At 41.4% G+C, this 70580-nt stretch overlaps 5 protein-coding genes and 1 long non-coding RNA gene across 15 annotated transcripts in view; 3 read left to right on the top strand and 3 right to left on the bottom strand.

The window, feature by feature from the left end:
* gal (galanin/GMAP prepropeptide) overlaps positions 1 to 3443 on the bottom strand; it is a 5925-nt gene extending 2482 nt beyond the window's left edge. Inside the window, exons 1-5 of one of the 2 annotated variants that reach the window (XM_042228372.1) lie at positions 3356 to 3443; positions 3190 to 3270; positions 2463 to 2517; positions 1928 to 1999; positions 1 to 94 (exon numbers count right to left, since the gene is read on the bottom strand). The exon at positions 1 to 94 is cut by the window's left edge and continues 2 nt beyond it. In XM_042228372.1, the coding sequence (XP_042084306.1) occupies positions 1 to 94; positions 1928 to 1999; positions 2463 to 2517; positions 3190 to 3270 (302 nt within the window). In that variant the 5' untranslated portion in view covers positions 3356 to 3443. The remainder of the gene's footprint in view (positions 95 to 1927; positions 2000 to 2462; positions 2518 to 3189; positions 3271 to 3355) is intronic. The other variant, XM_042228373.1, reaches the window with a different exon arrangement.
* A 16221-nt stretch (positions 3444 to 19664) lies between these two features.
* Positions 19665 to 29145, bottom strand: prpf4 (PRP4 pre-mRNA processing factor 4 homolog (yeast)). Of its 2 annotated transcripts, none has more exons than XM_005942564.3 (15): positions 29035 to 29145; positions 26511 to 26697; positions 26123 to 26309; positions 25879 to 25966; positions 25719 to 25798; positions 22392 to 22485; positions 22173 to 22267; positions 21998 to 22056; positions 21409 to 21532; positions 21233 to 21322; positions 20897 to 21019; positions 20402 to 20509; positions 20126 to 20244; positions 19937 to 20043; positions 19665 to 19859 (listed from the first exon to the last, which is right to left on the bottom strand). In XM_005942564.3, exons 2-15 carry the CDS (start codon positions 26680 to 26682, stop codon positions 19773 to 19775), a joined length of 1533 nt encoding a protein of 510 aa, XP_005942626.1. In that variant the 5' UTR covers positions 26683 to 26697; positions 29035 to 29145; the 3' UTR covers positions 19665 to 19772. The 2 variants fall into 2 exon arrangements, with proteins under 2 accessions (XP_005942626.1, XP_014195652.1); XM_014340166.2 differs by having other exon boundaries at positions 28814 to 29070.
* Positions 29088 to 30904, top strand: cdc26 (cell division cycle 26 homolog). Of its 2 annotated transcripts, none has more exons than XM_005942566.3 (3): positions 29088 to 29196; positions 30430 to 30530; positions 30664 to 30904. In XM_005942566.3, exons 2-3 carry the CDS (start codon positions 30450 to 30452, stop codon positions 30874 to 30876), a joined length of 294 nt encoding a protein of 97 aa, XP_005942628.1. In that variant the 5' UTR covers positions 29088 to 29196; positions 30430 to 30449; the 3' UTR covers positions 30877 to 30904. The 2 variants fall into 2 exon arrangements, with proteins under 2 accessions (XP_005942628.1, XP_005942629.1); XM_005942567.3 differs by lacking the exon at positions 29088 to 29196 and adding an exon at positions 29237 to 29516.
* Positions 30905 to 32168: 1264 nt separating this feature from the next.
* Positions 32169 to 44016, bottom strand: fer (fer (fps/fes related) tyrosine kinase). Of its 7 annotated transcripts, none has more exons than XM_005942561.3 (20): positions 43693 to 44015; positions 42810 to 42938; positions 41960 to 42091; positions 41707 to 41880; positions 41343 to 41442; positions 41055 to 41238; positions 40811 to 40975; positions 40617 to 40736; positions 40238 to 40360; positions 39955 to 40156; positions 39676 to 39774; positions 38268 to 38474; positions 38014 to 38136; positions 37868 to 37924; positions 37669 to 37787; positions 34103 to 34197; positions 33905 to 34028; positions 33586 to 33740; positions 33332 to 33454; positions 32169 to 33250 (listed from the first exon to the last, which is right to left on the bottom strand). In XM_005942561.3, exons 2-20 carry the CDS (start codon positions 42876 to 42878, stop codon positions 33114 to 33116), a joined length of 2508 nt encoding a protein of 835 aa, XP_005942623.1. In that variant the 5' UTR covers positions 42879 to 42938; positions 43693 to 44015; the 3' UTR covers positions 32169 to 33113. The 7 variants fall into 7 exon arrangements, with proteins under 7 accessions (XP_005942623.1, XP_005942622.1, XP_005942624.1 ...); XM_005942560.3 differs by having other exon boundaries at positions 43722 to 44015; XM_005942562.3 differs by having other exon boundaries at positions 38268 to 38471; positions 43722 to 44015.
* A 2530-nt stretch (positions 44017 to 46546) lies between these two features.
* Positions 46547 to 50718, top strand: LOC102300467. Its single transcript, XR_317058.3, has 2 exons — positions 46547 to 48094; positions 49008 to 50718. It is a non-coding gene; the product is annotated as an uncharacterized LOC102300467 (long non-coding RNA).
* Positions 50719 to 65307: 14589 nt separating this feature from the next.
* Positions 65308 to 67020, top strand: rnf224 (ring finger protein 224). The gene is made up of 2 exons (XM_005942559.2): positions 65308 to 65547; positions 65790 to 67020. The coding sequence occupies exons 1-2, from the start codon at positions 65311 to 65313 to the stop codon at positions 66114 to 66116; spliced, it is 564 nt and encodes a 187-aa protein (XP_005942621.2). The 5' UTR covers positions 65308 to 65310; the 3' UTR covers positions 66117 to 67020.
* The last annotated feature ends 3560 nt before the right edge of the window (positions 67021 to 70580 follow it).

Raw genomic sequence — 70580 nt, 5'->3', positions numbered from 1 at the left:
GTTCTGAAGTCCTCCTCCTGGCCTATGTCCCTCTTCCCAGCCAGACCCGGCTTGTCTCCTAGTCTCGTGTGTCCATGTAGTCCATCTAGTCCATCTGGATAATGAGGAGTGATCGCAGTTGATGCGCTCATACAAACATCAGATGGCCCAACTAAGCATTTAATTAATTCATTCCCATTATCAGCTCAGTTCACTAGAAATTCAGCAATTTTAACATTTTGGTAAATGTGATTTATGTGTAATTTTCATGTACTTACAATAATAATAATCCTTTTCAGCTGCTTAATTTTTTAATATACTGGCTGTGACATTTAATTTTCTGTTTGATTAAGGTGACAATGACAGTTGACAAAGTAAAAATAATATGGAGTAAATGGTTAAAGTTTTGTGTATGTAACAGAAAATACGTACAAATATCCCACTGGTTTAGAGGCATCATACAACAGACACACACACATACACAGTGCACACCGCTACCTGATTCCTGTAAGAAGTTCTAAAGGACATTGTTCACACGTCACACAGTTTCAGCATGATATTTGGTTTGTAATTGTTTGGTTCACTTTCCAAACTCGTACAGACCACCTGCAGGGCTTGGCTCATGGAATTGCAGTAAGTAGAGGTTTGATGGAAGGAATAGAAAAAGCACACTTGTTGAACGGCAGTTTTAACAGACAAGTAAATGCACTGAAACAATAGTGATGATGAAAATCAACATAAAATAACAGGCAAGCAGAGGGTTTTACTTAGCCATGGTAGTGTGCTGTAGACTGTCGGTGTGTCTCCACATTTACATTTTAATTTGTTTTTTATGTGCCTAAAGAGCAGGTTGAGGTAGCATGCGCAGAGTTCAGTGGCCTCCGGTTAAAATTGTAAATTAAATATTTGCATTTCCTTTTTTTCATTTGCTTTAATTACTAATCATACTCTTCCCAATTCCAATAATAACGGTAACTGTACTATTGTACTACATAGTATTCTTAAGCTAGACCAATAATTAAAAATGTTATTGTGATATTTTGAAATTAAAGAACAGACAGCAACCTGACTGAGATTTGTAGTTTAACATGTGAAGCTCACATGAGTTGAATACATTATATTGGCTCATATTTGCATTTGAAGAATGGAAAACATGTACAGTGTCAGGCCAGTTAGTCTCACTTTGCAACATTACTCACCAGCTACGTGTTGTTATAGTGAGCTCACATACTTCAGTGCTGTCATTTACTCTGAGTGGTTTTTACATGTGACAATTGTTTGACTCTAATTGGGGGCTTCGTCATTAGCTAAAGTAGTCCTTGAACTAATACTCCCTGTTCTCTTTGTGTGCTTTTAAAAGTCTAGCTAAAGTTTTACATGTGAGACCCCGGCATTAAAAAATAAGGTATTTTAATGATGTCTGCCATCCAGGGTAAAAAGGTCCTATTGGATCTACCTTGTGTTTTGATCTTTACATACAATCTTTTATCAGCAAATTGTTAATAAAATAAATTGGTAGCATGACTTGAAAATATTTTTGATAATATTAAAAAATGTAAAACTTCTAAATTAAGTTACTGGGCTATCAGCTCTTTGTCAGCTGTACTGCTATTTCAAATATCACAGTGAAAACTCTGTGTTAGTCAGTGCTACATCTTCTCTGCAGTGAACGTGACGATAGTCTTCTAAACGATCGTATTTTCTTCCCATTCTGTCAACACGATGCATCTGGAGTGTAATCCTCCAAAGTCTCAAAAATGCTGTATGCTAAACCTTCCTTAACTCATTCTTGAGGTCATCAATGCGTTACTTGGCTCAAAGCACAGACAGAATTGCAACATTTGTATACATAAGCAAAGAAACAAAAGCAGCTAAAAGGTGTGATGTTTAAACAGAGCAATTCCTGGTGACCCCAAGGCCCTGCAGCAGCTGTATGTTTCTATCTTACATTGAGTGACCAGCTCGTCTCTGCCTCTGGCACTGGGAGAATCCTTTATCTGAATTAGGTGATCAATACGACCTGAAACACAGGATGAGGCAGGAGCAACCTTTACCTGGGCTTCACACACACACACACACACACAAACACACACAAACACACAAAAAAAAAAAAAAAAAAAAAAAAAAAAAAAACACACACACACGGATGCACACAAAGGGACAACATTCTTCAGGGTTCCTGCCCTGGAATGACTCAAACTCCAGCTGGTAAGAATATATACCTTGACACACAAAACTGGATACCCAACAGTCACTCATGATAATCTTTAAATAACACTAAATTAGCATTGGGCCATTTCACCACATACTATTAATGAGGCTTTTGTAAACAACGTTACTGGAACAACCACAAAACAATATGCGCTGGTGTGTGCATGTAAGCTTCTGTGTGTGTCTGTGCGTGCATGTGTGTTGTGTGTGTGTGTGTGTGTGTGTGTGTGTTGTGTGTGTGTGTGTGTGTGTGTGTGTGTGTTGACACTTACGGGGCCCTAACAAGTAGCCAGCGCTGTTCATAGTCCAGCCTCGCTTTTCTTTTGCCTGCAAGATATAAAGATGGATACAATAAGCAGCTAAAGGACAAGGAGACAGTTTTAATGAGTTTTTGATGTGTAAATCTAAGAGCATTTTTCTTGAATGTAAAACATCCTTATTGTCATGGTCTGTAGGCTTGTCATATGCCTGCAGGGAGTTTGTGTATTTTACTTTCCTAGTAAATTTCTGAATATGTTTTTTTTCCCCTTAGTTTTCTTACATGTGGATTCTTAATGTGGGTTTATTTAGGGTCTCTTGGAAATCATGGAATCATGGGTTGGTTCCTTGAATTGAATTTAATTGAATTTAACCTCACCTGCATCTCTGTGTTACATGTTGTAGCGTCTGCTATTGGGAAGTTTGAGCTCTTGGATTTGGTCATGGTCTGTATGGTTTCATTGTGAATCTGTGATTTTAGCTTGTTTTGTCTTCATTCACTTGAAGATTTGAACTTTTTACTACTAATATACTCACATATACACATTTTATTTTTGTGATTTGCTGCTTAAAAATTTTGTTGTAAACTAAAATAGATTACTTTATAATGATATTTGATATCATTTTGACATTTCTATTAGTCTCTGTTGTCTTTATGTCTTTATTGGTACATTGATTCTTGGCACCTAAATTTAAGTGGGAGGTTAACATTAACGTTGTACTGAATTTTGAACTGCTTACCGCAACAACTAGCCCGATGGTCTCGGAAAGAGTTGCACAAAAGATGAGCGACATGCAAAATATCCCAAAGCCCCTCTGCATCTGAGAAAGAAAAAAACACAATATTAACATGACAACAAAACTATTTGAAAGCATGCCTTTAAAGGCTACAAAAACTGTAACTTACCTTTGATGTGACTTCCTTCAGTCTGGTTCACGTTGCAGTCAGCAGCAGAAGTTGCCTGGCGTGTGGAGCACTGGATGAAAAGCGGACTCCAGCCACCTTTTATTGTGATTTCAGCCCCGACCCTCCTGCTCTCTTTTCACGTCAGCAGCCCCTCCTGCACACAGCATGGGCAGGTCACGAACAGAACGCATTATGAAATTCAATAATATCACATAATGCTATCATCAGATTTTCTTTGTTGCCCTCAGAGACTAGGCATTGAATTGCTGTATTTTTCTGTCCTAATCTGATATGCGACTGTGACTGCTTATTGCACGAGCTTCATGTACAGGCGGTCAATAAAAAAATCTACTTGCCAGTTTTTCAGGATTTGTTGTCATTTTTTTTTAATTTCATGAAAAAATTCATCTTTGTTGCTCTCACTCTTTTTTGGTCTGATTTTATGAAGCACTTAATTTTGACAAATTATATTTTAACAGAGCAGTAGTGCCGATTTATTAAAAGTATAAAAAAATTAACAACCTGCAACGGCGTTTACAGTCATACCATTTACAGTCCAAAGTAAAGTCACAACCCAAAGGATTTACAAAGAGTGTAGTGAGCAGAAGTGTACGAGTAGATCACTTTTAAGGATGTTTCAGCCTTAGTGTGTCACAGTTATAATTTACATTTACCTCGGAGTCATTGAAAGTCATGTCCCTTGCAAATAAGAATCTGTGTTTGCACTGTTGTTAAGTTATCCTGTAACAACAGTGTTCTGCAAAGCTCACCATATGTTGTCCATGCTCTGAAACCCGTGTAGATGTCATTTTTCTTTTATTATAATTTTATTTTGTAAAACTGTTATAAATAGTCTCCATCAAATCAATAAAGGAATATAACGTAAGGAAGAAGAAAGAAGATCAATAACACTGAAAATCTTTTTACACGATAATTCTTCATTTGGCTGCATCAGGGTTTGATTTAAGCACAGGTTCAGTTTTTCTTTATAGATCAGGGTAGCAGTTTATACGCCCTGCAGCAGATACAGGAGCCATCCTTGCCTCTCTCTTTCTTTTTAAATGACCTTGCAAATGACGAAATGTCCATATTAAAGAACAGAAACAGACAAAAAGTTTACATGAAAAAGTATTTCATGTAAACTGATAATAACTTGATATGAAATTGACTCACTAAATTCGCCATGTCAGGTTAGTTCAAAACATTATTATGCTTTTAAAACTTATTTTGCAGATTTTTTTTTAATAGTAATTTTTAATTAAATAGTTGATTAATAACCTTTTGTTTGTTTTTTGCTGTTCACTAATGCAAAGGTGAAAGTGTACTTAGAGTATAGGAGTTTTTGTAAAGGTTTGTGACTTGAAGGTTTTCTCAGCTTTTTCCTGTCTAACATCTAACTGGAAATCCTTTCCAGATGTGGATAAGAATACACTCGATTTTTAAAAAACAAACTTAAACCATTCATCTCCTATATCCCATTGAAACTCTTTGCATCCCACTGTTCTGAATTCATATATAAATGTGTCCTGTTAGTATTGTGCAGCAACACGTTGACAAGAAACTTCTTTTGTTAAATAGGGTAATATTTCTTTTTTAAGAAAATGCCCCGTTCATTCTCCTTATTCTCCTGGCCTTGGTCAGCAGTTAGAATAATTAAATATCAAATAATTAAATAGCTCAGCTGCTGGTAAAATCTCTGTGTATTAAATAAAATTCATAATGATGTCTGCATCAATCGATATTACTCATGTCATGGACATTTTTCATATTCTTAGTGTCAATTAATACAAAATATCCTACATGATCCAGTGTGATATAGTTCTGCTCAGTTACAGCCAAAATATTCTTCAGTAAGCTGCTGTGCTATTTTGCTCATTGGACCTCTGTAAGGATCCACTGAAGCGCTGCAATTAGACTAATTTTTAAAGCATTCAATTTGTTTGCTTTGCAGAGATGTGCCTTGGGAAGAAAATAAACGGATGGGATTAAAATATATTTTGTTTTTTTTTAAATTAGTATCAGAGTAAGAATTCCTTCCAGCGTGGAGTCTAAGCATCATCTCCACTGGGCCCCACTTGAAAAGAAACATTGTTTCAATTTCACAGTTTTAGTCTTTAATGTGTGCTAATCATTCTGGCTTTCATTGCTGTTTAAGGAAGACTAACCTGATCTTCTATCTCATTATACTACAAATAAGAAGGTACATATTAAATAACATCAAATTCTCTTACAGTTATGTGGAAGACAATCTAGGTAACTAGGCAATTGAGACAGTAGATATGCAGGGCTGTACACTGCCAAAACATGAAAAAAATCCAGTATTACTATTTTGTAAGCACTGATCAAGACATAGACACACAGCATCTGGAGTGTGCTTTGGTGCATTGGTAGCTGAGATGTAGATCCTTTGTGTTGCAGTGTGAGGCCTTGGTCTTGTGCCACATCCTGTGGGTGCTTGTTCTGATTAATATCTGGGAAGTTTGGGGCAGGATTAATGCCTTGAACTTGGAAAAAAATTCTTGAAGTGAAACTTTTATTTGTTTGAGATGTTTCGGTGATTAATACCATCTGTATATGAATGTTTACTATACCTCTTGGCTAGCTTGGGAACACTCTGGTATTCCCCTACAAAAGCTGGGAAGAGTGCCTGAGGAGAGAGAGAAAGCAGTAGGGATCTCACACACTATTACACATCAAACTTTGGATGGGACCTTCCTGGAATTGAGACAGGTTGCACCTTTTAAGGTCAATAGTATCAGGCAAAATCATCAGTATTACCAGAATCGGGGCACCTGGTGATTATGATGGAGCAGAAACACAGTGGGACATGATCAAAGGAGAAATGGAAGGGAATCTAACATGTCAAATCAAAAGGGAAGCAACACTGAAAGAACAGAATATAGTGAGTATGTTAAAGTGAGAGGGTGAGAAAAAGGAAAAAAAAACATGAAAAAGATGTTTTAGGATTTACATACTGGACTGCACCATTGTTTCAGTCAGGAACTAATGTGCTCTTTAACTCAAGTTCATAGATAGTCAGGTCCCTATGGAAATAAAAGCATGAAGGTCTTATTGCATCTGTTTCATTTATTATTTTAGTAAGTGAATTGTCTTTTGAGGACCTTAACGTGCTCAAAAACTAATGAAATTTTGCACATACGTCAGGTCTGGTGACCTGTACAGGTTTGGCACATGGACGATTCAAAATGGCGCCCGAGCCATAATGAAGCTATAATGAAGTGTTACAGATTACACATGTGTAACATGCAAATGACAGACAAAAACATGTGTATGGCCTTATTTACCCAAACGCAACAGGAAGTCAGACATTTTGAATTGAAAATGGCTATTTTATCATTTCCATGTTTTTGCAAACTGCTCTTAGGGATTTTCTCAACACAGTCTAACTAACACAATCCCCACAGATACAGTGGCCAGAGAAGCAGAAGAACATCATATGAAGAAGGCCCTGAGTTAATGTGGTTATCCCAGCTGGATATTTGGATTGGCTGGGAAGGCACCTAAAGAAAGCTCCAGCTGAGCCAGGAGAGAAGGACAACTGCTGCCTCGGCGAAAACCCTTAGTGATCCCGTATGTGTCAGGAGTATCAGAACAGCTGATGTATTCTTTCCAGTTCCATAGCTCTCTTCAATAAATGTTGCAAACTGACTCCACAGCGCCACGTAAAATCTTTTAGAAAGCAGCCCCTGTATTATGTTTGATCCGAGTCTGAAATTTGTCAGCCTTCTGTAATATCTTAAGATGCACAAAAAAGTCTCTTGGACTCATATCCTAAATCCAACAGGTAATCAGGCATTTTGAATTTAATGTGTACATTTCGCGGCATTGTTAAAGCCTTAGGCTTTAAAAACAGGCACAATTCTGTCATAGAAATCAATGGACGAACACATAGTGGAAAACTTTTCTAAGGTCAGATTAACTGAAATTTGAAATTCTTTGGAGAAAAACTGCATGCCAAATCTTCTGGAATGAAGAGGAGTGGGACCATCTGCATGACTAGGTGGTTGATTATATATAGCTGTGGCCATGGAAGTGATTGGAAAACCTGAATTAAATAATTTGAATGGGTGAGTGAATACTTTTTGTAATAGCGTGTCTTGGCTTTATTATACACTACCAGTCAAAGGTTTCTCGTTCAATGTTTTGTCTTTATTTTACTACTTTCTACATTGTAGATACAAACAGAAGACATCAAATATGTGAAGCGAGATATATGGAATTATGTAGCAAAGAAAACATTGATAAATAACTAAATATGTTTTATATTTTAGATTCCTGAAAGTAGCCACCCCCTGCTTTGTTGACAGCACTACAAACCCTTCCCTTTTCTCAGTGAGCTTCATGATGTAGTCACCTGAAATGGTTTTCACGACACAAGTGTCTTGTCAGCGTTCATTTGTGGAATGTCTTGCCTTCTTAATGGGGTTAGGACTATCAGTTGTGTTGTGCAGAAGTCAGCTGACAGGCTTATTTGACAACTGTTAGAATTCATATTATGACAAGAACCAATCAGCAAAGTAAAGAGAAATGACAGTCCATCATTACTTGAAGAACTGAAGGTCAGTCAGTCTGGAAAATTGCTAAAACTTTGAATGTGTCCCCAAGTGCAGTCGCAAAAACCATTAAGCTGTACAACAAAACTGGCTCACATGTGGACCACTCCAGGAAAAGGAAGACCAAGAGTCACCCCTGCTGCTGAGGATAAATTCATCTGAGTCGCCAGCCTCAGAAATCACAAGTTAACAGCACCTCAGGTTAGAGCCCAGATAAATGCCACACCGAGTTCCAGTAGCAGACTCATCTCTACATCCACTCTTCAGAGGAGACTGCACGAATCAGGCCTTTATGGTCAAATAGCTGCTAAGAAACCACTACTAAGGAAAAGCAACAAGCAGCATAGATCAGAAACACAAGGAATGGACATTAGACCAGTGGAAATCTGTGCTTTGGTCTGATGAGTCCAAATTTGAGATCTTTGGTTCCACCCGCCGTGTCTTTGTGCAACACAGAAAAGGTGAACAGATATTCTCTGCATGCATGGTTCCCACAGTGAAGCATGGAGGAGGAGGTGTGATGGTGCTTTGCTGGTGACAATGTTGGTGGATTTATTCAAAATTGAACGCACACTGAACCAGCATGGCTACCGCAGAATCCTGCAGCGACATGCCATCCCAACTAGTTTGCATTTAGTTGTATCATCATTTATTTTTGAACAGAACAATGACCCCAAACACTGTTTAAGGGCTATTTGACCAAGAAGGAGAGTGATGGAGTGCTGTGCCAGATGGCCTCCACAGTCACCTGACCTAAAACCAATCAAGATGGTTTGGGATGAGATGTTCCGCAGAGTGAAGGCAAAAGGGCCGACAAGTGCTCAGCGTCTCTGGGAACTTCTTCAAGACTGTTGGAAAACCATTTCAAGTGATGACCTCATGAAGCTCATCGAGAGAATGCCAAGAGTGTGCAAAGCAGTAATCAAAGCTATGTGTTCATTCATAGTCAGAGGAGGGAAATAACGAAGTACAAATAATTCTCAGTTATCTGTATTTTACTTGAGTAGTTTTTTTTTCTGACTACTTTTTACTTTTACTCCCTACATTTTTGAACAAATATCTGCACTTTCTATCCTCACATTTACAAAACAGGCTTGTAATTTTTGGTTTAATGCCTTTAGGTCAAGTTATTATTTCACGTCACGTCACTACTGGCTGACCTTTCAATTTCAGATTAAAATAAATTAGTTACTCATTGAGAAAAATTGTGTAACTTTTTAAAGAGTTGTTTACCATAACATTGTAATAGTTAGTAGTTGCACTTGCAAGAATTTGGAGGAAATGAGGTATCTTGACATGTCATTTAAATAAACATGGAACATTTCAAGGTCTTGACTCTGAGTCTGACTCTAAGTCTTATATTTCAAGTTTATATTAAAGCTGGTACGATGATGGTCAACAGAGAGGAGGCCTGGATGCCACATTATTGTAGAGATGGATAGACTGAGATACAGTTGGTCTTCAAGCTAGTCCTCTGAACCAACTCTTCCTGTTCTGCTTTGTCTCAATATTGTCTTACTGTTGTCAATACAGACTACTGCTGTGATGGTCTGAATTAAGTTAGTCAGTCAGTTATGAGTAGATCTCTATACTGTAAACTATTTACCTGGCTGCATTCATATTGACCTGTCGTCAAACAGGGCCTGGTGTTATATTGTGAGATTTTTTTCTTTTAAATATAGCTACAACGTTGTCATCCCTATTTCTTTCAATTTTGTGTCCAAGGAATTAGAAGACATGAGTCACCCATCATTTCTGGTAATTTTAAAAAAGTGGTCTTGAGCAACAGTTCTCCAGGTTTTCTGGAAGAATAACCTCCATCCACCCCCATTCGTTTTCAACTCTGTCCTTATACCTGATCATTTTCAGGGATGTATTTATTTATTTATTTTGCTTGTTGAACAACTTGTGAATGAGCACATTTCTTCAGCTTCTGGTATAACTAGTGGTACCAAGATAACCAGGTCATTGTTAACTGGAGAACATTTGTAGTATAATGCAAGTCTTTGTTGTGGTACTGTTGGTTCATGTCTGTTATTGTCAGTAGTTATGGCAATAGTAGTAATACCTAATGTTTCTGTTTGTGCCACCCTTTATCTTATTTCCATGTTTATTGCTTTGTCCTGCAACAGTGTCACCCGACTTCACATTTCAAATGTTTTGCAAGAAACATTAATTCACAGATATTCTCATGGAAAATGTAGAAAAATACAAACATGACAAATGACAAGAATACAAACAAGGAAATTGCTAAGCAAGGAGAAAAAATACATAAGGACAGCAGTGTGATTTGAAGGGTACTTTATAGGCATGTAGCAGACCCCATTATAACCAACCCAGGAAAAGGAAAGTGAGGAAAAGACATTTTATTTCTTCCCTAATTCCCAATTATAAAGTGATAAGAGCTCAGGGGTGGGGGGCAACAGTGATCCAGTTTCATCTGCTTTGATATCTGTCTATGCTGTCCTCAGCATCAAAGGAGACCCAGCAGCAGTAGCAGAAGAAAAAAGAACAGACCTCTGTTTTTTGAGAATGAACAAAGATCTTGCTGTGACAAATAAGACAAGAATGTGACTAGCTATTACGGCACCATTGACAGGTCCAGGAAAAGGTAGTTGGAGAGAGGGCCACAATAGGACAGCCTCAGCATGATACAAAGACATGAACTGCAGAGCAAGTCACTCTACACTGGTTTTCATCCTGTAATTTGGAGTCTTAAAGGGAACGAGCCTTACCACAGTAAAGTGTTTCAAAGTAGTTTTCAAGGCTTATTAGTGTCATGAAATAACTTCCCTTAAACCACATCTAATATTTAGTAAAGCATTAAAATATTGTTTCACTTGGCCATCTCTCTTTCTCTCTCTCTCTACATATATGTAGAGAGAGAGAGAGAAAGAAAAGCTTCAGAAACTATAGATCAGTAATGCTTTTGTCTCTGCTGGTCTAAAAATAAGGCTCTGCTGGAAGCTTTGTTACTCACCTACACATGTTATCAGCATTTAGAGAGGCTGGGACCATCCTGGGATAAACAACAATACCACACTTGAAATCCAGCAGATAGCTTAAGATTTAGTTACACACAGAAACAGCAGAAACCTCCGATTGAAATTCTATTTCTGTTGGATGACGAACATCTGTCACTAAGCAGTTTTATGCTCAGCCAGATCAAGGCCAAATCAGGACAGGTGCTGAATAATTTCTTCTTTCATTCATATTGCCTCTGTTACACATGATAAGAATGCACCATATACACTCACACTCATCTCACCAGTCATTCAAATGGTACTGACCCAATACATTTAGTCATGTAGACATGGTCATGGACTGCCTGTATCATGATTTGTAGTAATAATAATTGTAATTTTCTAATAATAATTATTATTATTATTCCAATAATTCCAGACCCAGGAAGCAGACACGTATAGCGAAAGTGAGTGAAAAGTGTTCACTTATTTAATTGGCTGTGTGTGTGTGTGTGTGTGTGTGTGTGTGTGTGTGTGTGTGTGTGCGTGACAGAGAGAGAGAGACTCTGGTCAGGCAGGAGTGGGGAAAACAATGGCGGTAGAGTGAGTCTGTGGAGAAGGAGCGAGAGCGTTAGTCTAAGGATCATTAAGCAGTTGGGCTGAAATGGATTACCATGAATTTGTACACCCTTAATATCTGCATTTCTACAGAGAAAATAATGCAGTTTTACAGTTTGATAAGAGGGGCACCTGAAATTCAACCATATATATTTAATTTGTTTTATATACTGGGATATTTATAACTGAGCCATTTGTATATATTTTTGTTACATTTTGTAACTTTTTAATATACTGTATTATTTCATTTAGTTTATTTAGTTATTGTTCTTACTGTCTTGGAGCAACTGTGACCACATAACTTCCTCGGAGATAAATAAAGTTTTCTGATTCTGATTTCATTTTCATAAACTGTATTCATTATCTTACTTCAGGTTTAGAGGGGAACAGAAACGGAAGATACTTGCAGGGGGAAGCAGACGTTGACCGGGAGGAGCTGAGGTGTGGGCAGGCAGGTGAGGGTTTGGTGAAGAGCGTCTTCCAGAGCTGTATCAGGAGTGTGAGTGGTGAACAGGAAATCCAACAGGCTGAACAGGTAGATCTTTGAAAGCTTTGCCACTAGTGATGGGATTTCCGGTTCTTTTTAGAGAACCGGCTCCTCAGGTTGTTTTGTTGCTTTAATTCATTTATTATTAACAATAATATAAAATTATGCACAAAAGGAATTACTAATGTAAAAAAAAGTGGTTTTATTTATATATGTTTATATATAAATATATGCGGTGGCCCCTAGAGACAAAACACGTACAAACTCCAAAACACATTTCTAGTTTTAACTGAACTTCCAAAACAGAGCTACCTAGATCACTTAAATTACACAATTGAAAGCATGTGTGTATTGTTTGTGTATTTATACACAGGCACTAATATATATTCAAATAATAAAAAAAAAATGTTCATTTACCTGTTACTACCACACACCAAATCCAGTCGTTGCTAATTGCTAGTGTAGCCACTAGGCAGTGTTGGTCAAGTTACTTGAAAAAAGTAATCAGTAACTAATTACTGATTACTTCCCCAAAAAGTAATCCCATTACTTTACTGATTACTTATTTTCAAAAGTAATTAATTACTTAGTTACTTTTTAAAAACACGATTTACAATCTGAAGAGGTAATAAAGCGATAGATCTTTCAGCCCAATTCTACTTTTTCTGCATAATCCATCATACAAAATGTAATCAAATGGAAAAGTCTCTTTTTAAAACTTGTTTTATTAGTTTTAATCTTTTAACTTTATGCATCAAGCAACAATTAAATTATATGCACCATTCTCTGACTTGAATAAATTTGTTTAACATTTAAACATATTTTCTGCACATTCCAGCACATAAAATATATTTTTTTTTTTTTTTTCCCTCCGTTTTTTCAATTGGTTGCAGTTAAACCCCGGCGGAAATTAATAAAGTCAAAGACTCAGCGGTCCTGTTGCTCTATTTTCACCTGTAAAGCAGGAGTGGGGTAGGCGGAGGTTTACCCTGGTGCAGGTGTGCCGCAGCGGTCAGTGGAAGAATCCGCAAGTTTCTCTGTGAGTTTCCCATTACGTCGTTGCGCACTAGGAGCTTGTTTAGGGGGTTTTTTTGCTGTAAAAAGAAGTTTTCTTCCCACGCACAACGTACACTAATGTTTTTGTCACTTTTTATGGAATCAAACTCAAAGTAAGGTCATACTTCCACGCTTTAAACGCTGCAGGGTCATACTCTCTCCCGCACTCGATATATTATCCATTGTTAATCTGCACACAGCTGTTGTCACGAATGGCGCACTCGCTTACGTCACTGTCATGAGACACTCTCGCAAAAAAATCATGGTTTTAGTAACGCAGTAACGCAGCGTTCCTACGGGAAAGTAACGGTAATCTAATTACCGTTTTTGCAATAGTAATCCCTTACTTTACTCGTTACTTGAGAAAAGTAATCAGATTACAGTAACGCATTACTGCCCAGCTCTGCCTCTAGGTAACAAAAGCTCAACACTGCCCCTAGCATCCTGGAGCACTTCTGTTGTCTTTTGTACATGTTTTGAGTTTTTATGTGTTTTTACGTGTTTTGGAGTTTTTACGTGTTTTTACGTGTTTTGGAGTTTGTACGTGCTTCAGGGTTCGTACGTGATTTGAAGTTTGTATGTGCTTTGTCTGTAGGGGCCACCGTAAATATACTTTTATTTATTCACTCCACATAAAATGTAATAAATAAATCATATAATACAAAAATCAACTATTCACATTTCAACTTTTAACTATTTAAATTTTCAGCTTTTTCCTTTTACAAATCCAGTGCAGTACACATCTCTGTTGCCAGGTCCCGACATCCTTGGCATACAGGGGAGGCATGTTTAGATAATGAGAACAGCTGTGTGGGTCAGCCTCCTCTGACATCATACTCTGAACCCACCACTTGCCTGCAGCTGAGCCACCAACCACAACCTGTCACAATCACCTTACAGCCAACATATGTGAAAGAGTATCTCTAAACTCACAACACACTGAGCTTTAAAGCAGATGGGCTACAGCAGAGAAGACCACACTGGGTGCAGGTAATGGTGTGGGAGTTATTTTCCTGGCACACTTTGGACTCTTTTGTACCAAATGAATGTCATTTAAACTACTAATACTCCTTAGTGGAGGTGCAGAAACATAACTTTAATAATTATAGTGGCACTCTACAAGCTCATTTAGGACACTGATGTCTCATACCCACACAAGATTTTTATAACATTACAGATAGGCTACACTGGATGGTGGAGACAGCTCCATGTATTTAAAAAAATATTGATGCAATGCTCTTTTGATAGATGTCACTGTAGAGAGAGTTTAGAGGTGCATGGATGGGAAAATGGGTGTGGGAGAGTAGGGACCTCAACCTATCGCTTGATTTCTTATCCACTACTTTAAATCTGTTCAATGATATCTACACACAATTTTGGGTGCCAGACTTTGTCCCCTTTGACAACTCATTTTTAGCAAATCCAGAATAGTCCTTTACCACATTTGCCTTGTGACAAATAAAAGATCAGTGGAAGCAGATTTAGAGGATGTGGATTGGGAAGTGCACTCCCTAACACTCAAGCACCACACAGTCTCCCAACACCCTGCTCATTGTCTCTGTGGTTATTATCCGCTTGCTTCCACAACACTTCGCCCCCTCAACCGTTCTGTCCCGAGGAGACACAATGTTAAGCAGCTTTCTTCACAGCAGCAGTTTATTCAGGACATGTGAATAAACACACTAAGTCACTTTAAAATGTACAGATTAAAAAATGTGTTTATCAGTCTTCAGAATCATAAAGGCATCAGTTGACAAGCTGTCAAATTTTGTATTTACTAAATAATGTTTCACATTAATCCAAAAGTACCCTATGTCTGACTGATATAATGTTATCACTTTAGAATTAGCAAATATTTTCCCATGTCTAAAAAGGGCTTATAATCCACAAAAAGCATTTTGTAGGTTGTTTTACAGAGCAAAATAACTAGTAATGACTCGTGCCGCTCGTGACTAATTAGCAGGGAAGGCAGGATTAAAGGTGTAATACCTCTTAAGAATCATAATTTAAATACACTAGGAAACACTACAGAGATATAGAAGAACACCTAGAACACTTCTTATAGATTAATTAAAAAAATATTTCCCAGACTGATGTTTCACCAGGACATTTAAATGTTTGCTAAGTGTCTATAAACTAAGTTAGTAACTCAGAAGACTAGAATTTGTCTTCTGAGAAAATGTCTTGGAAAACATTCTGGTTTATAGTAAGAACACAGTGTATTAGACAGCAAAAAGTCTAAGAAGCAAAAAGAGAAAGGCTAGAGCAGTAATCATTGTACCTTCTTTTCACAAATAATACATAATTGCCTTTCTAGAATGTAATGTGTTTATATGGTAGGCACACAGCTCCATTTGAAGATGACCTAAATGACTAGTGATTAAGTGTAATTTGCACATATTATTAATAGCAGGAGGTGACAGAGTGATGCTAGTAATCTGCTGGGTTTTGTAGAGCTCAAATTCAATTAGTTCTGTGATCAAATATCCAAAACAAGTATAATGACTTGTTTCAATGTGATGACCATTACATGAAAGATAGCACAATGATCAAACTTTGAAGACTGATTTTTTTGTTCTTCAAATGTGACATTGTCCTTTCTTTAAAAAAAAAAAAAAATCTAAAGCCTTGCATGTATGTAAAATCTAACTCAAAGTGATATATATTTTAAAGCCAAAAAAACACCATTATAGAGTGAATAGTTTAACAATTTCAACAAAGCAAGCAAGAATTATGCAGGAAATTTTGTAAATTTGTGCATGTGGTGTCCCTTTTACGGCAAATGTAATGGGACACACAACTCAACATGTTCGTCTTTTGTCTCATCAGTCAGGTTCACCATGGTTACATGTTTTCACCATTTGTGGATAATACCTCTCTCACTGTGCCAAAAAGTTGATTCTCTTCATCTGCACGCAGCATTTTCAGTGGGAAAAATGTTTCATCCTCTGAGGGAATTATTCAATCTCAACTGACTGCAGGTTTCTTGATCATTAATATGCAAACCTGCAAACCACTGATCAAAACCACTGATCAATGGCCATGAGTACCATTCACAGAGAGTTGGGGAATGTCTGCAATCACAGCATTGTAAGATGGTGAAAGATGTACCCTTAGGCCCCCTCCTTGATTCAGAGATGATCTCTCCCTTTTCATATCCCATGTCCAGGATGTGTACATCCTCAACATTGAAAGAGTTTCCACTGGCCTGTTGGTGTAAATGGAATGCAAAGTCCTGACCTAATGAGTTAGCTTTTCTGTGTTGTGCCATCCGCATCGACACAGGTTGTTTGGTTTCCCCAAAGTATAACTCACGACAATCCTCCTGGTACTTAACAAAACTACACTATATTACTCTGCCCAAGGAACGGGTCCCACAACCTGATTCTTGGGTTGGACTGATTTTTGGCGCTGAGTGTTTTGGGGTTTGAAAACCACAGAGAAGCGGTGTTTAGAAAAAATGTATCTCAACTGCTCCGATACTCCTGACACATAAAGGATCACTAAGGGTTTTTGTTTAGGCAGCGGTTGTCCTTCTCTCCTGGATCAGCTGGAGCTTTCTTTAGGCGCCTTCCCAGCTTTGACAAATCCAGCTAGGATAACCACATTTACTCAGGGCCTTCTTGACATGATGTTCTTCTCTTCCCTGGTCGCTGTGTCTGTGAGGATGGTGTTCGCTCTGTGTTGTCCTGATGACACCCAGTTTGTGCTCCAGTGGTTGATGAGAGTCAAACCTTAAATACAGATCCTTATGCGTTGATTTACGGTACACAGCTTGCCAGCTGAACTACCTCCAGATCAACACTAGTAAAACCAAGGAGCTGGTGGTAGACTTCCGCAGGCACAAGCATTCTCCACTGCAACCACTGAACATCCGAGGTATGGACATTGAGGCTGTGGACAGCTACAGGTACCTTGGTGTTCATCTGAACAACAAACTGGACTGGACTCATAATTCAGAAGCCATCTACAGGAAAGGGCAGAGCAGGCTGTAGCTGCTGCGGGGACTCAGGTTGTTTGGAGTGGAGGGCCCACTCCTGAAGACCTTCTATGACTCTGTGGTGGCCACAGCCATCTTTTACGGTGTGGTCTGCTGGGGCGGCAGCATCTCTGCTGGGGACAGGAAGAGACTGAACAGGCTGATCAGAAGGGCCAGCTCTGTTCTAGGATGCTCTCTGGACCCAGTGGAGGTGGTGAGTGACAGCTGGTGGCTAAGCTGTCATCACTGTTGGACAACATCTCCCACCCCATGCAAGAGACTGTGACAGCACTGAGCAGCTCCTTCAGTGGGAGACTGCGGCACCCACGGTGTGGGACGGAGAGAATTCGCAGGTCTTTCCTCCCCACTGCTCTCAGACTCCACAACAAAGACTTTAACTGATCAAACACACACATCCACTGTATATAGTATTTTATTTAATTTTATTCCATTCTGTACAGTTGTGTACTGTATTTATTCTTATTGTATTCTAATTTTTGCTTCATAACTTTTGCACTGTCCACTTCCTGCTGTGACAAAACAAATTTCCCACGTGTGGGACTAATAAAGGTTATCTTATCTTATCTTATCTTATCTTACAACAGCTAATGAAGAAGCTAAGCTAAGCTAAAGCCAGATAAGCCACAAAATAAATCAGATGAATGATAAGATAATGCCCAAGCACTGGGTTTTTACTCTTTAAATTCCTTCACCTAATCCGTAAACCTATCCAAGGGCATCCTTCTAAGTGCACGTCTCTGCCTTACTCCAGCTACTGTTAGCAATCCAGCTACCAGCTTTTTGTGTACCTGAAGACTCTTTGAAGGTCGAAACGTTGCTTTGTTTTTTTGTTTTTACTGGCACGCCTTCTTTTGTTGATGATAATATTGGATTTTTTTCCTTTCCTGTTTTTTGGAAAGTGTTTTTAATTTTTTTTTAGTAACATAATTTATTTTGGAAAAAATACAAATAAGAAAAAAATACAACTAACGATTTAAGATAGGCTGTGTGATTCCCGCTGGCCTGTAGACTAAGATCGCCCTGTCTATTGTTACAGGGTGGGATCTCCCCCTCCTCTCCAAGTGGGCCAAAGTAAGGATACCTTAAATAATTTTTAAAGTTTCAATAATCACGACCTTAAAATATATGATAATCATGTGCATTATCTTCCTCCTTGAGTAGGAGGTCTACTGGCCCATGAAGTAGATATTGTGCATTTGCTCATACTACATAAAGAGTGTATGTGTGAAACAATCACGGGGCATTATAACATGTGTATGATAGTAAATGGCCTGTATTTATATAGCGCTTTACTAGTCCCTAAGGACCCCAAAGCACTTTACACATTCAGTCATCCACCCATTCACACACTGGTGATGGAAAGCTACATTGTAGCCACAGCCACCCTGGGGCGCACTGACAGAGGCGAGGCTGCCGGACACTGGCGCCACCGGGCCCTCTGACCACCACCAGTAGGCAACGGGTGAAGTGTCTTGCCCAAGGACACAATGACCGAGACTGTCCAAGCTGGGGCTCGAACCGGCAGCCTTCCGATTACAAGGCGAACGCCCAACTCTTGAGCCACGATTGCCCCAGCTACTGTTAGCAATCCAGCTACCAGCTTTGATGATGTATTTTTGTGTATATACATCTTGCACTTGAGATGGTCCTTCTTTAGATATTATAGCTTAGTGTGTATTTGATCATGCTGCAATTTGTATGTGGAAAATCTGTGCTTTTGAATGTGAACACACCATGTGATGTAACGTATGACTCGTGGTATACACTGGGGTCTCAGGTGGGTCCTCAGACACCTATTGGGAAAGGCCTGCTAATGGTGTGACTTCCACAAAGCGTTTATCTGGTGCCTTACTTCTGTCCATTAATGTAGCAGCTATCTGCACTACCTGTGGTGCACACGACACATAAAGGCATTACTGTGGCTTCACAAAACTGTTCATACAGTGAATGAAGAATAATCACATTGTCTACAGTAGGCCAGTTTCCTCACAGTAACCACCAACAGCAGCTCCCCATGGCTCTGTATCTGCATCCACAGCCACGCACTGACGGCATAAAAAGGTTTAATTAGCAAACGTAACACAGGTGTGCCAATCGCCTCACCTGTCTGCTTCCTTAATCACTGTCTCACTGCTCCACCTGAACCTGAAGCCACGCCCACACTGAAATGTAAACTGTCTTGTTTAAATGTCTTTGTAGGTAACAGAAACTATTTTTCTGGCACAGCACAAATAATCTGTGGCATCTTCGTGTGACCCGATGGTTTTGTGAATGCCTGAGGCAGTGCCGGCATTTTAATGTCAATAGTTTTGTGTAATTTTGTTGTTAGCTAGAATTTGCAAAACAAGTTTATCTTTTTTAAAATTTGGATTTCAAGTTATTAAAATGATTTGTTAAAATGTTTATAAGTTTTACAGCAAAACTTTACTTACTAAGATTTTATATTTTTTGAGTGACTTTAGGTCCTAAAAAAGTATGTCAAAATGTAAAACAAATAAGTAAAATCAGACACAGGTGAAATAAAACACCAAACAGGACAAACCAACTTTAAAGGTGAAATATAAAAGCGCTCGAGGCTCATGAAAACGAATCAGCTTCAAACTTTTGAAAATTAATTTTTTTCTTTTTATTCCAAAAAGTGAAAACAAAATATTTTACTGAAAAACAAAAACAGTAGATCAGTGTCTGGATGACATAACTCATGATGTCACTAATGACATCACTCAGACAGCCACAGTTTGAAGGTCCGATCGTAGGAACAGGTGGCGATGAGTTTCCCATCAGGTGACACGTCGACGCCCATCACCTGAAAACACAAACAGGTCAGAGATCGCCAGCAATTAGGAGCGCCCGAATGGACCAATCAGAGCACAGCGCTCATACCTTCCCCTCATGCCCAGCAAGTGTCTTCAGCGGCATCCAACCTGGATGACTCCAGACCTTCGCTGTGTTGTCGTATGCACCCGTCAACAGGAAGTGCCCGTCTGTAGCTGCAAACACAGGAAGTACGGTCACATTAACAGGAAGCAAGGTCAGTAATATTTAGTTTTGTTGAACAATAACGTTTTTTACGTTGAAAGCGGACGGCAGACAGCAGGTTCTGGTGGGCGGGGACTGTGTAAAGGCACTTCCTGTTTCTCAGCTCCCAGACCTTACAGGTGTTGTCTCCACTTCCTGTTGCCAGGTGATACCTGAGTGGAGAAACATTATTGAAGCTGTTAATTCTGATCAAACTGTGAAATTTATCATTTTAACATGTTTACAACAAAAACAATCTCGTCACTTCCTGCAGAATCCCGATTATTGATTCGGCTGTGTGTTTTGTGTGATGCTTTGTAATTGGCTGACCCGTTGGGGGAAAAGTGCAGGCTGTAGATCTCCTTCAGGTGACCCTCAAGGAACACCACGCAGCGTCCCGTCCGGAGGTCCCACACCCTGCCAAACGCATCCAGGCCACTGATTGGACCACAGACAGAGAGAGCTGATTTGTTAGTTACAGAGACGTGCTGAGACGTGCTAGAGCAGGGGTGTCAAACTCAAATACACAGTGGGCCAAAATTCAAAACTGGAACAAAGTCGCAGGCTAACGTTAATATTTATTGAAATATATTTATTGCTCCAGATATAAGAATGAATCTTTTCTTATGGACTCAAACACGTTTTGCTGAAAAACTGAATATGGAACAAGCAAAGCTTAATACTAAACAATATATATATTAGCTGTATAATACCAGTAGGCCAGCTCTGATAGTAATTTGGTATGGCTTCGTGGGCCAAATGTAAGTAGGCTGCGGGCCAGAGTTTGACACCTATGTGCTAGAGGATGTTGTAGCGTTTGTTTACCCTGTAGCAGCCAGAGAACCGTCAGGGTGAAAGGTCAGGTCGTGGACACCTTTGCTGTGACCTTCCTGATGGAGGATTTCCTCCTGAACCTCCAGATCCCAGAGACGCCACGAGTAATCGTAGCTGCACTCCACACGGACAGGAAGTACGTCACACACAGAAAAAAATATTTCTGTGTTAAACTCAGAGTAAAACTTTTGAAGTAAAATGGAAATTTTTTTTAAGGAGAGAAAGTAGGTGGTGCTTAGTGTTTGAGCATGCTCTGTCTCTACACGTTACACAGGTATTTTGACTCATTACAGTAAGAATGAATATTCAGAGTAATTTCTACTTTACCAGGTTGTACCCAGGAACCGTCCTGACGGATGCCACGACACCCGAGAAACTCGCTCGCTGTGGCCTTCAATGTCTGCCACTGGCTCATCACTACAGCAACCAGAGACACAAAGCCATTAATTACTGATAGGATATGAATCAGACCCCACCCCCAGTTACCTGCCCCTTGCCCTCACCTTTCCAGGTTCCACAGCTTCACTGTGCCGTCAGCAGCACACGAGGCCAAGCTGACATCTGATTGGTTAAGAGAAACTCCGGCTTGGGGGCGGAAGACGACGGCACCCACATTGGTGTTGTGACCTTCAGCCAATCAAAGAGCAGGACAGAAAAGGGCGGAGCCTCAGACAAATGATTCACAAGTGATCAAAGTATTGATCAGTTATCATTTAAACCCTCTGGGGTCCAGCATTTTTGACTACTTTCTGATTTCACATTTAAAAACTGTTTACCTTCTCTTGTTTGGTATCATTCTTTTCAGCACAACCTCACATGTTTAACAGTTATTTTTTCATTTGACATACTGTATTAACACAAATCAACACAACGCCTCATGGTTTTGACATGCAAAACAAAACAATCGACTACACTACACAAGATACACACAACTATTTTATTGATCAATTACAAGCCCCCTTGTAATCATCATATAATGTTTGACATTTCTGTGGCAATAAATCTGAAACCTCTAATTTATCTCACTAACAACTAATCAACAAGCAATTCCAATGTAACCAACAACAAAAACAAACATTAAGCACTGCCCACCTCTGAGTGTCCGAATCAGGTTGCAGTCAGGGACGGACCACAGCTTACACAGACCGCTCCTGGAGGTGTTAGCACGTTAGCATTAGCTTCAATACAGCAGTTAAATAAGCTAACATTTACTCATGCTAATGCTAACTGTTTGCATTTTATGCTAGTAGTGGGCGGTGCTTGTTACCAGGAGGCCGTAGCCAGCATTTTGGAGTCAGGGCTGAAGTGGCAGAAGCTAATTGGTCGATCGTCCCCAATCTGACTGCAGAAGTTGTTCAGATTCTGAAGAAGCGGAAGAGGGGGTGGTTAGTGCTGCTCATGCTCACTGAGAACGAGGACATTCGCTGTGACACTCAGAGTGTTGTTTTTGGTGTGCTGCTATCTGCAGTTAATAAAATTGACTCACCCTCAGGCTCTTGTGCAGCTCTTGTTGTCGGATTGTTTTGGTTGCCTCGGTAACTTCCTTCTGAGTGCGTGCAGCCTCCAGGCGCCTCATTGCTCTGATGGACCAATCACAGAGATAAGGAGCTATAGCCAATGAGAATCAACCAACTGACATGATATTTTTATCATTTCTTCTTGACAGATCCTGGCGGCTCATTTACCAAGTCTCAAATACTTTAAGATGGCAGTGTGCGATTGATTGTATGTATGGAAAGTCTAAGGAGTCAAACGCGTTTCTGTACAAGTCCACAATAATACGTATGAATTCCCGCAACAGGGATATTATTGCCATAGCAACACTGTGTTTAAAACTAGGGGTGCCCAGCTATGTCTGACAGCCAGAGCCGTGTGCCCTCCTCCGAGGATGAGTTAGTAAATAGGAAGTTGTCTTGAATCATGCTCAATTATCCAGGTAAGTAAATCCCCCAAAAATTATTCTGTTCATCTGGACGTAGTGTTTGCAGTGGGAGAAACGTTTAGTCACTCATCCAATGATTTCTTCAGTTCAGCTGAGTGCAGGTTTCCCCAACCATATAAGCAGTACATTTGCACAATGACTGAAACTAGCCCACTGAATGAACAGCGGGCTGTGAGGTCAGTTTATTGATCATGAATATGCGAATTGTCATGACCATTGATCAAAGGCCAAGAGTACCGTTCACAGAGAGTTGGGGAATGGCTGCAATCACAGCATTGTAAAATGGTCTAGCACAGCATGAAAAGTCTAACACAAGGCAGTAAAGGAAGTCTGACTAACTTGTTGCGTGTCAGAGACCACAGTAAATTATGGAACATCTTTGCAAAAGGGCTGAACTTTGCTGTGACACCAAGACGAAATCCCACAAGTGGAACTGATCACAGCCACAGAAACAGCCATTCAAAACTACAACATTGCAACTGCGGACGAACGTTTCCATCCCATATCAGCATGGAGGAGAGGAAAGCAGTCACATCACTTAGTAATGACAACAACATTATCATCCTTCCAGCAGACAAGGGTGGGTCCACAGTTTTGCTAAACCATAAAGACTATGATGAGAACATTTTGTCACTACTCAGTGACAAAAATAGGAGGGTGAGAGATTGTCTGAAGCTGTTAGACCAAGACAATGCTATTGAGCGGACCTCATACCACAGGCTATACCCAGGGGAATCTACACCAAGTCTGTATCGTTTACCTAAGATACATAAACAGAGTGTACCTTTAAGATCAATTGTCTGTATGATCAACTCGGTCACCTATAACATCTCAAAGTTTCTGGCTTCGATCCTCAACCTGTTGGTAAGCAGCTCTGAACACCACATCCAGAACTGGATGTGTCTTAATTCCACCTATTTCACATACAAGGGTCAGTATTACAGGCAGAAACATGGGTGTGCCATGGTTTCCCCAGTTTCACCCATTGTGGACAACTTGTACATGGAAGAAGTGGAAAAGAGGCCTCTGTTATCCTATCCTGGAACACCACCAAGTCATTGGTTCAGGTACTCTGTGGACTAATACATCAAATTCACCAGGGAGGATATAAAAAGTGGCAGGTTAGCCTTCTTAGACTGTGAGTTTTCCATCAGTAATGAGGGACATTTAAGAGCTGATGTGTATTGTAAACCAACGCATAAGGATCTGTATTTAAGGTTTGACTCTCATCATCCACTGGAGCACAAACTGGGTGTCATCAGGACAACACAGAGCGAACACCATCCCCACAGATACAGCGGCCAGGGAAGAGAAGAACATCATGTCAAGAAGGCCCTGAGTAAATGTGGTTATCCCAGCTGGACATTTGTCAAAGCTGGGAAGGCGCCTAAAGAAAGCTTCAGCCGATCAAGAAGAGGAAAACAACAACTGCTGTCTAAGTAAAAACCCTTAGTGATCCCGTACTTGTCAGGAGTATCAGAACAGTTGAGATGCATTTTCTCAAAAGACTGCATCTCTCTGGCTTTTAAACCCCAAAACACCCCCCGACACAAACAGAGTAATATAGTGTACGCTTGTTAAGTGCCAGGAGGATTGCCAGGATTTATACTTGGGGGAAACCAAACAACCTCGGGCAAAGCAGATGGCACAACACAGGAGACCCAACTCATCAGGCCAGGGCTCTGCAGTCTATTCACACCTACAGGCCAGTGGACACTCCTCAATGATAAGGATGTACACATCCTGGACTGGTTTGGGTGGGGAGTCGAGGAGGCCATTTATGTGAAAAGGGAAATCCATCTCTAAATCGAGGAGGGGGCCTAAGGGTACATCTTTCAGCTTCTTACAATGCTGTGATTGCAGCCATTCTGTAACTCTCTGTGAATGGTACTCATGGCCATTGATGAATGATCACTGATCATGACAATTTGCATTTTTATGGTCAAGAAACTGACCTCACATTGTTTGTCAGTGGTTGTAGTTTCTGTCATTGTGCAAAGTTACTGTTTATAAGGTTGGGGAAACCTGCAGTGAGCTGAGACTGAAGAAGGTGAAAACAGCCAAAATCACATTATCGAGTATGATCAGGCTACGATGGAGGAGATATCAGCAATGATTCCACTGAACGTCGCTGGAAAACTGGTCATCTGCATGTCATGTGACAGAGCCAGTTGTCACTGATGTGGTCACAGTAGCTATTAAAAAGTTTGTAGCGTCTTTACTGTCCAGTAAAAGGTGCCTATTGTGATTTGGCGCTATATAAAGAAAACTGCCCCTTTGAGGGCAGAGCCAGGACAAGCTGGACAGATTACATCTCTCAGCTGGTCTGGAAACACCTCGATGTTCCCCCAGATACGATAGTGGCCGCGGAGAAGGTCTGGGCTTCGGTCCCCTGTCCCGTGACTGGATCCCGGATAAGCAGAAGAAAATGGATGGAACGAACTGAATCGACCTGCACACGACATCCTGACAGGAAATTTCTCTGACTCCGAGCGTATTCAGCAATTATTTGACAGTTTTACTTCAGATTTACAGGGGAAACCCAAGCTCGGTTACTCTGCTGCTTAGATTTATTCTTTTACCCGTGCATGTGGAAAGACTAAATATAATATTACCGATTGGTTATTGGTTGTCATGGTGATATGGCTGTTCATGAAACATAAAACACAGCATTCAGTGGTGAAGGTTAAGGTTGATGTTTACGTCTTCACCAGGCGGGTTTGAGACGGAGGGATTTTTAGCTCTTTTGTCCTTCTGTGATATAAGGACTCAGTGTGGTGCCCTGCCTAGTTACTGAGAGAGGAGTCTGGTAGAAGCGGTGCACTCAGTGGTTGTCTTTGCTCCTCCTCTCACGCTTTGATGATGACTCACCGGGGAAGAGAATATCTGGCCAACCAGAGCCGAGCATCCTTTAGGGAAGCGGAGCCTTCGTGGTACCATGTCTGCTGGCACTGTGATTGGTCAGAGAGAAAATGTTTAGATCATGCAACCAGGTGTTCTGAAGCCCCACCCACACTCCAGGTCAGCTGACCTCATCCTGCGACCTCTTCGCTCGCTCTTCGTCCTTCCTGGATTTCTTCAGAGCGTCCGGACCGACCACGGACAGCACACTGCGCAGCCTGAAGACACACACACACTTTTACTTCCTGTCTGCTTCCTCCCTGTCACACTGACCAAGTTTGACAGGTTTTTTAATTAAATTATTGGCCCAAAATATTCCTAAGATGACTGCTGAGAGTGTTCTACAGAAGATTACAGAAGTTATTTTGTTCCACCTTTCACGGCGGTCAGCTGGTCCCTCTCCAAATAACGTGATTGGCTCCCCCAGTGCACGGAGGCCGGCTTTCACCTCAGCATCATCAGTGGACACAGTGATCTGTCGGGCTCGTCGCCGTCGCTCAAACTCAGCAAGCGCTTCCTGCTGCCGCTCACTGACCCGCTCCTCAATCTCCAGAGTCTCCCCTGCAGGGCATCAAGGAAAAACAGAGTCAACCAAATTCCTGCTATCAATTAATCACAGATCTGATTGAGCAGATATTATTGATCACATGATTGATCAGAGCCTTGACTGTCGGCACTGTGATCAGCAGAGGGTGGAGGTTCTTCTCATTTCTAATAATTTTTAAGAGACATTTTATCAGAGAAACTGAACAAACTGCTAACCTGATGAGATGTTGATGTTTCCCGCCTCAATTCCCGCCCTGACTGCATCACTTCCTGTTGCTGAGTTGCTCGCCACATTGGCACTCAGACGCTCCCGCTCTTTCTCCTCCAGGCTTCCATAGAAAACTCTGCTCTTCTTCACGGCCGGAGCCACATCCTCCTCATCGGACATATTGACTTCTTTTTTCTGGAGAAACAACAAAAACACATGAGGAAGATAAAGGTGACATTTTTAATGACAAAAAGAAAAACTTCTCAGAAGAAAAACCTTATTGATCCATTGAGCAGCAGCAGAGTGGCTGAAACGCAAACAATCACCCTGATCAGTAATAAGTGATCAATCAGCAATGTCAATCAGACACAGCAGCAGATTCATACTATACTTGAACACCTTTATTTTTAACTTCCTGTTTGAGCTGCTGCAACTTCCTGCTCAGCTTCACTCGCTGCTGTCGGTCAGACAGAATGACATGCTCACAATGATCAGCATCTGTTACAATGATGAAATGACCTTAACGCACCTGCTGACATGTTAATCTCACCGCAGAGCTCCACCTCACTGGCCTACAGGTGTGGGTCACAGACAGGTGCTGCACCTGAGGCATGGATTTCCTCTCATCCAGGTAACTTCAGGTTATGCTGGGTTTCTGCACTATTAAGGTCAGAGACTTCCTCCTCGTGTAAATCACTGTGGTAACTGATGGGATTTACCCCAGGTTAGAGATCAACAGGTATGAAATCACGCCTACTGACCAATCACCATTCCTGGATGATCCCTCAGAGCTCTGCAGGGAGAGTTGCAGGGTGCGTTTCCCTGGTCGTCAGTAGTAAATACTCAGTTTTATTCCTGTCTAAGCATCAATATCTGAGCACAAAGCCCCTTTTCCATTAGTACGACTGGTTTTCCATAACAATCAAGTATCACCTGATCTGTGTGATCGTTGTTATAGCAACGCTGCTCAGTTTCCTGTGAAGTAATTAATATCCAACACGAATGCTACAACAAAGGTGGACGTGGAGGCGACGATATACCTGCTGCTCGGTCTGTGGCTTTTCGTTAGACTCAGGGAACAGGACATTATTTTTTGTAGCCATTTCCTTTCGTTGCCTGGTTTCAAAAATGACATTTTAGATTTTCGTGAACAAGACGCTCTCATGACTCATTGAGTGACGCCACTGACCAGCCAATCAGTGGCATGCAGTCTGACGATGTCACATTTAAGTACCTGCTTAGAACCCCAGCCCGGCAGGTATTAAAAAAAAGTACCTGGTACCAGGTACTATGACCTGATGGAAAACCCTGGAAACTGTGGTGAGTACTAATGGAAAAGGGTCTTAAAACACCTGTGCTGTACCTGATGACCTCAGGTTGAGTCAGTTTTTAGATTTAATTTAGTCTTCTTAAACAGCAACGCGTCTGCAACTGAGAGAAAACCACTGCATTAATGTTTCTGGAGTAAGTTATGTTAAGAGTCCATTTTTAAGGTTCCTCACTGAGAGACCTGACCCACAAGGATCTGCTTGGTGGCCACACTCAGACCTGTTCCAAACACTAAGGAAAGGAGCTTCAACGCTTCCTTTGCTGAACAGACGAGACACTGGAGCATTCTTTATGAAAATGGAGGAGTCCCATAATTCATAGCGACAGACTTATCTGACCATGAAAACAATGATATAATAACCAAAGTGGAGCAGAGCATGAAAATTTTCATCATAACTTTTCCATTTCATCCATAAGGTGTATATATATATTCATAGTTTTTAACAGAAGCTGTTAAACTCACAGCTGAACTCTGAGCATCACACTGCTGGAAAACTACTTCCTGTTGAGTTGTTACTGCATTAAGAACAAATTTACATAAACTCTCTAAACATTAAGAACTCTATGAGCTGTTCAGTAAATTTAAGCTTGTGAATATTCATCCAGTTGTAATACACTGTGTACCACCGTTGCGCTTCGTTTCAACGTTTAAGGCGTCTTCAGTAAATCCAGCAGACTTTTGACCTCCATCAGTACATCTGAGTCTTTGTTCTGCTTTAAAACTCCACCCTGGTTTTTCACAGGCTTTGGCACAACAACGGCCTTCGCAGAATCAGGCTGAGAACATGCTGTGCTGAATTCAAATTGGTGATTACTTTGAAGACCGCGGACATATTTACAGGCGCCGCTCTAGGTGACCTTTGACTCCGTCCCCGTGTTAGGGTCAATGATAACGAAAACAGAACTTCGTAGTTCAGACCTCTAAGCGTCCTCCTGCAGCTCTGCACCGATCAGTAATCGGTAACTCCTCACCATTTCTCACCTGTGTGTTTCAGGTAAAGCTTCGCGCTCACCGGAGTCAGTGGACAGCGCGAACCCAGAGCCTCTTCAAGGGCTGAGTGTCTGTAACGTGCCGGAGCACGCGCTAACGGATGAGGGGGTAGAGCAGAGTATGGCTGATTTACGCTTTGACGTCTCTCTCACCTGTGCAGTTGAACACAGCGGCTCAGAATGCCGTTAAACCGTTCAATGAGAGAAACTTACCGGAGGAGACGAAGGACGCACCGACGCGGAGCACCGTGACCCGGAAGTTCTTCCCTAAAGTGCCACCGGGTCAGAGGTTGCACACTTCCGGTGGACGCAGCAGCTGCAGAAAATAAACAGAGAGAGAAACTGCGGGAAAGAGCATTACAACTCCTCTATCAGGTACCTGCACACCTGTTCACACTGAGGGTATCCGCAAGGACTGTCCGTTACCGGTCACTGTAACGTCACTGCGACTTTACTTTAGCGCAGCTTAGCTTAATTTAGTTTAGCTTAGCTTAGCTTCTGTGAAACCCATCTGCGTGCGCACAGTGCGCATGAGTGGCGACTTAAGGAGCGGCAAGGTTAGGGGTCAGAGGTGAGACTGTTATAGATATTTCAGCAGCCAGTCAGATGAGACCATTAAATGTGTCTGTATAACCTCCAGAACATCCTTTAGAAAAGCAAGCGAGCTAATCATGCTGCTGGTTCCTGTCTAAGCGGTAGGTGTAGTTTATTTAGTTTCTATTGCTTTAGAAGCAGCTGGACGCCCTGAGCTCCGCCCAGAGGCCCTTACCCCGGGAATCTCTCGGTTACCCTGACGTCAGTAATCAGGAGACTTCGGGAGTCGGTGTTGCCGTGGTGATAAGTTACCTGGACTCCTGCTGTGGCTTGATATCAATACGTTCACCATCAGGATCAAACACAGAGATCAAACAGTGTGATCAGTGATTCTGATCACAAATATCAGTAAAAAAATTTTTAGATCTGGTCGATCCTAATTATTGATCTGATGGAAACGATAACTGAAGCTGATTGCTGTTATTGATCAGATTTCAGAATTAATTCAAGCTCCTGTGTCTGAGCTAATGATCTATTGATTCGTGTTGTTGAAAGGTAGAAAAGCCAAATGGCTGCTCTCTGGGACTCTAAGTTTAACCTTCATCACTTGACTTTTTTCCTTCCTCTGAAAACTTTTGAAGTCATCCTGCTCGATGTAGGCATCATCATGACAACAGGAGTTGTAGTTTTATTTTTAAATTACAGCCAGATGTTACAGCCTCATGATATTCACAGTAAAAACACAACAGCTTGTTTCTTTTTGTGCCACCATCAACCTCAAAGCCCGTAAGGATAAGCTAAGATAACCCTTTATTAGTCCCACACGTTGGAATTTTTTTGGTCACGAAAGCGTCTGGAAATAGGAAGGGTTCTGATTGGCTACACTGACTTCAATAGAACCGTGAGATGTTTTATTTTGAAAATGTCCAGGAAATGTGTGCAGTAAATCATATTCAGCAGGTTTATAGAACATTAAACTTGGAGGTGAATCATTTTCACCATTTTCACCATTCAGTAAGCATGTCAAAAAGCAAATCTGATCACTCAATCCATGTATTGATCGTCTGCTTTCAGCCTGGACTCTCAAAGTGAAAATGTTGAGGAGGAAACCGACTCGTCTGGAGCTTAAGATCGACGACACTGAGGAGTTCGAGAGCGTCAAGAAGGAGCTTGAGGTCTACTCACTTTTGTACCAATCAATCAATTAATCAATAATAGTAAATGAGAATGAATAACAATCAGTAACATCTGACACTTTAAAGGAAGTAAACTTCAAACAGAACATTATCAGGTTTTCTTTTTCTTTAGGCCAGAAAACGTCAGCGAGAGGAGGCAGAGTCGGGAGGTGGAGTGGGTGGGGGATCTGTAATTGGTGTTGATGTAATTGGGGGTGGAGCCTCTGCCTCAGCATCGTCCTCCACAGCCGCATCAAGGGCAGAGCTTATCAATGAGCGAATCGGCTACAAGCCCCACCCTAAACCGGCGACCCTGCCGACCTTATTTGGAAGTTTACAGTTTTAATGATGAATAAAGTTTGAGCAGAAAAATCTTTGGAGTTTGGAGTATCGTTTTATTTTAAATGAGCAAACATAAAGAATCTCAGAGTGAATCAGAACCCCCCCCAGCATCATGTGACCTGGTCAGTCAGATGGTCTCCAGTAAGAGGACCAGAGATGGAGTTCCTCGGCTTTCCTGCTTCAGTCAGGCTGAACTTTATTGACACAACAGCGTCTGACAGCTGTTGCACATTCATACCAAGCTTTTCTTCACACACACACAACTGTGTTGTATTCAGTCTGCATTCTTCATATTTTATTTTACCATTTTATATTTAAAATGTCTACTTTTTATCCATGACTGTGATTGTCCAGAGACTGCCTGTTGTGTGTTAATTCCAGTTGATAAAACTATTATTTTACCGCTCTGTGCACTAAATCACCTAATTAACTGAAGAATCTGCTGCATTTAGCTCATCTTCTTAAGAAGCGCTGCATTCTGTTTTTTGTCCTTTAGACATTTTTATCACCATTTGATAAGATTTCCACGTGACCAATACAGGTGCTGTGTTGTTGTACGGCAGTGAGATGCCAAACTATGTTTATGGGAAGAAAACATTTAGACTCATGTGTATTCATGGTGACAGGAGGCCATCTCTGGTGCTGTTTGACAGTTTACATTTTTGGCTCAATTATGATCTAGTGTACAATCCACTAAACATAATTTTTTTTCAAGTCTGTAAAAATTTTGATACCAAAATGCTAAATAAGGTCCCGTTTCCACTTTTAACTCAGACGAGAACTGAGCAGTTGCTTTTTTCAAATGTATTAACATTATTTTATTTGCACATAAATGTGTCTTCTCCACTCACATTGTTCACTTATACTTCCTCAAATTCTGCATTATCTTTTTCTTATAATCAACTTAATTTAAATAAATACACTTCTCTCATTCAGTTAGCGCTTTATCCTAGTTATGTAAACAAGAACCATTCATCATGATTTGATGTCCAGAACGAACCTTCTTCAGACCCTCTCCACCTTCTTCATCCAGGTTACCTGCAATGTCTTTAAAATCCAGCAGATGTTGTTCTTGAGCAACACATCACCACAGTTATGACTATCGGGCATCACTTAGGGCTCAGTTCGTTATAGCCAATTTACTCCTTAACTCACCTGCTTAAAGTCTGCATAGAGGCATGGCCTCTTTGGCTGATAGGTGAAAAGCAACTCAGTGGTGTAGCTGTAAATGCTGAACTACACCTCTGGACTGCATTTGTGCTGTTCCAGCATTTTGAATGGGCATCAAACACTGGCTTATTTTCATACAGTTTATTTTCATAATAAAGGTACAACAATAATATTTTAAAAAGACGATTAGTGTCGGAACTCAGAAAAACTTGTATTTACAGTAACAGTCAGTAGGTGGAGCTCTCAGCTCTGATGTCCAAGAAGTGATGCTTACCAAACACTACTCACAGTTCTTTTAGTCTGAACACATAGCAACCCGAAAATATACAAAGTGCTGGTGATAAAAATCCAAACTGTTTGGTCAAAGAAACTTTCTGGGAAAAAAAAAAAAAAGAAAAAGCTTGTGGACGTGGTCTGTGTGATGAAACTGTGCATCATGTGCTATTAACCAATCAGCAGTGATGTGCAGAGAAACCCCGCCCCCTAAAAAAGGATGTAAACATTTTTATTTTTTTAGTGTTTTTAGTTTTTGTTGGAACACATTTTTGTTTTGTTTAAGTTAGTGTCTTCAATTAAGTTTAAACTGATATCAATGACATGTGGGCTCAGTTACCGCACGCGGTTTCGGTCTTTTAGATCTTTCAGATTTTCCCAACTAAAAGCTTCTTCAGATTAATGGCAGAAATAAAAAAAATAAATTAAATAAAACAGTTTTAGTGTTCAGAGCTGATGGTCAAAGGGAAGGATGTGTGGCCGTTATAACAGAAGGAGGCTTCACATCGTTTCAACTAAAAAATAGAAATATTTGAGTTTAAAAAAAAAAAAAAAAAAAAAAAAGCTTGCACAAACATTTTAGCAGCTTCTGTTTGTTTGTAGTGTTGTTATTGATTCAGTGTTTGTTTACTCTGTTTATCATTTAGTGTAGATCGATCGATCAATTACTCATTCAGTTTCTTGACTCGAGGCTGGCGTCCTTCCTGTAATGCAGTGTTTCGTGTTCTGATCTCGGAGTCTGCGATTGGCGATCTTACACTTTAAGGGAGTGTCCTCAGACTGGCCTCATCAATCTCATCACTTCTTCTTAATAGCGGCAAGGTCCCGCTGCAGCTCGGAGAACTTGGGCCGGTCCTCGGGGCTGTACTGCCAGCAGCGCTGCATCACTTTGTACACATCGTCAGGGCAACGTTGAGGGCAAGCCATCCTGTAACCTAGCAACCAGGAACACATGGTCACCACTTGATGATATCACTGATTTTGTGATGCAGCTGATTGATTATCTGAGTGTTTACCTTTCTCCACCTGTTCTCGAGCCTGCTGATTGGTCATCCCCGGGTAAGGACATACACCCAGACTGAAGGTTTCCCACAGGAGGATACCGTAACTCCACACATCGCTCTCTGAGCTGTAACGACCTGCAGCGCCCAATCACAGCGCAGCACAGTCAGCAGCCACTCTCTGCTCTGTTTTTATTAACTTCTGTCACAGACTCAACAGCTTCTTTAAAAATCAACAGGCATCTCAGGTACAGGTGTGTGTGTGTTACCATAGTTGAGCGCCTCAGGTGCAGTCCATTTTATGGGGATCTGTTTGAGTCCAGAAGAAGAATAAATGCCGTCATCCTCCTGACGACTCATCCCAAAGTCACTGATCTTCAGCACGCTGTTATCCCCGACAAGACAGTTCCTCGCTGCCAGGTCCCTGAGATGCACACAGACACACACACACACAGACACACACACGCGCATACACGATGGTTAAACTCAGAAAATACTTAAACTTTGAACTCACTCCGAGTTTGATGGCAAGAACAAGTCTCTGCAAAGTTTTGACGGGTTTTATAACCCCGCCGTAACCGTGGTTACCTATGGATGCAGTTTTTGCTCTCCAGGTACGCCATCCCGGCCGCAGCATCAACTGCAAAGCGAAGCAGCTGTTTGGTCTTCAGCTCATCCTTCTTCTTTCTCAGGAATGACAGAAAGTCTCCACCTGGACTCATAAGACACACCTGTTAGAAACTGACCAATAACAATACAAGTTCACTCAATTTAAGCTTCACCCACCAGGAACGAGCTCCATGACAATGTAGATCGGCTGTCGCTGGGTACAAACCCCAATCAGCTTCACAATGTTCGGGTGGTCATACTGCTTCAGGATTCTGCAGCCAATCAGAGAGGAGCAGAGTGAGCGTTCAGCCAATCAGAGAGCAGAGTAAGTGTTAAGCCAACCAGAGAGGCCATTTTTTATATTTCTCACTCTGTTTAATTAATTTCTGAATGTGATCATCACCTCTTTCTTTGGTTAGAGGTAACTATCCCATGCTTCTCTTTCTGGTACAAACTCCTGGAGGAGGCGGGACTCTGGGCAGGTGTGGGATACTCACAGTGCCTCTGGTTCAGAGTTTTCCTCAGGCGGGTTGTCTGTGTAAGACTCGGGGTCACTGACTAAGGTCAGGTAACAGGTCAAAGTGCCCGATCCTCTCAGAGTCTTTGGGTGAAATCCAGAGAAACCTGTAGGTGTCACGGGGTCATCAGCCTGCTCTAAAAAAAAAGTGTTGGAGGTATGGAAGGTCATAAGCACCTCAATCCACCTCACTCCCGAAAGGTCAGAGGTCACTGATTGCATTGTATCATCTGATCTAAGGCCACGTGTAATACGCTTGGCTGAAGATGAGCTGAGCGCTGAGGAGGATTAGAAGGCGGTGAAGCCTCAGCAGAGTCCTGGCAAACTTAAACAGAGAGTGAGGGGTGAATGCTAGGGGGAGCTCCTTTTTGATCCATGTCTTTAATGTCATGTAGAGTTCTGAGACAGAACCAGTGGAGCGGCAGAACTGCATGACAGATCCTTTCTTTAACACAAGGACCAAAGCTGTGATCAGGTATCACCCTGCTCAGCCTCCCTTATGGAGAAGAGGTGCGATGTAGTTTTGGCCTTTCTCTGACTGTCCCATCTACAGTTTGAGACAACCCTAATGACCATCACTTCTTGGACATCAGAGCTGAGAGCTCCACCTACTGACTGTTACTGTAAATACCAAATCCAGGAGGATCTGACTGGAGGAGCGCAAGTCGACCTTGGTGTGATGAGCCTTTTTCCGGGTTTTTAAACTCACATCTTTCTGTTCCTGAGGCTGATAGATGGGTTGAACTTTCTGAACTTGCTTTATAATTTTCTCTTCTTCTCTTCTGGCACCGTGGATAATGATTCAGGGTTCAGGTTTGGCTTCCAAAGTCAATTTCAATTTCAATTTTATTTCTATAGCACATTTAAAAGTCACAGGTACAACAAAGTGCTTCACAGACGAGCCATATTTGCAGATTTACAACAAAAGAGGACAGTCAACAACAAAAAATACAGTTATAGGATGGTAATATTACAACAAGCACGAACCGGGAGGAAATTATACTAAGTGGTTTGAAAGGCGAGCTTAAACAAATGGGTTTTTAACCGTGATTTGAAAGATTGAGTAGTTTCCGACGCACGGACATCAACCGGCAAGCTGTTCCAAAGTTTTGGTGCAGCAAAAGCAAAGGCACGATCCCCTTTCGTCTTTAGTCAAGACATTGGTTGCATTAGGAGCCCCTGATTAGAGGATCTGAGTGCCCTTGTGGGGATATATAAATTAAGAAGGTCAATCAGATAGCTAGGTGCCAGGTTATTTAAAATTTTAAAAGTGTATAGAAGGATTTTAAAAACAATACGGTATTTGACAGGAAGCCAATGAAGGTTAGCTAGAATAGGAGTGATATGATCCTGTCTTCTAGTGCCGCTTAAAAGGCGTGCAGCGGCATTCTGGACTAATTGTAGGCGTTGGATGAGGGACAGTTGCAGGCCTAGGTAAAGAGAATTACAATAGTCCAGCCTAGAGGTTATAAAAGCATGAATGAGCCTTTCAAGGTCCTTGTGTTGTAGGTAAGGCATTGCCTTCGAAATTTGGCGTAGTTGGAAGAAGCTGGTTTTACTACTGCAGCCACTTGCTTATCCAATTTGAGGGAACTGTCCATCACTACTCCAAGATTTCTTACAGTAGACGATAGATGACTGGCATAAGAACCTAAGGTCCCCGATAGCTGTTTCAACGGCATGTGGCTACCAAAGACGATCATTTCTGTTTTATTTTTGTTGAGGGTGAGCAAATTATGCAGTAGCCAGTCTTTGACGTCACACAGGCAGTTAAGCAACGGCAATAGCGGGGATTGGAGATCCAGGTCTAGAGGGAAGTAGATTTGGATATCATCCGCATAGCAGTGGAAAGAGATATTGTGGTTCCTGAAAAATTTTCCCAGGGGTAGCAGATAGAGAGAGAACAGCGTGGGACTTAACACAGACCCCTGGGGCACACCACAACGGAGAGGTGCAGAGGAGGAAGAGTGATTTCCCATAGAGACAGAGAAAGACCTCTCAGTTAGGTATGATTTAAACCACGAGAGTACTTTGCCTCTAAGACCAACTACATGTTCAAGCCTTGAAAGGAGAATATCATGGTCGACCGTATCAAAAGCAGAGGACAAGTCTAAAAGAACTAAAACCACAGGGCGCCCTGTATCAACAGTTACGAGGAGATCATTAAAAACTCTCAGTAAGGCTGTCTCGGTACTGTGGTGGGGTTTAAAACCAGACTGGAATTTTTCATTGATTCCATTTGCCTCTAAGAAAGATTGCAATTGCTTAAGAACAATTTTCTCTAAAACTTTAGCCATAAAGGGGAGTTTAGATATCGGCCTATAGTTTGAGAGGACATTTGGGTCAAGATTACTTTTCTTAATAATAGGTTGGATAACTGCATGTTTAAACATAGCGGGGACGCTGCCTGATAGCAGTGATGAAGTCATTAAAAGTAAAATCCAAGGTCCATAAGTGTTCAGGGCATTTTTAATAATGCGAGATGGAAGCACATCATGGCGGGAATTAGAATTTTACGTTTGGGCTATTATTTCCTTAAGGGTCGAAAAGGAGACAGATTCAAACTGTTCTAGTACCGCCAGGGATTCGGACATTAAGGATGTGTCTTCAGTGGGTAGATATGAGGATCTTAATGCTGTGGTCTTATCAGAAAGATAGTTTAGGAATTTTTCGCATAGAGCTTGGGAGGTCTCGGTCTGGGTGGAGAGTGGATTTATTAACGAGTTAAAAATGCTAAAAAGGACCTGTGGCTTATGGCTATTAATCGCGATGATCTCTGACAGGAAGGAGGCTTTTGCAGTTTTAACAGCCTTCTGATATTTCTTCAGACAATTACGGAGAATGTCAAAGGAGATCTGAAGGTCAAAACCGTGCCCTTAACATTCAGCTCGGACTCAGCGGGTATAGAAGAGGGTTTCCTGTTTTCCACCTTCAGGGTTTCTACCTGAAGGCGGAAAACTCTGGACCTGTTGAGATGGGAGGAGACTATGGAGGGATTACTGCTCTGGGAATACCGACATTCCAGCAGGAAAGGGAGAAAAGGACGTCTGACATCGCCCGATTAGATGCTGACATAACAACCCAAGTTTGACAGGGAGTACACAGACAGACATTTGGGCTGTTTCCCGATATGTGGTGTAAAAACTGTTTGATTGATTTGCTACTGACTGATTTGTTGATGATGATGATGATGATGATGTTGATGGTGCTTGCATGAAGGGCTCACCTGGCCTCAGACAGAAAGCGGATCTTCAGCTCTGGAAGCAAATCCTCTTTACACGTTTTCACGGCGACCGGTGTTTTGTCTCGTTGCAGAGTCCCTTTGTACACCTCGCCAAAGTTACCCTGTAATAAAGACAGCAACGAACCACGGGAAATGAAGGCGGTGAGTGAAAGATGAGTATAAGGACAGGTAGATGCCTCACCTTTCCCAGCAGGTCCCCCAGCACCACATCCTCATGGTTCAGGATCCACTTCTTATCCTGCAGAGAAAAAACAGCCAGTGAGCACCAAATACCATCATGATAACTAACCTTAATGCACAACTGTATGTGGGTGTAGGAGGGGCTACCTTTACAACGGGGTTTTGCAGCACGACTCCAGACTTCTTGGTAATGACTTGCTTGGTGGTGAAGTGATGCTCAATGAGCTGAGGGATGGTGGCGAAGCCCGTCCCCTCAAAACGGTACTGATTCTACCAGAGAGGATGAGAGACATTAGCTTAACGTATGAGAGAGAGACACACACACACACACACCGGGTTACTGTGTGTGAATATATGTCGATATATTGGATGATGAAGTGTGTGTGTGTAATCGCACATACATCAGCATACTGGATGATGAAGTGACGTCTCTGATCGTCAGAAAACACAGACAGGACATACTCGCCCGGTTTGCCATGGCTCTCCCTAACGAGGAAGTCTCCCTGTTGCCGTAGTAACTCTTGAGCCTCAATGCGGGGGATGGCGCCGTGGTACCACTCTTGCTCTGCTAGAGGGCGTTCCGATGTGGGGATCACATCAAAGAACTGCTGCAGAGATGCAGAAGAAGAAAAATCTCCAATATAATCTGATCCTTCCACCTCTGATTTAGACCGCCCTCTCCCCCCACCTCCTCCAGCTCTATTTGGGGGAAACCGAGGCGTTTCCAAACCAGATGAGACTAATGATCTCTTAGGTGTCCTGGATCTTCTCCCAGTTGGAGATTAAACACCTTAGTAAGGATCAGCACAGCATCCACACATCCCTACAGCAACCGCTCCATCAGTCACTCTTCCACTCTGCTCTCTCTAAGATACCGAAACTCCTCCAACCAAGGACCCTAAGCCTCCAATACCTAGAGTGAGAACATGGCCTCACACATGGAGCTGCTCATTCTCATTCTCTGGAGAAGCTGAAGGTGACGTGAATCAGTTGACCCGTGATGCCAGAAATGCCAATGAGAAATTCAAAGAGGCGGTGCCAAAGCCAAGTCCCTGAAATCCACGAGCACTCCCTTTGTTACCCTGTCTCTATCCGTAAAAGTTTTGAACAGCATCAGTAACAAAGGGCAGCCCCAGTGAAGTGCAGCACCACCACCACCACCAAGCCCTCATTGAGGCCGTACAGGGGCTGAATGCACGCAACTACGAGCTAGAAGGCTCTTACTTCCAAAGCACCCTCTAGAGGACTGCCCAAGAGATGTAGCTGAATGAGTCCACAAAGCACAGGTAAGCAAGTTGGACAAACTCCTTCCACACCTCAGTTACAGCTTTGGCTAATGCCAGAGTCACTCTCTGATTAGCTGCTTCCTGTCAGATCTATCTGGACTCCCACAGGCTAATCAAGACTCCTCTGTCCTCTGGAGGCTTCCTTCACCTCTGCTGTCCGGGAAAGGCAACATGACAAGTGCAGCTACATAAGCCTGTTGTCCATTAGTACCTACTCGGGTTGGCTCGCCACAGCTTGCCATGGTTTTCAGGCTTTTCATGTTCATACAAAATACATCACAGGATGCTCGGTCACATTGCTAATAACAACCTCGTGCACATTAGGTGGTACTCCATTGTAATGGAATACAAGTCGAGGCAAGTCAAGCTGACTCTAGTAGGTGCTAATGGAAAAGGGGATAAACAGTCTCAGGTTTTTCTGAAGCTCTCCCAGACCAGAGACCTGGTTTTATATGACTTGTGTCAACAGTGGGTTCAGTGATTCTGTTGAGATATAAACGGGTTCAGTGTTGAAAAGTCTTACCGAGGTAGAGGAGCCCAGCATTGCTTTGGGAGATCGAATCATCCCAGCCAGAGAGTGACGAAGAGTGTCGAACCGAGATCCACGGTCCTTCACTTTGTCCTGAAAACACACACACACACACACACACACACACACACACACACACACACCAAACACACACACACACACTTAATCCAGAGCGCTACATTCAAATGTTAAATGTGGAAAAAACGCTTGTGAAAAGGAATCTCTTCTTGTCAGTTCTAATCGATAAATGGAAACTAATAATTGAATATTTACAGTTGATCCGACAGAGCGAGTATCGTCCTCGTATGGCAGTGCGGGGGGTGGTGGTGGTGGGGGAGGGGAAGCAGCAGCATCTGCCATCTTGGCGTCGAGCAAGGCCTTCTGGGAGGCAAGGCTTGCCTCTGAGCTGCGCAGTGATTGGACAGCGTGCCGAAGCTCGAGGAGAGAGAGTTTCTGACTGAGCAGCAGGACGCAGCTGAGGGCGAGAGACACAGACAGTCAGAGACAGAGAGAGAGAGAGAAAGAGAAAGCTCTGACTCCACCTCCTCGCACTCACTCGCTCTTCTTCTCCGCGCTCTGCTGACTCGTCTGGATTTTGTTGTCCAGGTCGTCAGCCAACGCCTCCTTGCCCTGCAGATTCTGCTGAGTCAGCTGCAGCTCCTCTGTTGCCGACGACAACCTAAAGGCAATTAAAACAAGGGTTAATAGCCACACCCACATACACACAAAGACAGTGGTGTAACTCCACTAAGTACACCACCCCCGATCACACCGACCCTAAAGCCAAACAGGCCAAAGCAGGCAGAGTGGTGCTCAGGACTCCAGGCAGAAATCACAGAGCTCTGCGCTCACCAAAATCAGATACTAACAGGTACTACAAGCTTTTAGTTTGGTGGGTTACGGCAAACACTGAAATGAAAGTTTGAAAAACGCACTTGGCTCTCAAGCTTTCGGCTGTCAGCGTGTTCCACAAAATCTCATTGGCCGGCAGGTTGTCGATCTCCTCCGAAAGAGATGCGTCAAACTCCACAGTTGCCTCTGGCGTCTCCGGAGACCTAAGAGAGGTAGGCAGGTGGTTACCAGTGCAACCCGGACAAAGAGGTGTCCTGTCCAACAGGTGTGAGCTGACCTGTAGGCGTCGATGAAGTGCTGATACTCGGCAAGAGGATCGATCTGCTCAACTGCTGCCGCAATCTCCTGATGGACCTTCACGATCTCCTCAGAGAGAAGACTGCTGATCTCACAGTACTCCTCAAGAATACTTTTCCTGCACCAATACACACACAAAAAGTAGCTGACAGTACTCTTCCAGAATATTTTTACTGCAGTAATAGATAGGTATGAGATGGTGTGACAGTGGTCATGTGACTCACAGGGCAAGTGTCATGTCTTCCTGCATCCTCTGCAGAGCGTCCAGCAGGGCGGGTGCGGCATGGCAGCGGTGTTCATCCTGCTGCGTCCGGGCGCTGCACACCGCGAGCACATACTGGTTGTGAAGGTTGTGGAGCTTCCCCATAGCCTTGTCATAACGGTCGCGGGCACGCTCCACCTCACGGCCTTTAATTGGAAGTGAGAGACTGTTAGGGAGGAGTCAAAAGGACAGTGTAACAAAGGACAGTGTAACAAAGGACAGTGTAACAAAGAGGATTTCAGGGACTCACCTTTGGCTACAGCCTCTCTGTATTTCTCTTTGGCGTTGCTGGCATCACGGCTCAACTGACGATACGTCACCTTCAACTTATCCAGGTCAGTCCTGGTTACCTAGCAACCATAATCATACCGAGAAGTAACGAATGAAATCTTAACCACATGCCTATAAATTTAAATGGTGGATGACATCATAATGATTCATTTTTAATTAATTGAAATTATTTAAAAGCTGATGAAACCTAAGAGACGTGCTCAGGTGAGCTCACTCAGTCCAACATGCTTGTAAAAGCCCTGGCGTGCTTATATTATGCACCAACAGGAAACTAACTTTTAGCTAAGGCTCTGACTCAGTCTGCTGCCCCTCCCCCTGCACACCTTGTGGATGTGGCTCTCCAGCTGCTGATGAAGACTTTGGTAGCTCTTCTTCACCTGCTGCTTGTCCCGGATCAGCGTGGCGAGACGGTGCAGTGGCCCCGAGTTCAGATCGTCGGCGTGACTTCTCATTATCCGACCCAACGCCTCCGTCTGACGAATCACCTGCGACCACGACTGGGACACAAACACACACACACTTAGACTGGTCCACATGCTTTGCCCCTCCCATTAAACCGACAACTGAGCCACTCACCTTACTCACGGTGCTGACATAGTCGGCAGTTTCTTGTTTCTCCATCTGCTGCGTCATGCTGAGCAGCAGAGAGGCATACTCTTTATCACTTTTCACCCGCAGCGTCATGAAGCGCTTCACCGTCTCCAGCAGCTAGAAGGCAGGCAGCAAGAGTGAACCAGACAAGAAGTGACGAGTGGAGAGAAGGAGGCGCAGAATAATGACATCACACAAAAGACAGGTGTTTGACACAGAATGTAGATAAAAGATGGACCTGGCCACTGTGACACACTGATTTTTGGAGTCTCAACGTTAGCATTTTGGAAGGTGCTATGTTATTTATTTGATTAAGGAAGTGACCATATTTGTCCGAGAGGGCAGATTTACTTAATGCTGTGTAATATTAAATCAAAATCTTCAAATTTCACTCTCAAAACTGAAGATCACCCTTCTCAGCCCTGTTAGTACAGTAACCTCACAGCAGCCATATAAATTAACATAATTAAAAATGCTCCTAAAGGCTCCAACAAACTTTACTATACAAACTTTTAAAAAAAGTGTTATATAAACATTATATAAACATTTGCCCTCGTACGGGTGTATTAAACCAGGAAATTATCTATAGAGACCCCAAATTTTGTGTATTAGTCTGTAGACATGTTTATTTCTGCTGCAAAGTTTTAAATGGAAGTACGTGGGGACTGACTCAATGCTGCCCCTGCTGGACATGAGAGGAACTGTATCTATCTTTAATTACAGTCTGTATAAACAGTGCCCACCACAGGTCAGACTGTGAACTGCACCCCTCTGATAGTGATCTCCGCAGGTGGAAACATGTTGAGCTCTTTGAGTATTTGAGGCTATATCAGACCTTTAACTCCCAGTCCTGCAGCTTCAATAATCCCTCGTGGGAATTCCTTAGATCCCGACCGAACCCCATCCTGGATCTCAGTCTTTGTGTTTAACAGCGTGGATTAGCGGGCACTGATAGCATGGCCGTCTATGGAGAGACAGAAATATCAGCAGGTTCATAACAAATAGATGATCTGAAACAAACTCTTCAAACCTCGACATCTCCCAAAGTCACTTCTAAACCTCTGAACAAATTGAGCAGGATATGTTTACTCTGCTAAAGCCACAGCCTGAAACCTCATAACCCATTTTATACTCTCTAACAACCCTCTAAAAACCGCTGAAATCCTCAGAAACCAGAACAGGGTGATTTCACCTCCAACACAGAAAAATTCAAACTGTCCGACAACAGAAATGAAACCATCAGGTGTGAAACACTCACTTCCTCCTTGGCTTTAAAGTGATTTAAACTATAAACATTAGCTTCAATCTGCTAAAGCTAACTCAAAAACTTTCCAAGACTTTCCAAAACACGTTCCAAGCATATTTCCAACATCTTCACTACTTCCTTCTAGGACGCTTCAAAACTTTTCAGACTTCCTTCAAACTATCTAATCACGTCACAAAACCTTAAAACACACGAAACGGTTTAAATATAGCTTTAAAGCACTTTAAGATGTTTAAAAACTGTTTTAAAAAGTTAAAACGGCTTGTGGCACTTTAAGTTTCAAACTATGCTAACACTAGCCGCTGCTCCCGTCTAAATTAAAGGGAAATGAAGCTAGCGTGCTAAAAAGATAACGGCAGCTTCCTTTGGAATTGCAGGAAAACTGACTTATTAACATACTAACAGCTGATGTTAAACTTTGTTTAGAAGTCTTTAAAACTGAAGCCGAACGCACTCAGAGACCCCCTGTCCGCTTCTCCGGACCTTTTCTCCGGGTACGAAGCTCCAATGGAGCGGCGGAGGAGCGCCGGGATACTCGCAGGGGGTTCCCAGTTTTTCCTGCGCTCCTCGGACGCTTTCTGCCGCTTTAACGCACCAGGAAGTGGGTTAATGCGGCAGGAGGCTCGCTGTCCGATCACCGCGGTCCTCTGTCGTCCTTGGCCGGTATCATGTCCTCCGGTTCTTCTGGATTCTCTGCTCCGTTTCCCGGCTTCTCCAGCTGCTGTCCGGCTACCGAGCTAACGGCTAACAGGGAGGGGCTTCCGTGGGAAACGGAAGGAAGGGGGGAGGAGGGGGTCTTATTGTGTGGCTGAAGACGTGAACGTGTAACATGCGTGGGATATACGTTGGAAAGAGGAGCCGTAGGACACAGAACATCTGGATCAAACACTCCGATTTCACACACCTGGATTAAACACACCTGGGCATCATTTCTTATCGCTGCACCCTGTGGTAGAAACTATAAAAATAAACCTGAGAATGTGCACACCTGTGTCTGAGCCAGGTAAGCATCTTGGTGACCCGCCAAACGAAATCTTGCAATAAAACCCATTCAGCTTGTTTAGATAGTATCAGAAATATCCAGAGCAGCAGGGAGCCTTACCTGTACTGTTACCTCTCACTGTAGCAGGTATTAGCCCTTCGTCACTCCCCACATCCTTGTTATGAAAAATACCAAACATTTTTCTCTCTGACATTATCAAAGCGCTCAGATTAAGGTAATTTCCAGCGCACAGAAAAACACTTAAAGTTTCTGCTTCAGACTGATGCATGCTCATATCAAAGCACCTCCTCCTCCAATCAGAGGTGTTACTAGAGCGCGGGTAATAGAGCTCTATGAAGAACACACCTGAAAATATGACTACTGTGGCATGGGACAGCTTTTATCTGTGAATTTATTGAGTACATGTTTTTATTTTCTGTTATATTCCTCATGTAAATGGGGAGTCCTCTTCACACACTAAGGTTAATTATAAAGTTATATAGGGCCCAATGCTAGAACCAATTCTGTTTACATTATAATCCCTTGGGGAGTATCATTAGAAGGCATAACATACATTTTCACTGCTATGCTGATGACACCCAGCTCTATCTATCCATGAAGCCAGATAACACACACCAATTAGTTAAACTGCAGGAATGTCTTAAAGACATAAAGACCTGGATGGCCGCTAACTTTCTGCTTCTAAATTCGGGTAAAACTGGGGTTATTATTATTAAGCCCTAAAAATCGTAGAACTATTGTATCGAACTAGTTGTTTTTATGTTGTTTTTAACCAGTTGCTTCTCAATGCCAGATTAAAAACATATGTAGGACTGCTTTTCTCAATTTGTGCAATACCTCTAAAATTAGAAACACACCCTGTCTCACAGTTACACTGGAATACTAGTTCAGTTCAATTCATTTTTTTAAATAGCACCAAATTACAACAACAGTTGCCTCAAGGCACTTTATATCATAAGGTAAATACCCTACAATGATACATAGAAAACAGAGAAACCCCCCCAAATCATATAACCTCCTGTGAGCAAACGCTTTGGTGACAGTAGTTCCCATTTAACATGAAGAAACCATCTGCCGCGACTGGTTGGGTGTGAGCAGATAAAGACAGGAGAAGGACATGCTGTAGAAGAGAGCCAGAGATGAATAATAATTAATATTTAAATGCAGAGAGGTGTACAAACATATGTGAGTGAAGAAGAAACTCACTCAGTGCATCATGGGTAGCCCCCGGCAGCCTACACCTATTGCAGCATAACTAAGGGAGGATTCAGGGTCACCTGATCCAGCCCTACTTTATCAAAAGGAAAGCTTTAAACCTAATCTTAAAAATGGGGATAGTGTCCGTCTCCTGAATCCAAACTGGACACTGGTTACATAGAAGAGGGGCCTTGAAAGCTCAAGGCTCGGCCTCCCATTCTACTTAATACTCTTGCTTTCATGGGGCGATACTGAAGTACTATAAGGTCATTAAGCTAAGACCTTATATGTGAGGAGCAGGATTTTAAATTCTGGATTTAACAGGGAGCCAATCAAGATAAGCCAATATAGGAGAACTATGCTCCCTCTTTCTAATCAGTCTCTGCCTGTCAGTACTCGTGCTGCAGTATTTTGGATCAACTGAAAGCTTTTCAGGGAGGTTATAATAACAAATTACAGTAGTCATAAATACATAAACGAGTTTTTCAACATCACTATGAGACAGGATGTGATGCTGAGGATCTAATTTTAGAGATATAGTGCAAATGTAAGAAGACTCCCAGATTCCTAAAGCGCCTTGAGGCGACTGTTGTTGTGATTTAGCACTATATAAATAAAATTGAACTGAATTGAATTGAATTCCTCAAAGTGTCACTGGAGGCCAAGATAATGCAATTAAGAGTAAGTATATGGTAAAATACCTATTTGTAAGATTTTCAGGGCTGAGTACAGCCTCAGTTTACCCGAATTTAGAAGCAGAAAGTTAGCGGCCATCCAGGTCTTTATGTCTTTAAGACATTCCTGCAGTTTAACTAATTGGTGTGTTTTATCTGGCTTCATGGACAGATAAAGTTAGGTGTCATCTGCATAGCAGTGAAAATGTATGCTATGCCTTCTGAAAAGATCATTTGTAACCCTTCACTAAAGCTGTTTCTGTGCTGTGATGAGCTCTGAAACCTGACCGAAACTCTTCCAATAAGCCATTTCTCTGCAGATGATCTGTTAGCTGTTTGACAACTACTCTTTCAAGGATTTTTGATATGAAAGGAAGGTTGGAGATCAAGTGATGGCTTTTTAAATAATAGTTTAACAGCCTGGCTACAGTGCTGAAGAGAAACCTAGTGGTGTTCTTATTTTCTTTAATCAGTGATGAATAGTAAGATCTTCTAGCTTTACTGATGGCTTTCTTATTAAGCAGCACACTATTTTTCCAGGCTACATGATGATCTTCTAAATTAGTGATACGCCTTTTCCTCTCCAGCTTACAAGTTATCTGCTTCATGGTGCGCATTTTAAAGTTATACCAGGGAGTCAAGCACTTCTGATTTGAGGCTCTTTTTCACAGGAGCTACAGTATCCAGAGTCATACGTTGTGAAGAGGTAACATTATTAACAAGATAATCGACCTCTATTGGTGTAGCGTTCAGGTAGCTGCTCTGCTCTGTGTTGATATAGGTCATTGAAGAAGATAACAGTGGGTGGATTATATTCTTAAATTTAGTTACAGCTCTTTCAGAAAAACATCTACTGTGATGACATCTGTTCCTCACTGCTGTGTAATCCATTACTGTAAATGTAAATGTTTTGGTGTTCACTGTTTGCCTGCTGTATCAGGAATAAATGAAAAGAAGATGAATTACCTCAGCTTATTTTTTGGCTCAGTAATATTGATGATCAGCTTTGAATGCCTAATAAGGTTTTGGAGGGTCAGAGGACATTCACTGATTTATTGAATTATTTGTTGATTCTTTGATTTTAAACTGCATCAAACACATTGTCACAGTTTGGACATTTAAAACGTCTCGCAGGAGCTGAGAGTCTTCGTCAGCACTGAAAACACAGGGCGTCATAAGAGGAATGAGAAAAATGTCAAATCCAGCCATTAGGAGCAGAGTGTGGGCGGGGCTTTCATCAGGAAACTGAAGGAATGAAGTGGTTTCTGTTCAACCGGTCAAGGCGCACACGTCTGCTGAGTTTACTGACTTCTGTTAAACACAGTTTCCTGTTTGGTTTTTAAAAGTTTACCAGAAATTAAATGCACGACTTCCTGCATGTGATCACACATATTGATCATCTGGCACGCGCGCTCTCGCTCTCACACACAGACACACACACACAAGCCCGTTCAGCTATCTTAGTGAGGACCTTCATTGAAATAATCCTTTCCCTGGCCCCTAACCCTAAACATTAAAAATGACCCTAACGCCGTCAAATTTGTGAAGACCGGTTTGTGCGCCCTCACAGTGACTGTTGGTTCTCCCAAGTACAATAGAATGCAGATTTCGGTCCTCACAAAGACAGCTAGACAGGAACACACACACACACACACACACACACAGAAAACACATGCACAGCAAAAAATGACATTAAATGAAGTCAAATTCAAATAGAGACCAACTTATAGTTTGCGTTTGGTGGGGGGGGCACCGAAACCACAGCGAGGAGGTGGTGTCGGGTTTGCAGTGACAGTGGTCGAGTTACATAGAAAATGAACAGAGGGAGAGAGAGGGCGTGTCGGCCGGTAGAACAGGTTTGGGCGAGGCGGTCAAGCGAGCTTCACACACATAGTGAGCCAGAATGAGAGAGAGCAGAGTCAGATTTGTTTCCATTTCAGAGAAGAAGAAGAACACGGCGGCGGCGACCGAGGAACATACAGGTGAGTCCCTGAAACCCCTTTAAATCCTCTGTAGTACAAATACTACAATACATCTACTTCAGCTAAACACTGGAGTACGTCATGTTATAGACGCAGTAGAAGTAACTCTGTACTTGGTTACTGCAGTACCTCTAGTTTATAAATACTTTGATTCACTCGAGAGGACTTTAAAATGTGACTGAAACCTCAGTATAATGCAGTACTCTGTGCTACACTATAGTACAGTACACTGTGCCGTACACTACAGTGTACTGTAGTACAGTAAATCAAAGTAAAATACACTACAGTACTGTGTTTACCTGCTCTTTACCCCACCATATAAATGGTGGAATCAGACCTCTGAATGTGTCTAAATACTAAGATTTGCAGTACTTTAACTTGTAACCTGTGGTACTTTTTACTTCAGTTAAAGTGTTGAGTACTTCACTGCTGACTTCATGTGATGACTCAGAGTGTGTACACCTCACAGCCACATTCATCCAGGTAACATGCCTCACCTGTTGGTCCAGGAGTGTCATCAAATGGTGCCTTCACTTAAAGCAGGAAATGTGGGCCTCTGTGAATTAATCTAACTTCAGTGTTACTGCACGAGCTAATCAAATCCAATCAATCAACCAAATTAATGGGCAGATGTCTGGGCGTGGAGCTTTTGCAGCATCACTGAGTACTATCACATACTTCAAGGGTCACAAGTAAAAGTATAAAGCAGAGGACAAAGTACTCAGATCCTTAACTTTGTTTTACTCTGTGAATGTACTCAATCAGTGAAAGTACTCAGTTACTTTTATCATTCATTGAGTAATCAACCACTCCTCTTATTGGTCAGATCTGATCAGTCACTCTGATCGGAACATCAGTTCTGCAGTAAGTGTAGTTATTGATCACCTGTATTGATCTGTTTCCTTTCACATAGGTCTCTTCCTGCACTGCATTAACTGATTGGCCAGCTGCCTGATTGGACATAATTTTAGCCTCACCGTCTTGTGACGTGTCAGCATGTCCTCAAATATCAACGTCTCTCTGGAGAACCCCTACGGTCAGGTAACTATTCCACGGGCTAAGCTCCACTCTTCCAGTGACTCCACAGTGATAGCCAATCCGATGGTTATTACCAGCAATGAGAACCCGTACCAAGTGTCGAGCTCCGCCCCCCCACCATACACGGTGAAGGAGGATGGAGGGGGGGATGATGAAGGGGGGAGCTGCCGTGCCTGCTGCTACCGTTGCAGGAGAAAGAAGTGACATCATCGCTGCAGAGCGTGATGTCATAACAGTAGAAGGATTGTGACTGGCTCAGATTTATTTATTTGCTCTTCTAGAGGAAACAAGGATGGAAGGAAATGAGGAAACAATGAATGAAGGAGGGAAGGAAATTTCATGAACTGGAGGATGTTTTCTCGCTGTGGCCATTTTGTGTCTCAAATACTTCACTTACAAGTTTGTGAAGCTCAAACCTCCACCCCTCACCACCATCCCTACCCAGAACTGGGATTTCAGAGGCCATGGGGACTTGTGTGGTTACAAACACTTGAGGGGTCATGGCGTCTTTGTGGTGCCCTGCGGACTTCGGGGATCACAGGGACTTTTGGGACTCGGGGTCTTTATGGGGTCCTGGGTTTTTTTTGCCCTTGATGGTATTTTTATTTTTTTACTGGCAGTTTTATATCAATACATATAAAAAAATATTGGGGAGATGATTTTTAGACACAAAATGGCCACCACTGAACCGCAGTTTCACTTCTGTGCCTTTGTCAAGAAACCTATAGTTTTGATGTTTTTCCTGTAAACAACATTAGGTATGATTTTATAGTGTTACTGGATATAATCAATATGTTGGATTATAACTGATTATATCTAATATCAGACAGAGGATTGTTCTCCAATGTTCTACATGGTTATATAGTGATGTTTGAATTTTGTAGACATTCAGAATTCAGCTGAAAAATCTTTAAAATGTTCAATTCAATGATTGAAACTTTATTGATTATTACAAAAGTTCTTGATCATCACGAACTCCAAATGAACTGATCTAAAAATATTTTTTATCAGGTTGTAAAAAAGCAGCTGTAAATTATACTGTTTGTTTTTCTTGATGATGATGAACATTTGTGTTTGTGTTTTTTTGTTGTTATTTGTTGTTTTATATTTGACACATAATTGGCATTATTCTTGTTTTTTTTCTGTTTTCATCACAGTGACTATGCAAATCAAATGAAGCAATCAGAGCACAGGTCATCATGTGGAATAAAATTTTAAATTTAAAACTTCATCTCTGTGGCTGCTCGCACAACATTAAAGTCTCAGTAACAGCGAGCCAAACATTTCTCTGCTTTTTAGAATCAATCATTAAAGATTTTATGATAATCATCATTAATTATTGTTAAAATATAAAGTCACCATTTAATTATTTTACTGTTAACAATGAAACAATTATTGATGATGTAGTTGATCATATATTGTGATCGGAGCTGATAGGAGGCAGAACCCTGCCCAATTTGGATCTGCGACCTTTGATTTGATCCACAAGCATAAACTAAGATGTATAACTCTGTACAATGGCTTATGTCACAAATGTGTGCACCAAAACATAAACACAAATAAAAAAAATTATTTGAAGATGTAAATTATTTTAAAATGTCTGAATCTAAACCTGAGTAAACAGCAATCATTTGACTTACAAACATCTTTTTCACTTTCAGAGCTTCCTGTTGGTACAAATCTCTAAAAATACTTGGCTTTCTTTTCGTTCACTTACATCATCAAGCATGGGTGCATGAATTGGCAGATGTGCACGGATCATGCTGCATGTGTGCAGTGAGTTTTGGGGGGGTTTGTAATGCATTTATTGAATAACAAAAACATGGCACAGTACAGTACATCATTCATAATCAGTGTTACAAGCAGACAAGTGCAGATGAAACAAAGCAGAAAGAAAGATACAACAGTATATACTGACAATAATCAAATTAGATATATTAAAAAATCATAATAATAAAAATAAATTATCAAATAAAATGAGATGAAATGTGCTAGGGATTAACATTTAGTTTATATTTCTCAAAAGTGTCGCTGAAAATTGAACCTTTAGACCCTTTCATGAATTTCAAGGAGAAGATGTAATAAATGAATTCTCTATGAAAGGGAATGAGAGCATGCCTTCAGGTTGGGAAACGGGTCATTCGACTGTGTCCCTTGGAGTGTCCTGTGGGGGATGCTTCAAAAGTATGGGCGAATGCCCTCATGCTATGGGCCATTCGATCCATGTACAACTGTTGCAGGAGTGCAGGAGCTTAGTCCGCATCACAGGCAGTAAGTCGGACTCATTTCCGGTGGGTGTTGGACTCAGAGCTGCCCTTTGTCGCAGATTCTGTTCATAGTTTTGTGGACAGAATTTCTAGGCATTGGCAGGTGGATAAAGGCTTCCACTTTGGTGGCCTCAGAGTCTAATTTCTGCTTTTTGCAGATGATGTGGTTTGGACCCTCAGTGTGGTAAGGTGTAGAGCTCAGCCATCCGGAAGGGGCTCAGAGTAGAGCCACGAGTCCTCCGCACTGAAAGGAGCTATACATTCCTGGACCAAGGCAGACCTAGGACACGCTGGAGATATTATATCTGTCAGCTGGCCTGAGAAAGCCCCAGTGTTCCCCCAGATAAGCTGGAGGATGTGGCTGGGGAGAGGGAGGGCCTCTGCTGCCCCTGCAGCCCAGCCCTGGGTAAGAGGAAGAAAATCGATAATTGTTGTTACTTTTCAGGTAATGGAAGACATTTGTTACACCTGACTCTGAACTGGACTCAAACAGGACGTTGGGATGAAATATTAGGTTTTATTGCAGGCAAAGAGGATAAACAGGTAGTATTGTAAGGCAGAATTTCCAGAGTGACATTTGCAGAGGAGCAGGCAGGTTATCCACTGAATTCTCTCCACAGTTATTTTCACTGAAGCTTCACCTTCAGATTGTCCTGAGTAAAAACAAAATACAGTTTTTAAATAATGATTTCAGCTATTAAGGGGAAAAAGGAGAAAGAACAGTCTAAAAAGTGATTGCCCCTCTTGATAAATCATAGATTTATGGCAATTAAACATATTTTTTGGAAAACCGAGATAGGTTTCACTTCCACACCCAGGCCTCAATATTTTCAGACCTGCCAGACATAGGTATTGAATAGTTTTCTTGTTTAATTAATACCATAACTCAAAAATGTATTTTTTTCATGGTTCTGAGTCTCTTACCCAGTGTTTCATGTTTTGAATCTTGTTAATTCATTATTGTTTTGATTTGAAGAAGTGGGCTTGTTTCTATTGATTCTAATTTAATTACGATTGATTTCCTTGTGTTTAGAAGTTTTTCAATTTCTTTTTAGTTCCCTACTACATTATTTGAGATTTTTAATTTAGTCATAAAAGACTTTAGGATTATTAGTTTACATCCTGTTCCCTTAGTCTCATCTTTGTGTTTCTTACCTTAGTGTATTCAAAGTTAAGTCTGTCACGTTGCCTACGGCTGTGTCTCAACTCAGGGGCTGCATCCATCAGAGGCTGCATTTGAAGGCCGGTTACGTCACAGCGACATGATGAAGGCTGTCCCAATTCAAAGGCTGCTCCAAATGCAGCTGACAAATGCGTCCTTCATTTCCCCGAATTTGAAGGATGGGTCGGGTGTATCCTTCGTGGCCCAACCTATCCCAGAATTCATAGCACGGCCCAACCAATTCCAGTTTCCAACAATGACGGCAGCTACTTAGTTGTAATATTACTCTTAGTAGTCTTGTCAATACTTTATTATTTAAATTATTATTTATAATATTTTTATACAAACATCAAAATACTTTTCAAACGTGGCAATGGCGGAGGAGCATGGCTTAAGAGTTTGAAATATTTCTCTTTCTGGGTCTCAAAAAAAAACTTTTAACATATTTTCAGGTGAGAATGTAGCTTCAATATCTAGCTTCAATGTAAACTTCAAATATCTTCTCGGTTTATCAAGACATCACATATTTGCAAAAGTAAATAAGTCCAGTTTCACTTTTCATATCACCAAGCTTTTTGATCAATTGTCTTCTTTCAGCATCATATTTCTGACAATGCATTAAAACATGTTCTATTGTTTCTTCTTCTGTATTGCAGTCACACTTTCCTGTACGGTGTTTTCCTATTAAAAACAATGTGCTATTCACAGAGCTTTATATGTTCACCAAAGACAGTAGAAGTGTTAGAAAAACATACAAAAAAGGACAGTTGGACCAAAGGAGTCAATGTTCAATGAGGGCCCAGTCTGACTTTAAGTTTGAATTTAACCCCAAATTTAAGAGTTTAAAACATTCATGAAACTCATTTAAATCTGATGTGAAATAGTTAGGCCTAATTAGAGTCTGTAAGGAGTTTCCTGCCTTGTTTATTTGAAGCAGCATTCAGGTGACACCCAGGTGGATTTAATCTACTCTAAACCTGTAGCCACAATCCCCTGTTAGAATCGCATCTTTTCTATCGATCTGCAAGTGAGGGTCTGAAATGCTGGGCTATGATCCTGAGGTCTCTCAGAGTCACCTCAGGGCTAATGCTAAAACAGGAAGTCCAGTCTGAGCATCAGATATATATAGAAAAGTCACTTTAGTTTCTCTCTGAGATGAACAAAGAAGAGGAAACAGTGAAAGAAGGAGTCCGGTGATCAGTCAGGTGAGCTCCTCACCTTCACTAGATTTACTCACACACTCACACAGTTCCAGTTTCTCACTGAACCTCTGAATGAGCTGCTGAGTTGAGACAGTGGTATTGTTTCCTGTAACATCAGAATGTGACTGATGAGATGTCAAACCCAGAGAGACCTGCAGGGGGCACTCCAAACCTGCTCACAGGAAACAGGTTGCTCTGAAAAGAACTCTGGTCGTATGTTTTTTTCTGTCTGGCTGAAGTTACAAGTATCTCTGTGTGTGTGTGTGCAGCGTTTTTCTCACTCAGAGAAAAAATCATGTGGCCCTAAAGGTGTGCAGACAGAGGATCAGAACAAAAAACTGCAGGTGAAACCTAAACACTCCTGTGTACACCAGCTGCCTCCTCCTCCTCAGGCTCATCCTTCTTATGTGGCTCCTCCTCTCATCTCCAACTCTTTCTCTCTTGCTCACTCTCTCTGTTGCTAGGCGACCTTAGTTTATACTGAGCTGTAACCTGATAGGTTGACACAGAAACCAGAAAATAGTTGTACTTTCTATTGGCTGATCAGGTTACAGGTGAAATTGTTGGGTTTTTTCATGTAAGAAGTTTCAGTTTGTCTCTTTCCTGAAACTAGTTTTTATTTTCACTGTCAGTACTTACTGATGAGTTTTTAGATTTGACCTGTTATATTTTCTATGTGTTTATTTTCACTGTGTAACTAATGAATACTGATTTAAACAGCTGTGCAGTCTTCATGTTTTATGCTTTTAAGATTGGTGTGTTATTTGACTCTGAGAGAGCTGTGAGTCGACACCAAACAGGATGAATTATTGATAAAGACGAGTCTCTCTCTGAGGCAGGAGTAAAATTGACACAAAGACCAAATAAAGGAGCAGAGAGAACAACAAGAGAAAGCTTAAGAAACAGGAATAAAAAAAGTAAAACAACACGAGGAAGATACAAACCAATAAGAGACAACAGAAGAACTGAAGAACAACACCAGAGAGAAAATAAGAGGATTAAAGAGATAAAGACAAAAAAATAAAAGAGGAAAAGGAGAAGATGTGAAGGACAAAATCTGGAAAAGGTACAACCAGGTGGGTTTCTGTTCCAATCAATCAGAACGTAGGAGGTGAAATGCAAATAAACCCAAAAATAGGGTTTTGATTTTTGAGCCCTTATAGTAAGTACAAAGGATATGCTAATGTATTTTTTTAAGGTCTGCTCAGTTTTAGTTTTATAGCAACATTCACAGTCTAAGACTGAACCTGGTTTCTGTGAGTGGCTGAAAGCATCGGTGTGATAGATCTGTAGAGGAGCAGTAGCCAGCGTTGGTACCCTGATGTCTAGAATTAAAACTGTGATGATGATGCAGAGAGCGTGTGGTGTACTCAGGTGTGGTTTGCAACTTTGACCTTTTGCTGGAGGTATGAGTTATACACTCAGTCTTGATAATCATGATGTGATGAAATACAGTTATCACACGTGGTCATTGTGAGCGCTTGAAGTTTAACTTTCACACAGTCTGTCTCAGGGTCTGGTCTGTGACCCAGTGCTCTCATTTGGTTTTGATCTCTTTTGCTATATTTTGAAGATAATGTTCGAGGTTAATTATTTAGTTGCCTCAAGTTTAATCTAGCTATGTTACACTTACGTCTTCTGGTTAGTCTAATGGGGCGATCGTGGCTCAAGAGTTGGGAGTTCGCCTTGTAATCGGAAGGTTGCTGGTTCGAGCCCCGGCTTGGACAGTCTCGGTCGTTGTGTCCTTGGGCAAGACACTTCACCTGTTGCCTACTGGTGGTGGTCAGAGGGCCCGGTGGCGCCAGTGTCCGGCAGCCTCGCCTCTGTCAGTGCGCCCCAGGGTGGCTGTGGCTACATTGTAGCTTGCCATCACCAGTGTGTGAATGTGTGTGTGAATGGGTGGATGACAGGTTCTGTAAAGCGCTTTGGGGTCCTTAGGGACTAGAAAAGCGCTATACAAATACAGGCCATTTACCATTTTAATGTATTTCTTGTCTGTGATTTCAGGTTGTCAAGATTGTATTGCCACGTCTGCGTCTCATGTTTCCTGTTTTACTTTGAAGAGGTCTTGTGTTTCTATGTTCATTGTGTTTAGTTTTACTCTTCCTCTGTGAAATCGTTATGTTCATTTGTGTCAGCTGTTTTCCCATGTGTTTCCACTTCCCATGATCAGCTCCTGTGTGCTTTTAGTCTGTGTGTGTTCATTCATTTTTTGTTTGAGCATCTGTTATTCTACCTAGTCTTCATGATTATGCATTCATGCCAGGTCTGTATGTCTATGTCCGTGTTCCAGGGTTTTGTTATGTTTCGCTCAGCCAGTTTAGATTATGATTTAGAAAGGGGGAAAACTAAGTCCAGCCTTTAATAAACGGCTCGTTTTTCAGTTAATAATACGTTTTGTTATTTTGTGTGTCCGCACTTGGGTCCACCTTCTTCACTCCTTACAGTCTGCCTCAGCCAGACTGTGACACAGTCAGTGCAGATGGGAATATAATTTAAAGAGTTTAACTTGAGCAGTCTAAAGCAAGCTGATTTGGGGTGATATGGTACTATAAGGTCATTAAGATAAGATGGGGTCTGATTATTTAAGACCCTCTATTTGAAGAGCAGAATTTTAAATTTGATTCTAAATTTAACAGATGAAGGGAAGCCAGTATGGGAGTAATATACACTCTCTCTAGTCCCTCTCAGTACTCTTGCTGCAGCATTTTGGATTAACTGAAGGCTTTTCAGGGAGTTGTTAGGAAATCCTGATAATAAAGAATTACAGTAGTCCAGCCTAGAAGTAATAAATGCATGAACTAGTTTCTCGGAGTCACTCAGAGCCAGGATGTTTCTAATTTTAGAGATATTATGCAAAAATATGTCAATATATGCCAGAGTAAGAATCTGGTTAGATGCCATATTTCTAAGATTTTCAGGGCTGAGAACCATAACCTCAGGTTTATCTGAATTTAGAAGCAGAAAGTTAGAGGTCACCCAGGCCCCTTTTTGTCTTTAAAACATTCCTGCAGTCTAATTGGTGTGTGTTATCTGGCTTCATGAATAGATAAAGTTGAATGTCATCTGCAAAGCAGTGTACCGTATTTTCCGTACTTTAAGGTGCACTTAAAATCCTTTAATTTTCTCAAAAATTGACAGTGCGCCTTATGTATGAATTCTGGTTGTGCTTACTGACCTCGAACCGATTTTATGTGAAACACGGCGCTCAAATCTGTCACGGTCCCAAAGTCAAACGAACACTGCGGCATCACTGAGAGTTAAAAAAAGTCTAAATTCTTTCATCTTTAATAAAATTATCGGTGTTGCTGCTTTACCAGGTGTAACAATTAAGTTTAACATCCAGGCATCCATGAAAACAGAATTTATTAAATTTAACTGAGTTATTTGTTAGCAGGAAGTTGGCTCGCTATTTTCCACCTAAACATGATATAGCATGTTCTGACTAAGATTTCTGAAAAATTTAAACGTACAGCTCTGCTATCACTCTCGACTCGACATAAATGAAGACAGAAAACTAAACAGCAGTGACTTTTTTTTTTTTTAGGGTTACTGAAGTTGGGCTAGCTGGTATTTAATGATGTGCTACTGATCGCTAGCGACACAGCTATGTTAGCATAACAAACACAGTGAAGCTAACACTTATCCACTCGATAAAATTTAACATGAAGGTTCCCGATGGTTAGAAACAAATGCAATCGCATGGCAGGATGCTGTAAAAAGACCAAACGTCAGTCAGGAGAACAACTGAGATAATCCATCAACAATGTGAGGTTAGTCATTAATATACTGAGACAACATGAGACTAGAGCAGCTTCGAGAGAACTCAACATTAATGAATCAATGGTACGGAAGTGGAGGAAGCAAGAAGAACGAGTTGAGTAAAGTTTGACTTATCTGTTTTGTTTAGCTTAATGCGCCTTATAATCCTGTGCGCCTTATGGTTTGAAAAATACGGTAAATGTATGCTATGCCTTCTGTTAACACTATCTAAGGGAATCATGTATAATGTAAACAGAACTGGTCCTACCACTGAACCCTGTGGAACTCTATAATTAACCTCAGCGTGAGAAGACTCTCCATTTACATAAACAAATTGGAGTCTGTTAGATATGATACAGTACCTGTAAAACCTACAACATGCTCTAATCGTTCTAATAGAATATTATATAGGAAGTAATTAATGAAAGTAACTGAGAAAGACCGATTAGAGAAAAAGAATAAATTATCAGTGCTACTGAAAGTAGCTGTACATAACATCGTTAGATAATTATGAGTAATTTTTTCTCTAATAGTTAAAAAGTGTTTGTAAAGAAGTTCATGAAGTCATTACTAGTTGCAGCTGTACGACTGCTAACAGGCATGCATGAAACTCCTGTCGTGGCCTGACTGCACTGGCTGCCTGTGTGTTTTAGAGTTCATTTTAAAATTCTTGTTTTTAAATGCTCTCACAATCTTGCCTCTCTGAGCTTCTTTAGCCCCACACACCCAGTCTCTCAGTAAAGCTAACCAGCTGCTCTTGGAAGTACTGAGATCCGGTAGGAAGCTCAGAGAGGACATGGCCTTTTCTATCGTTGCTACTAAATTATGGAATAACTCGCCCTTGCATGTTAGAGATGACCTTTCTCTGTCCACTAAAATTCCATTTTTAAAGTAAATGATGACAATGATAGCGGTAAGATGGTCTAGCTTTACGGAGGGCTTTTTTGTAAAGCAGCAAACTATTTTTCCAGACTAAATATGATCTTCTAAATGACCACACCATTTCCTTTCCAGCGTACGAGTTATCTGCCTTAAGGTGCACATTTGAGAGTTATACCAGGGAGTCTAGTACTTCTGATTTGAGGCTTTCTTTTTCACAGGAGCTACAATATCCAGAGTCATACATGGTGGAAAAAGTACCTCTGTTGGAGTAGCTTTCAGGTAGCTGATCTGGTCTGTGTTGGCACAAGGTGTTAAAGAAGATAAGAGTGGGTGAATTATATCCTTAAACCTAATCACAGCACTTTCAGAAAGTGCTACTGTGACGACATCTAGTCCTCTATTCCTCACTGCTGTGTATTGTAAACATTCTTGGGAAATGATCAGCCAAAAAATGCTTTTCAGGAAATTCCATTAAAAGTTCAGTTTCTATGCCATATGTCAGAACAAGATCAAGAGTGTGATTAACCCTAACCCACAATGGACTGGTCTGGACCGGCTTTAGCTGGGAGATATTAAGGACACTGAATCTTCATATTTCTCAGCAAATTCAATTGAGCAGTGACAGGGTTGACCATTGAGTCCATTTCAAATGGGTCAATGAAACTCGGAGCTAACTTTTTCGACTCAGTACGAAGAGGAGTGTTCTTTGCCAACAATCAAACCTTTAGGTCGGTATGGTAGGCTGGAGCAGGCGTCCAGTGACAAAGTGATTGGAGTTCATGCTCTCAAGTCTCATTTTTTTTATTTTTTTTTCCCTTGTTTGATTTTGCCATTTGCTTTTGTATTTTTCCACCAGCCTGAATAAACGGCTCGCTTTTTGTTAAAGTTCAGTTCTTTCCCTTCTGAGTCTGCTTTTAGGTCCACTCCACAACACACCGGCCATTTGGCCATAACAGGGGATGCTGGACAGATGGTACAGATGGCTGGCAGGGCTGGACTGGCTATTGGGCATACTGGGCATTTGCCCGGTGGGCCACTTGTGATTTTTCGTTTTTATGAGCCGATAGGGTTCCTTTTTTTTTTTCCTTTTTTTTTTTTTTTTTTTTTTTTTTTTTAAAACGGTATAAATGAATGGTGGTGGCTTGGCCAGTTGGTCATGATTGACTCTGGGCTGGACCAATTACAGCCGACGAGGTCATACTTTAAAGTTGAGGTGAAAATGAACGCGATTTGTCCCATACTACTTCAGCTAGAAAGTTGCTAATTCAATCACGAAACTGATCAATGATCAACTTTTCTCTCTGCGCCAGAAAGAGGAAACTAGCGGAGGTCACACTAAACCGCAGCACGTTTAAGCTTGATAAGCTGTTGTTAGAATTTATTTAATATTACTTTCTAGTATCAGCTGATGTTTGCTGGAGCCACAGCTGTAAAACTGCTGGTCATGATATCGGGTTGGATATGTGGTGAGAGGGAAACATGAAGATGAAACCAGGAGATGTCCTTACTGAATTTTCTTTTTTCTTTTTCTTTTTCTTTTTTTTTTTTTGGGGACCCTATGCGACCCATATCAGATCATGGTATGACAGTGTGAATGGCACAAATCTGATGTTTTCAAATCCGATCTGGGTCACTTTCGTATGTGGTACTGAATCCGATACATATCCGATGTTTTAGAAAGCGACTGCTGTTTGAACAGTCATGTCGCATTAAATCAGTCTTTTACGTCACTGAAACAAGACAGACGCCAATTATCAGCTCCAGAGACATTGTGAATGCTTCCTGGCCATCCAGTGTAGATGTCAGTGAAACTGTTGGGAAGACAACGTGAACATTTTATTTGTACTGTATAATCTGCAGATTCTGACAAATCTGCAACTATTCTTTGAAGCACCGCTCCTCTAAAACAGCAATAAGGATAATATTACGTTATCTACATTATTATGTAAATGACAAAAAACCTTAACGCAAAAATTGGGAAACGCAAAGTCCAAAGTCTTTATATTAAGGGCCATCAGTCAAACAATACTGTTTGGTCTGGGTCTAAACAGAGCACATTGTGTGTGACGTCTTCTTTTGCGCATGTGGGCCGCTTTGAGCGTTCACAGTAGAGCGCGTTTGCTGTCGCATTTTATTTGTAGTGTGAACGAGCAGACAAAAAATCGGATTTGATCAAAAAACCGGAATTGAGCATTAAGACCTGCAGTGTGAACGTAGCCAAAGAAATATTTTTCTTATTTAAAATGTCTAGCTTTTAATAAAAGCTAGATATTTGTGTTCCTCGTCGGTCCATCATGTTAAGTCCGCGTCTAAGTCTGTCATGTGTTTCATGTCTGCGTGTTCTATGTCGTCAGGCTCGCATTGCCATGTCTGCGTTACGTTTCCTGTTTTATTCTGAAGAGGTCTGGTGTCCCATGTTCATTGTGCTTAATTTCACTTCCCCTGTAGCAGCATTATGTTTATTCCAGTCAGCTGTGTTCCCCTGTGTGTTTCCTTTTCCCTCGTCAACCTCATGTGTACTCATGTGGTCTGCTGTCATGCATTCATTGTCAGGCCATCTGTTGTTTCATGTATTCATGTCTAGCTTTGTTCATGTCCATGTCAGGGTTTTTCATGTTCTATTTTAGTTTACCCAGTTCAGGTTGATGTTAGTTTTGGATTAGTTTGCCTTGCCCTTTGTTTTGTACTGTTAAAAGCAGCTCACTTTCTGTTAAGATTTTTGTTCTCGCGTGTCTGCACTTGGGTCCTCCTCCTCACTCCATGTAGTTAGCTTCCCCAACTGTGACACTCTGCATATATATGCTGCTTTAGTCAGCCCAGAGGAAAAGGGCACGGTGGAGGTTTTGGAGGTTTTCCACAAATGGTTTAAAAGTAGTATTAAGGGGCTGGTTTTTAAAGTAAAGTGTGAAATGTCTGTCTGTGGAATCTGTTCAGTTAAAGTTCGAACATTTAATAACAACAGGAACGTTGATCAAAGTGCTTTACAGGAGTACAAAATAACTTATATCAATATGAAATATTGCTCACATGGTTCAAACATTATCACTTCAGTTTTTATTAAGCAATTTGGAGACTATCCAGGCACGGAAGTAAGGGTTCTAGTGGAGCAGAACACCTTCCCTTCAGTTGAAGGTAGATCTGAGTGTCATCAGCGTACGAATTGAAACAAATTTGATATTTTACGAAAATTAGACCTAGAGCCAGCATATAAACAGATAATAAAATTGGCCCCAATATAGATCCCTGAGGAACTCCACAAATAAGGGGGAATGATGAAGATGTAAAATCTCCAAAGTTCACAGAAAAACTCCTGTCACACAGGTATGACCTGAACCACTCTAGTAGAATGCCCGCAATGCTCCACTCGTGAGAGCAACATGCTGTAGTCAACAGTATCAAACTGTCAGATCCAAAAGCAAAAGAACAGCTGAGTCACCGCTTTTACATGTGCAGTTTCAGTGTTTTAAAGAGCTGAAACAACATCATTTAGACAAGATCATCAGGCCATTTTCATAGTTTCTCCACCTGATCAAAACACAGGCTCAAACTTATCAAAGACAGAAGAGCAGGTGAAGGCAGGGCCATCATAGATCAAAGCCATTTCATCTTATTGATTAAAAAAACTGCAAAAATCTTTCTGAACTATTAATACAAGAAGATGGAGAAATATTCAGAGCAGAATCAATGACTGGAAGAAGGAGCCTGAGGATGTTACAAAGAGGCGCAGTGTCAGTTTTCTGACTGACAGTTGTGAACAGGGTGTTTTGTTTTTGTTTTGTTTTTTGCTGGCCTTATGGAATGTGCATTTTGTAAGACTTTCACTTTCAAGAAGCCAACAACATTTTAAATAAGTCACAAATGGGAATTTCAAACTCTCTGGCACACCATTTACTGCAAACTGCACAACATCTAATGTGTCTAATGCCTGTTGTGGCTGGGGTGCTAGGGGTCACCTGTGATGGCCCTGGTTTTCCTGAGACAGGAGGATCTGGTAATGGCCTCCAGGGGTGGCAGAGGGCAGACAATGTGTTGTTGTTTTTTGTGGTTTTTTTGGGCGGTGTTAATTACCCTCTGTGCAGCCTTCCTGTTCTCAGTCGTGGCCCCTGCGTACCAAACACCCAGGCATGAGGAGAGCATGCTCTCCACTGAGGAGCGGTAGAAGACCAGCAGCAGCAGCTTCGGGTCCAGGTTATTCTTTCTCAGGACATGGAGGACGTTCAGCCAGAAGGGTGATGGTGTTGTGGGTCCAGGAGAGTACAGTGGAGATGTGCGTGCCCAGAAACCTGAACGTGGGGACCGATCCCACCAGCTCACCATTTATAATGAGGGGGGAGTGGACCTGTCTGTGCCTCCTGAAGTCCATTATGAGTTCATTGGTTTTAAGGACGTTCAGCTTCAGGTTATTTTGTGAGCACCAGCAGGACAAATTCTCTGCCTCCACCCTGTACACTGTCTCATCTCCATCAGAGATGAGCCCAACCACCATGGGATCATTTTCAAATTTTATGCTTCTAAATTCAGATAAAACTGAGGTTACTGTACTCGGTCCTAAATAGAATAGAAATACAGTATCTAACCAGATACTTATTCTGCAGGGCATTACTGTTGCCAGTAGTAACCTGTGACATATCATGGTTTTTGCCCAGTATATGTCCTTCAATGCACATATTAAACAAATATGTGGGACTGCTTTCTTCGATTTGCACAATATCACTAAAGATTCTGTCTCAGAGTGACACTGAAAAACTAGTTCATGCATTTATTACTTCTAGGCTGGACTACTGTAATTCATTATTATTAGGATGTCCTAAAAACTCCCTGACAAGCCTTCAGTTGATCCAAAATGCTGCAGCAAGGGTACTGACAGGGACGAGAAAGAGAGCGTATTTCTCCTTTATTGCTTTATTTTTATTGGTTCACTGACCCTGGAGACTAAGAGAAACCTGATAACAGAACAGATAAAGTCACCATGAGTGCTGCATGGCAGGCAAGTTCAGGACCCAAACGCAGGACTCAAAACAAAAGCGTGAACTAAGAGAGACAGCTATATTGCTGAAATAACGATATTTAAACATAGAAGCACTAATAACCAAATACTCAGAAATAAACAACTGGGAATAAACTAGGGAGCCGAGAAACACACAGCTAGTGGGACAACACAACAACAAGCAGAGGAAGACAAAGGGCTTAAATACACAGAGGGGTAGCGAGGGAAGTAGAACCACATGGGGAACACAGCTGGGAGAGAGCTAACATAAGCAGACAGGGAGGAAGCAAAACTGAATGCAGGACTTGGAACTGTCAAAATAAAACAGGAAATGTGAGACACACACTAAGACGCAGACTTAACGCTATGACTGGGGAAGAAACAGACATGAGAACATAACTGACTAGGGAGACAGAACAGGAATGCTGTCTGGACACAGGAGATGCATGAACATAGAGATATGGGGGACTAGACATGGCACGTGGAACCCAGAAGAGGTACCGAAGAAAATCAAACTCCTAGACACTACAGAAAATAGCCAAGAAACTAGAAATACAAAGACTACACCATGAACAATGCTAAATAAATGAATATTCAGAAACCAGAAATCAAAGATCAAACACTTCATTAAATAAACTAAAGTTTTGGTGTAAATCAGGTGTTTCTTAGGCTCACAGTGTTGGGGAGTAACGGAATACGTGTACTGCCGTTACGTATTTAAAATACAAAATACGAGTAACTGTATTCCCTTACAGTTACCGTTTTAAACGATGGTATTCAGAATACAGTTACTTTGTTGAAATGAATGGATTACACGGCGGTATTTTCCTGTTTCATAAGGCTATGAACTCTATATTTTTGGTGTCCACGCCGGTGGAAACCGAAACAAAACACGCATTAAGAGGCTCTAATGCCTGTGGCCCATGTGACCTCTACTTGCGGCCCGCATAATGACGTGAAGAAATATTTTAAAAAATTATTCACAAAAATGATTTAATATGAAGGCAATAGGCAGAGTGTTACAGGCATTGCCCTAAAGAAAGTAGCCTCATGGGCAGTGTAGTCCGTGCTGCAGGGAGAATGGACTGACATACCCGTGATGAGTCTGTGAGCGCGAGGGAAGGAGAAAGAGTCGAAAAGTAAGAGATGTCACCAACCAGAAACAAGAGATGGAAGCATGTAAATATATATATATATATCTATATATATATATATATATTGAAGAAAATATAATCTGTTTAAACATTGTTCAGCTCTAAAGTTACTGTGCAACTGTGTAATAAATATTAATATTATATATATATACTATATAATAAATAATATATAATACTAAATATAATATACTCATATAATGTGAATATAATATATAATACACACACGCACTCTCATACTCACTACAAGTTGACCCAGACAACAAAGTAAAGCTAGTTTTCGGCTACGAGCCCGACACAGAACCCGACGTATTAGCCAGAGGTCCCTTTACGGTTTTACCTTTACTGGAGCCGTGGACCTGTTTTATATACGCGCGGAATAGTTTTCTATTTGAGATCGCTGCAAAAAGTGCAGCCTTACCTAATGTCCACCCTACTGTTACTCATTTATATTAAGATTTAAAAATCTAGTTGGTATTGGTATGGCGAGTAACCTTCAGTAAAAGTAATAAATCACACAGCAATAGTACATTCATGTAGTTGTAAAAAGCATGATAATATATTAAGTAATCCAAAGTATTCAGAATACTTTACACTCATTGAGTAACGTAATGGAATATGTTACAAAATATATTTTGGGGCATGTATTCTGTAATCTGTAGTGGAATACATTTCAAAAGTAACCTTCCCAACACCGGAGGCTCAGGTGGATTCTGTGATTGGTTTAATATGGATGGCCTTTTCTTCTCGTTCAATCAGATCAAAATGTCTGATGACAGAAAAGAAGAAGATGAGGAGGAAGAAGTCACCTGTCAGCCTCTTCCCCCTCCTCCAGCCTCTGTTGCCTTGGAGACAATGATGTCACTGAGGAGGCAGGATCTGGTGTGCATTGTGTGTTTCGGAAGCTACGACCTGGCAAAGCGGCTGCCTAGGCGACTACACTGTGGCCACACCTTCTGCCAGGCATGTCTGAAGAGACTGAACACAGTCATCAACGAACAGGTGACTGATGACATCACAGACACTTATCTGAGTTTGTGAGAAGCGAAGGACGTGGAAGAGTAACAGGCATGCAAATGTGAGCAGCAGCAGTTAAAGACTGAATTAGAGCTGTGTCCACAGGTGATGTCTGACACACTTGAGAGGTCAGGGATGAGCAGATGAGGGGTTAATCAGACAGACCTAAAGTTGAGGGGTCTGGTACAGAAGTTGTGTGTCTGTAGTCACTCCCCTGTGCTCCACAGGTGTGGATCCCGTGTCCTCAGTGCCGGCAGAACACGCCTTCACCCAGAGGAGGTGCCGCAGCTCTGGACCTGGACCTGGCCACCTTCCTGGGAGTGAAGGCCTGCACCTCCTCCTCCTCCTCCTCCTCCTGGAGCTCCAGTCGCAGAGAGGGCCTGTCAGCAGCAGACGCAGCCCAGGACGGGAAGCTGTGGCTGGGGAAGGAGGCTGTGGATGATGGTTGGTCGCACGGAGGGCTGGCTGAGCCCCGCTTCCATCACTATGGCAACTGCTGTCCACCACTTTCCTATTGGTTGTGCTGCTGGTTCTGTTGCCCAGGGCGGGGCTAACAACAATGGGTGGGGCTAGAAGGGCTCAATGATGAAAATTTAGTTCACTCTTTATTGGTCCCTGAGTTCCTCCTTAATGCAATTTAATCAAAGGGGATATTTTGACCGTTTCCAGTGAAGAGGTAAACAAGAACTAAAGATAATTTAATTACCATGGTAACTAGGCAACAAGTGCTTCACAACAAAATACCTGAACATGAAAAAGAGTTAACCAGAAACACAAACCTAAGAAATGACTTTTTAGCTGTGTTTTAAAAGTGACTTTGAGTCTACAGATCTGAACCTCGGGGGGAGAGCGTTCCAGAGTCTGGGGGCCACTATTGCAAAAGCTCTGACTCAGCCTTGTATGATGCACAGCCAGTAGGCCCTGATTAGATGACCTCAGGAACATCCTGGGTACCTATGGATGTAAAAGTTTACTGATGCAAGTTGGTGCATGAAGAGCTCCTTAAACCTTATGTTTAAGGCTGGAAATCACCTGTTACAGTTTCTGATCGCTTATAGCAGGTCATATAGTTGTTGGCTTTTCTTTGTTTTCTCTGTAGTATTGTAGAGTCTTTACCTTACAATATAAAGCACCTTGAAAAAAAGTTACATTGAATTAAACTGGATTGAATTGAAATGCATGAATCACTAACCTGTGATCTTCCCTCACCCCTTGATAGCTTAGACTCCAGCTTACCCAGGACCCCAAACTAGACAAGCAGTACAAGTATGGATAGAGAATGGCTGAGAGGATGATGGATGATGATGGATTGATGGATGGATAGTGACTATGAAAGTATAGACCTGTCTCTGCTGTTTGACCTGGTAGTTACTAAAAATAATGGAGCTCTGTAAAATGTAAATAAAAGCAGAATGCAATGATCTGCCAATCATCGAATGCTTTTATTTTACTGAGAACACATGAAACATGTGAAAAGATATCTGTTGTTTTTTTAGAATTTGATGTCAGCATATTTCAAAAAAGTTAGATAAGCTATAAACAACCTCAGACGTTTTAGTAAAACAGCAAATTAACATCTGCCATCTAATGATAATAATCCATGATTGGGGTAAAAAAGATCTTCCCAGAGAAGGTTAGAGTTTCTGAGGTTTAAAAAAAAGTTTAGAACTCACTGAAGAAATGAAGAAATGAAGATTTCTGATTGTATGCATCTGTAAGGATTGCCTGATATACAGCTGCAGATAATTAATAGCTGACCCACGATGTTTCACAGGGTCTTCTAAGGAGCCTTCCCTTCCTGTCCAGTTGCTTTGTTTCCAAGTTCCTTAGACTACGATGACCTGGATGACTGAGACCTACACAGGCATATTTAAAGAGTCTTCTGATTGGTGGTAATGGCTGTGTTCTTCCACTGGGTGGGGCTGTAATGGTGCTGCAAACCTATCAGCTGATCAACTCCTAAGAAAGAAACTTGTGAGGTGAAAGTGAGCAGCTGTCTGAGAGACTGTATTCCTAAACAAGAAAGGAAAGCACACACACACACACACACACACACACACACACACACACACACACACACACACACACCTGAATGGATTAACTACACTTTACTTAATCTATTTTACACATTCATGTACACTTGCAGTTTGGACACACCTTCTCATTTAATGTTTTTTCTTTATTTTCACAACTATTTACATTGTAGATTCTAACTGAAGGCATTCAGTGAGAGGTGCCTGAGGTGTGTTTGTGTTCATCGTCGTGTTGAAAAATAAATGATGGTATAACTAAAGGCAAACTGGATGGTATGTCGCTGCAGGATTCTGCTGTAGCCATGCTGGTTCAATGCGCCTTCAATTTTGAATAAATCCACCAACATTGTCACCAGCAAAGCACCATCACACCTTCTCCATGCTTCATTGTGGGAACTGTGCATGTAGAGCGCATCCATTCAGCTTTGCTGTGTCGCACAAAGACACAGTGGATGGAACCAAAGATCTCAAATTTGGACTCATCAGATCAAAGCACAGATTTCCAACTGGTCTAATGTCCTTTCTTTGTGTTTCTTGACCCAAACAAATCTCTTCTGCTTGTTGCTTTTCCTTAGTAGTGGTTCCTGCAGTCTCCTCTGAACAGTTGATGTAGAGATGAGTCTGCTACTGGAACTCTGTGTGGCATTTATCTGGATTTATCTGGGCTCTTATCTGAGGTGCTGTTAACTTGTGATTTCTGAGGCCAGTGACTCAGAGGAATTTATCCTCAGCAGCAGGGGTGACTCTTGGTCTTCCTTTCCCTGGGGCGGTCCTCATGTGAGCCAGTTTCATTATACAGCTTAATGGTTTTTGCGACTGCACTTGGGGACACATTCAAAGATTTAGCAATTTTCCAGACTGACTGACCTTCAGTTCTTCAAGTAATGATGGCCTGTCATTTCTCTTTACTTTGCTGATTGGTTCTTGTCATAATATGAATTCTAACAGTTGTTAAATAGGGCTGTCAGCTGTGTAGCAACCTCACTTCTGCACAACAACGGGGTAATGGGGTTGGGACAAGAAGGCACAGATGAACCCTGACAAGACACCTGTGTCATGAAAACCATTTCAGGTGACTCCATCATGAAGCTCATTGAGAGAAGGCCAAGGGTTTGCAGTGCTGTCAACAAAGCAGGGGGTGGCTACTTTCAGGAATCTAAAATATAAAACATATTTAGAGTTATTTATCAATGTTTTCTTTGCTACATAATTCCATATATCTTCAGATATTCGATTTTTTCAGTTTGTATCTATAATGTAGAAAGTAGTAAAATAAAGAAAAAGCATTGAATGAGAAGGTGTGTCCAAACTTTTGAACAGTAGTGTATATTCTGATGGGAGTCTGATTGTACAGGAAAGTGTGCTATTGAACATCTCCTACAAAGTGATGAAAGTGCACGACAGCTGTACACCAACATATCTTTTATTAATAAAGTGTTTTTTTCTCAGACACCTGCTTGTGTTTAAATGGAGCAACTAATACACCATCCATGTTTTTGTCAAGCATGGTGTGAACCAAATCAGTAAAAATGTAGGATGATAGAGCAAAGCATTAAAGAAAGAAAGAAGAAAGAAAGAAAGAAAGAAAGAAAGAAAGAAAGAAAGAAAGAAAGAAAGAAAGAAAGAAAGAAAGAAAAAGAAATTGATGAGGCGTGAAAGAAGCTGATGTGAATGGCCGATATTGAACAACAACTGTCAACCACCTACAACACAGTTTTGAGATCCTTCCCAAGCGCTTCAACACCCACACGCAACTTGTGTCAGTTGACTTTCAGGTCACATGACACATGATAAGAGAACCAGAGAAACCTGGCCTGGACGATAAAGTCTGACTCATCAGTTGGGTAATCGGTTTACTCCCTCCATCGGGATGGCCAAATGTGACTATTTTTTGACCTTAACCACTGATGACCGGAGATTTTGGCAAACTATAAAGTCTCTGCCAGCTTTCATTCCTCTGAGCTACCTCCTCACTTCATTATTGACTCCACTCCTGTGTCAGACAAAACTGAAATGTTCAATTGTTTTAACAAACACTTTGTTGCTTCTAGTTCTTTGTTTAGCACAGTATCGGATGGGAAAATTCTTGCATACAACTTTTCTAGCAGTGATAACTAATACTTTTTCCTTTAAACCTTTTATGGGAGAAGAAGCATGCAAGGCTTTGAAGAACCTCAACACTAAAAAGTCAACCTGTCCGGACAGTCTGTCTCCTTTCTTCTTGGGCCTGGCTGCAAGTATCATAGCTAAGTCAGATTTTTATTTTTTTTAATTTTCCATACAACAGAATACATTACTGGAGATGTGGAATTGCGCCTTCGTACTCCCACTACTGAAAAGTAATGATTCTTCAATGGTCAATAATTACAGACCAATTTTTAAACTCTGTGTCTCAGCTGTGGTTCTTGAAAGGCTGGTATATAATCAGCTTAAGAGTTACCTGGATGAAAATACTACCTCTCCTTCCCCGTCTGGTTTTAGGATATTGCACAGTAATGTAACTGCTTCCTTAATTCTTATTGGCTGATGATTCTTATCAGCATCATGGCTGACCTGCATCACCCCATCATCCGGAAGTGGACTCTGAACTATCAGGAGCAGGTCGGCGAGATTGTCCAATAGTGTTCCGGCTCCTCCACACTGGACTCTCTTCTCCACACACTTCTTGGACTACATAACACTTTGCATAACACTCTCCTCTCGCTTCCAATAGTTGCACTATTCGGTATTGCACTGTTCGACTCTGTGTATTGTATTTATTTATTCCTGTTCTTTTCTACTTAAGTACAATAGTGTTGTACTCTTAGTTTATCTTATATCTGTATATGTATATATATGTATATTCAAATTTTTTCAGATTTTTTACACTTTGCACCTTGGATCCAGGAGGACGATATTTTATCCCACTGTATGTTTGAGTGTATATTATTGGGTTGACAATAAAACTCAACTTGACTTGACTATTGTCCCATGGTTGATAGTGTC

This window comes from Haplochromis burtoni, unplaced genomic scaffold (assembly GCF_018398535.1).
Source record: "Haplochromis burtoni strain Fernald_Lab_line unplaced genomic scaffold, NCSU_Asbu1 Contig_320, whole genome shotgun sequence".
NCBI classification, from domain to species: Eukaryota; Metazoa; Chordata; class Actinopteri; order Cichliformes; family Cichlidae; genus Haplochromis; species Haplochromis burtoni.
This window is presented reverse-complemented; position numbering and strand designations above follow the sequence as displayed.

Coding starts and splice junctions, on each gene's coding strand:
- fer (XM_005942561.3), bottom strand. CDS start 42,878: ATGGGGTTCGGTCGGGATCTAAGGAATTCCCACGAGGGATTATTGAAG. Junction 41,881..41,959: donor ATGTCAGCACCGTGAGTAAG/GTGAGTGGCTCA, acceptor TTTGTGTCCCAG/TCGTGGTCGCAGGTGATTCG. Junction 34,029..34,102: donor TGTCATGGAGCTCGTTCCTG/GTGGGTGAAGCT, acceptor TTATGAGTCCAG/GTGGAGACTTTCTGTCATTC.
- cdc26 (XM_005942566.3), top strand. CDS start 30,450: ATGTTGAGGAGGAAACCGACTCGTCTGGAGCTTAAGATCGACGACACT. Junction 30,531..30,663: donor GCGTCAAGAAGGAGCTTGAG/GTCTACTCACTT, acceptor CTTTTTCTTTAG/GCCAGAAAACGTCAGCGAGA.
- prpf4 (XM_005942564.3), bottom strand. CDS start 26,682: ATGTCCGATGAGGAGGATGTGGCTCCGGCCGTGAAGAAGAGCAGAGTT. Junction 25,799..25,878: donor CGAAGAGGTCGCAGGATGAG/GTCAGCTGACCT, acceptor GACCAATCACAG/TGCCAGCAGACATGGTACCA. Junction 22,486..25,718: donor GCCAGATATTCTCTTCCCCG/GTGAGTCATCAT, acceptor TTGGTCCATCAG/AGCAATGAGGCGCCTGGAGG.
- rnf224 (XM_005942559.2), top strand. CDS start 65,311: ATGTCTGATGACAGAAAAGAAGAAGATGAGGAGGAAGAAGTCACCTGT. Junction 65,548..65,789: donor ACACAGTCATCAACGAACAG/GTGACTGATGAC, acceptor TGTGCTCCACAG/GTGTGGATCCCGTGTCCTCA.